At 34.7% G+C, this 72,089-nt stretch overlaps 1 long non-coding RNA gene across 1 annotated transcript; it reads left to right on the top strand.

Moving 5' to 3' along the window:
- The first annotated feature begins 26,305 nt into the window (after positions 1-26,305).
- Positions 26,306-65,091, top strand: LOC134730966 (uncharacterized). The gene is made up of 2 exons (XR_010112912.1): positions 26,306-26,461; positions 64,003-65,091. It is a non-coding gene; the product is annotated as an uncharacterized LOC134730966 (long non-coding RNA).
- Positions 65,092-72,089: the final 6,998 nt, after the last annotated feature.

The following is a 72,089-nucleotide window of genomic DNA, read 5'->3' as shown; positions in this document are numbered from 1 at the left end:
AAGAAAATTAGAAATTTTACTCTGATTAAATATTTTCATTCCCATGCTCATGCCACATATAAACAAAAGAAAATGAGATTTTCATCAGATTTTTAGACATTAATATTCAAAATTAGTAAACAGTTGAACAACGTCTAATGATAAGAAAAGAACTTTTGAGGCAAGAATTTTAGAATTCACTGGCCTTCGAATCAGACAAGATATTTTGAACACACAATAACCCAGGAAATATTGACTTTATGATTACTCCAGGTGCTAACTGAGGATATATTTCCCTTAAACAAAACACTGAGAAAACTACATTAGGAAAATTGGTGGTGAACACTGAATATTATTAATTATAAATTAAGAACAAAAAAGGCTGGTATAGGGGAGACAAAATGATACATGCTCAGAGAAAAATTTCGGGTATGTAAAAAGGATAGATGATAGATATTTTTAAAGTATATATATATATATGCACATATATAGTATATATAGACTTATATGGTATACATTTATCTATAGGCATATGCTCACCTACGGTAAATATATATGAAAGAGTAGATATGTGTATATGTAAACACACACACACACACACACACACACTTAAACACACACACAGTAATCACTATGGTCACCTCCTGGTCAAACCTGTTAGAAAAATCTGGGATGCAGTAGAACATGTCTCAGAATTAAAGTATCAGAGTGGTGAAAGAGCTGAGAAATTTTCCAGTTCCCAATAATCAAATGTTTGGTGACATTTCAGAAAATTCAATGCTTGACTAGTCATGTATATATACATATACATATACATACACACATACATATACATAACCACATACATAACATATAAATGTTATATGTTAAGGCACTTCAACTAACAAAAAAAAAAGTATATTATAAAATAAGCCCACTTATTGCCTCATAGGTGATCACTTAAAGTAAAAGCATTTTATTAAAGTTGATAAAAAGTGAAAGCAGACATATATTTTTGAACACAAAGATACACATCAAAAAAGATAACATTATTAACTAAATTAGGATAAGAGAGGATAGGAAGGGATAAAAGGACAATAAATTTTATTTTTTTCATAAAAGAAATGGAGACTGAAGATATGAATATAAAATGACAGCAAAGTATGCAAATACTCAAAATAATAGAATGATAATGGCAAAAAATAACAGAGAAATACAGCAGATACTGAAAAAGTGTGCCTATGTCTGTGTGTGTATGTATATATATAAGTATATTTATACATGAATATCACAATATATGAAATGGTAGATGTATATATGTACATATATACATTCATACATGTACATAATACACACATATATATGTAAGATTCTTAGGTAGTTTTGTCTTTGCATTTTTAAAGTGCTTTATCTCAAGTTATTCGGCTTGGCAAGTGTACAGCTACAGATGGAGACACTGTGTATGTGATAGGAAGTATCAAGGTAGTTTTGTTACCTAAAAAAAAAATCTACAAATTTTTCTTCACCCTGTTAAAATGGCGAATGTTTTTTTTCTGGGAAAGTATCCAAGCAAGTTTACTTGAATTTTATTTCCTTTAACAATAATTTTCTCTTTCTATATGCAGAATCCAAATATAGATTTTGGTGGCATTTCTGAAAATTCCATGCAGTTTAGTTTTTGAAAATTTGTAATAGTCTCTTACTAACCACCTCTACCCAGAAAAGGATGTTAGGAAGAAACTTGTTATTTTATCCTCAGAACTTCGTAATGCTAAACTGAGGCTTTAAGGTCTGTCAAGAAACCTAAAATTGAAATCATCCCTCCCTTAATGATTCCGATCTAACTGTGCTTTGTGATAGCTTTTCTCTGTGATGGCACCATGCGTTTCCAAGTCCATCAGATTCAAAACTGTTGAACTTTCATGTTTCTCTCACTCCTCTTCCGTTATTCATTGGTTGTCATGTCTTAGTCATTTTTTCACAATGCCGCCTCAAATTTCATACACCGGCTTTCCATTTCCTCATCACTGCCCACTCATTTTCACAATCATGAGAGCTTCCTAACTTGAAAGATCTCTCTAACACACAGTGCACGCTACTGCCAGATGAATCTTTTGAAACTCTGCTCTTACCATATCACGCCTCAGCTTGGAAAATTTCAATAATTCTTGTGTTTTATCAAATTAAATCCAAACCCCTTGACCTAGCACCTAGTGCCAAACAAACTCTAATTCTGATCACCATCTCTTATTTTCCATAATTAAAGCAAGCTGATCTATTTATTGCTTCCCAAACCAAATTACTTTTACTGAAAGGCTACAGGGTGTGGTATACAACATAGACTCTGGTGCTAAAATTCCCGGCTGTGAATACTGGCTTTGCCACTTGGAAGCTGGGTGAGCTTAATTAAGCATTTCTTAACTTCTTCATCCCTTTGTGTTATCTGTGTAATTGACATAATGATAGTGGCTACATCTTTTGAGTTATGAGGATTTAAGAAAGCGATAAATATAAAGCACTTATAATGGGGTCTAACAGAGTAAGTGGTTGTCTAATGTTAGTTGAAATAAAGCATGTCTGGATATTTCTGATATAACTATTTCTATTTGTTTTTATTTCATCTTTGTTTTGTTCATTTTGCTTTACAAAGTTAACCTCTGAATAAACATAGTTTTAATTGATTAATTTTGAGTTAGTATAGATAATGACAAATAGAGATTAGTAATTTAAATATCCTAAAAGAGGATCTTAAAGGACCTTACTTATTAAAGTAAATGTTTCTGAAAAGAAAAAAGGGGGGAAGAGACTATTTGCTTAGTTGTCAAATTTAAGAATTTGCTTCATATATGGATTTATTATTGCTAATATTTATTCATATAATCATGTGATTTTATAAAAACTGGCTAGCACTTTGTCAGCTTAGTAATTGAATAATTTGAACATTTTAAAATGTTTTAAAACATTAACAGAGGACGACATTAGTTTTTACAATGTATTTGTCACCTTCCTCTTTATAATCTATAAAGTAAGCATTGTGTTTTAATTTGTGACTTAAGAAAAAAAATGAAGTTTTATATCTAATTCAGAGATTTTTACTTGGAACTGGAAGACAATTTTGACCAATTTCGTTGTTTTTTTAAGTGACAATACTTGACTTGCCCAGGATCACAGAGTTCACTTGTCAAATTCAAGATGAAAACTCAGAATTGCCAACTCCATGTCTTTTGCAGATTTCCACATGGGGCTTGTAAAATACAAATTCAAAGATTCAGGATTCTTATCTGTTATTCAGTGTCATAAGTATTGTATTGTGTATATTTTGAATATTAGTTCAATACATTTTGTGTTTCACTTATGCGTTAGTAAAGTAGTATATATCAAAATATTACGCCTCTTCTAAACGTTCTGTTATTTTAAAGATTGAGTCAGAATTTCATGGGGATGTGGGGGGCATGACTCACTACATTTTAAAGTTACCTGTGGGACTTGGCTTATAGAATTGTCTAGATATGCCTAGACTTATTCATAAAGTGAGGCTATATGTGATGCCTGTGATTTGAATGTATCCTCCTGAAAAAGCCTGCCTTGAAAACTTAATCCACGATGCACCACTGTTGGGAGATGGAGCCAAATGAGAGGGGATTAGTTCATGAAGGAGGAGTGGATGGATTCCTGCTGCTACCTCAGGAATGGGTTCATTAGTGTGGGAATGAGTTCATTATAAAAGGGGAAGTTTGGCTTCTTTTATTTTCTCTCTTGTGTTTTCTTGCTCTTCTGCCCTCTACCGTGGAATGACATAGCAAGAAAACCTTTGCCAGATGCCAGTCTGTCAGTCTTGAACCTCCCAGCCTCCAGAAGCATGAGCCAGTAAATTTCTATTCATTATAATTACAGAGTCTCAGGTATTCTGTTATAGCAGCACAAAACAGAATAACACAGTGATTTATTGTATATTCCAGACCTTCCAACTATACTTAAGCTATATAACACTTGTTTACCCTAATATAATTTTTCATTCTATTGTGTTTTTTTAACATGTTTAAAAATTATAATGGCAGTTATATTATACTAAATTATATTTATAATTTATGTGTTTATTGTGTTTTCAAAAAGTATACATCCTTAAAGCAGCATGTTTAATCAGTGAATTTCAACATAAGGCCTCATTTCATGTGATAGGCAACAGAGTTTTACACCATCTGTATCACGATTTCCAGGAAAGCAAGATGTTTTTTATCCTTTGAGTACAATTATCATCTACTCAAGTGTGCTTGGTTAATTTGGTTATCTTCATTTCTCTATGGAAGAGCAGATGCTTACCTTTTATCCTGAATCATTTTTCCTTTTATCCTGAATCATTGTGGTGTCAGCAGGCTGGTGAGTAGTAGTGTGTCCATGGAGAACAGAACGCCATACAATGCTGTAGTTCGGTAATCATTGCCTTCCTTGACTCAAAGTGGAGAGTCGTTGAATTTTCGTTGCTCCTTTTGGAATCCATTAAATCAAAAATATCATTTCTGAGAATATTTATAAAGCAGTTTACTAAGTAACTTTCATTTATTTATTTTAAAATTTATTTTCTAGAGCAGCCATAAGCAGATTAAAGACTCCCTTAATTAATTCTCATATCATCCCTGTTAAGCAGATACCAGTGGTGTAACAGATAACTCATCACACACATTAGCAATTTGAGGCAGTGGGAAGTTTGGTGTTAATGCCAAACAGCGTGTCAGCAATAAGGCCAGGAGCATAAGCAAAGTTTTCTAATTCCCGGTAGTGCTCTTGCCCCTAAAACACATGATTTCCTCTATAAGAATGCAAAACCATTTTGCAAGTTTAAGTGTGATATAATCTTTCTTCTCTAATGGAATAAGGCATTTATTTCCTAATCAAAACAGCATTTGCAATAACAACCATCTTTGTACAATTCAAGGGAATTTGATATTAGGTGATACAGTTAGAACCCAGATCAAGGTCTGTGAGCAGCCACAGTTTCAAACTTCTGGACATTTTATTCATTTTCTGACAAGGGAAGCTTTAGAGCCACATTGAGAAAGAGTTTGATAGATAACGTGTGGGCTAATGATTTGCATATAATTGTGATCGTGTCCCTGTGTATTAAGATTGCAAAAATGTAGATTTTTTGCCTGGATAATGCTACGTGGTTTTGAACTAATCATTTATGAATGCTGTTTTTAAAACTTTTCTTTTTTCTTTTTTAATCACTGGCACAGAAATTCAGGTGATACTGTGGAGAACTGAAGAAAACAGTGTATTCCATCTTATTTAAGGAACATGCTTTAAATCTCAAGTGACTTTTTTTTAGATTTATTTTATACGTCAAAGGTCAACAACTAGCTATGTATTACGACAAAGCAGTCAGTTTTGTTTCCTATGTGTTTTTTATCCTTGTATAAAATGAACCAAGTGTTTGGGATAGGAGAAAGGAAGGCAATTTCTTGCTATATATAAGTAATTCTAGGCTTTGTGTCACCGTAGCATTGAGAATCAATTTCACATGATTTCTCCAAAGTGATACAAGTGGCTTGTGACAAAATTGTAAATACAAAGCAGATACAGGTATTCCCATGCCAGCATTTGACTTGAAATTCTATATGGAATCATGGCAGAGGGTACGAAACACTTTAAATCACTTGCCTAAATTAGGTGATTACAAGATACAAGATATATGGCTCCTAACAGTGTTTGGTGCAGTTAGCATTCAATACAGATTTGTTTATCAAGAATATCTTTTCACTTAGGACATTTTGACTGGGAAACATAGAGTTTAAATCAGGCATATAAAAGCAAACAAAAAAAAACTTTGAAATTCCCTTATTACTTCCGGTCAAATACATAATACACAGTGGCAAATCTACATGTTAGAAAACAATGCCTTTGAACATCTCCACTTGTTTTTCCCTGTAGTTAGCCCACTTCCATGCAATTAATCAAATGCCACTCATAAAAATCACTGCCAGTTGCTCTATGACTGTGTTCTCTAATATCATAGGCACCAGCCCCAAGCAGCTATTGAGCCCATGAAATATATAGCAAATATGATCAAAACACTGAATTTTGCATTTTAATTAATTTTAACTTAAACCTCATAGCAGTATAAAATATTTTTATTAGAAACATCTTACTGTATCATAGGAATTTTTTTTACTTTAACCATTGCATCAAGCTAGCTATTGTTACATTGCAGTTGTTAGGCATGTGTATTGTTTCTATTGTTACACATAAACTCATTAGCAACATACTCAGTGACAAACGATCAGTGTCAACAGATTGATTCATTTAAATATATTTTTTCTACTCATCTAGTAAAACATTTCAATTTGCTTATTTGGATGTTGCATACTTACCCTGGAGTTAGTCATAATTTGGTAAATTACAGTGACAGTTAAATTGAAATATGTGTTATGTTAATTTTAACATAAAGTATTTTTCTACTTTAAATGCTAAGTATAGAAAAATTTGCAAATGTAAAGGCATAATACTGATGTTCAACCAAGTGGAGATGCAGAAACTGGTGATCTGTTGCAAATTTCATAATGAATGGCAACTGAAAATGACATTTTTAAAAAAATAAAAGTGAAGTTGTTTGTTGTGAACAAAGTCAGATATATCACAGTGAATAATTTTAAGAGATGTTTTCAGCAAATACATAGTAGTTTGATCTTTAAAAGAAATTCTATAATTATAAAAGAATTAATAAGATGGATCATGGGAAATTGGAACTAAACATATAATGAACATTTTCTTTAATGACTTAATAGGTTCTTAGTTGGTGGCATTTACCCACTGTAAATGGATAACTTGGATTTTTAAATATATATATATATTTTTTATCATACTTTAAGTTCTAGGGTACATGTGCACAACGTGCAGGTTTGTTACATATGTATACATGTGCCATGTTGGTTTGCTGCACCCATCAACTCATCATCTACATTAGGTATTTCTCCTAATGCTATCCCTCCCCCAGACCCCCACCCCTGACAGGCCCTGTTGTGTGATGTTCCCTGCCCTGCATCCAAGTGTTCTCATTGTTCAGTTCCCACCTACGAGTGAGAACATGTGGTGTTTGGTTTTCTGTCCTTGTGATAGTTTGCTGAGAATGATGGTTTCCAGCTTCATCTATGTCCCTGCAAAGGACATGAACTCATCCTTTTTATATGGCTGCATAATATTCCATGGTGTATATTTGCCACATTTTCTTAATCCAGTCTGTCATTGATAGACATTTGAGTTGGTTCTAAGTCTTTGCTATTGTGAATAATGCTGCAGTAAATATATGTGTGCACATGTCTTTATAATAGCATGATTTATAATCCTTTGGGTATATACCCAGTTATGGGATCGCTGGGTCAAATGGTATTTCTAGTTCTTGAAAACAAAAAGAAAGAAAAAAGAAAAAAAAAGATGGAGAGATGGTAGGATAGCTATTTCAGCTAAAAATTTTTGTTAGAATACTATAAGAAAAGGTATACACAGACATATACACACAACAGTAAGTAAAAACTTACAATTAAGCTGACAAAGAATATATAAACTACAAGACATTTTTACAGTATCAAAGATCAGTTGATTCAAAATTTCAAAAATTGCAGGAACAGGATATCTCCAATAGGGCCTTCTTATTAGCTGAAATACTGGTATTGAAAGACATATCGAGCAGTCGTATAACCAGCCTATAGCCACCAATTTATAATGTGATTGAGAAATAAACCTTTCTTTTTTTTCTTAGGTTACTTACATATGTTTTTCTTTTGTTTTGTTACGGTAGCACAACTTACCATGAACTATTATAAATGTGTTATTGGAAACTGTGTTATCATGTGCTTTCTCAACCAGTAGAGATTAAAAATACAACTACTTTCAGTTGTCTGTCAATATACCCTTTTGTCATATTAAAAGGTGTCCTCATACATTAAATCTTCAAAACCTGTGTCCCAAGGCAGTTTGTCCCATGAAGAGCTAAAATATGATATGATGTGATATACCCATGTACCCATGTTTATTTTTCCTGAACATATATTATCTATTAGTGAATTCATGTTTCTTTCTACTTATACCTTGAGAATTATTGAAGTCTTATTTGAGCAAACAACCTGATTATCTGTGAATCTGATTGATAAATTCTGCTTTCCAGAATAAAAAATGAAAGAGTGGCCATAACAAAAACCAAGTAACATTTATAAAAGAGAGTTCAGAATGTAGAATGGAACTACTATGTAGATTTTGACAGATATCTTACACACAGATATTCTGAATATTCCGCATATGTAGTGTATTAGTCCATTCTGTGGCTGCTATAAGGACATACCTGAGACTGTGCGATTTATAAAGGAAAGAGGTTTAATTTAGTCACAGTTCGGCAGGGCTGAGTAGGCTTCAGGAAACTTACCTTCAGGTGGAACGGGAAGCAAACATGTCCTTCTTCACATGGTGGTAGGAAGGAGAAGAAGGAGTGCCGATCAAAGGGGGAAGCCCCTTATAAAACTATCAGATCACATCTCAAAAGAACTAACTGACTATCATGAGAACACAATGGGCTAAACTGCCCCCATGATTCAACTGTCTTCATGTAGTCCTTCCCACGATATGGAGGGATTATGAGAACTAAAATTCAAGATGAGATTTGGGTTGGTATGCAGCCAAATGATATTATACCACCCCTGGCCCCTTGAAATCTCATGTCCTCACTTTTCAAAACACAATCATGCCCTTCCAACAGTCCCCCAAAGTCTTAACTCATTCCAGCTTTAACTGAAGTGTCCAAGTCCAAAGTCTCATCTGAGACAAGGCAATTCCCTTCCATCTATGAGCCTGTAAAATGGAAAGCAAGTTAGTTACTCCCTGGATACAATGGGGGTACAGGCATGAGGTAAATACACCCATTCTAAATGGGAGAAATTGGCCAAAACAAAAGAATTGTAGGCCTCATGCAAGTCCAAAATCCAGTGGGGCAGTCATTAAACCTTAAAGTTCCAAAATGATCTCCTTTGACTTCATATGTCATATCTAGGACATGCTGATGCAAGAGGTGGGTCCTCATGCCCTTGGGCAGCTCTGCCCCTTTAGGTTTCCAGGGTACAGCCCCCCTCCTGGTTGCTCTCCCAAGCTGGTGTTGAGTGTCTTGGCTTTTCCAGGCCCAGAGTGCAAGCTGTCAGTGGATCTAAAATTCTAGGGTCTAGAGGATGGTGACCCTCATCTCACAGCTTCATTTGGCAATGCCCCAGTGGAGATTCTGTACTGGGGCTTCAACTGTACATTTCCCTTCAGCACTGCAATAGTAGAGTTTCTCCATGTGGGCCCCACCCCTGCAGCAAAATTCTTCCTGGAAATCCAGGAATTTCCATCCATCTGAAATCTAGATGGATGTTCCCAAACCTCAATTCTTCTGTGCACTCACAGGCTCAATACCATGTGTAAGACACCAAGGCTTGGGGCTTTCACCTTCTGAAGCAATGGCCCAAGCTTTACCTTGGCCCCTTTTAGCCATAGCTAGAGCAGAAGCAGCTGGGACATGGGGCACCAAGTCTGTAGGCTGCATAGAGGAGGGCATCCCAAGACCAGGCCCAGGAAACCATTTCTTCCTCCTAGACCTCCAGGCCTGTGATGGGAGGTGATGCCATGAAGTTCTCCGGCATGCCCTGGAGACATTTTTTCCATTGTCTTGGTGATTAACATTTGGCTCCTCTTTACTTATACAAATGTCTGCAACTGGCTTGAATGTGTCTCCAGAAAATAGGGTTTTCTTTGGTTGTTGTTGTTGTTGTTGTTTTTGAAAGAGTCTCACTTTGTTGCCCAGGCTGGAGTGCAGTGGTGCAATCTCAGCTCACAGCAACCTCCACCTCCCTGGTTGGAGCAATTCACCTGCCTTAGCCTCCCAAGTAGCTGGAATTACAGGCAGGTGGCACTATGATCAGCTGACTTTTGTTTTTCTCTCTCTCTCTCTCTTTTTTAAGTGGAGACAGGTTTTAATCATGTTTACCAGGTTGGTCTGGAACACCTGACCTCAGGTAATCCACCTGCCTTGACCTCATAAAGTGCTAGGGTTTTCTCTTCTATCACATCATCAGGCTGCAAAATTTCCAAACTTTTATCTCTGCTTCCTCTTGAATGCTTTGCTGCTTAGAAATTTCTTCCGCCAGATACCCTAAATCATCTCTCTCAAGCACAAAGTGCACCGATCTCTAGGGAAGGGCAAAATGCCAGCAGTCTCTTTGCACAGCAAGAGTGACTGTTACTTCAGTTCCCAACAATTTCCTCATCTTCATCTGAGACCATCTCAGCCTGGACTTCATTTTCTGTATCACTATGAAGCATTTGGGTCACAGCTGTTCAACAAGTCTCTAGGAAGTTCCAAACTTTCCCACATGTTTCTGTCTTCCTCTGAACCCTCCAAACTGTTCCAACCTCTGCCTGCTACCCAGTTCTAAAGTTGTTTCCACATTTTCAGATATATTTACAGTGGCATCCCCAGTATTCCCACTACCAATTTGCTGTATTAGTCTGTTCTCCCACTGATATAAGGATATACCTCAGATTGGGTAATTTATAAAGGAAAAAGGTTTAATTGACTCATAGTTCTACAGGGCTAGGTAGGCCACAGGAAACTTACAATCACAGTGAGGGGAAGCAAACACATCCTTCTTTATATGGTGGCAGGAAGGAGAAGAATCAGTGCCCAGCAAAGTGGGAAACCCCTTATAAAACCATCAGATCTTGAGAGAACTAACTAGCACAAGAATGGGATGAGACAAACCACCCTCGTGATTCTAGTATCTCCACCTGGTCCTTCTTGTGACACATGGGGATTATGGGAACTACAAGATGAGATTTGGATGGGGGCACAGTCAAACCATATCATCTGCTTTGTTATATCATATGTGGAAAGCTCTTTCTTTGTTATCCAGAGGAAGTAATAGTTAATGATTGAAGTGCAACTGACACTGTCCTAGCTTGAATTCACTAGAGAGCGTATCCTCAAGAAATGGGTGATAATGATAGGTTTTGGAAAGTGAAATAAAACCAGACAACTGCAGAACAGTTTGAAAAATAGTTGCTCATAGGAATTTAGTCTAGTTTCAATGTTGGATTTCGAAGCTTAAATATCAGGCAAATGATCTTTTCTTACGTTTCCATATTTTTAATTTATTTTTTCTTAAAATGTTTTTAGATATGACCTTGTGAGGCCAGAAGGAAATAAGATAGACAGGGAGAGAAATGTTACGGCAAATAGAGTGAGCCTGTGGTCAGCTGGCAATGAGAAGAACACGCTTGTACAATGCTCCTCTCCCATCACTTCTTCTCTGCTATATCACCCTGATATGAAGTAGAGCAAAACCCATAATAAAAACTAACCTGAAATCCTTTACAGTTTCAATGGAAAGTAAAATGAGACTCTAAAAAAGAGCATATTGAAATATGTTTAGTTTATGATGTTTAGAAAGATTAATATAAAAAGTCTCTAGCAAAATCCTGAGGTCCCTGTATAATTCTGGACAAAAGAATATGAGGGTACTATCTATCTGGTTTAGGATTGTTCAAAATTCATGTCGTTATGCATTTTGAAACATTTGTAAAGCCCCAATGATACAATGTTTCTATTAATCAATAATTTATTGGGACTCTGTTATGTACCAGCCTTCTAATCTCAAGTGTTTTTTAGTATCTGCTGTGGTATCCAAATTATACTTGTTAGTATCCATTCAACATAGAGCAATGTAAACTTTAAAAAGAAGATAGCTGGTTATGTATGTACAACTCATTAGGACTCGTTTTTTTCTTATTTAGACAATCCCCTAGTAAGAAAAAGCAATGAGGAGAGATTACTAAGATTCATATAAACACTAGTGTTTTATACTTAAGAAAAATATGTTTTACTTATGATAGAACCAGCTTTGCTGAAGTGAAACACATCTCCAAATATCTCTGTGGCTTAAGGCAATAAAAAGGTTTGTTTCATGGTATATCACAGGCAGGTTAGAAAGGGGCTCTCCTCTGTACAGACATTTATGGACTCAGGCTGTCAGAGGTTACGTCATCTTTTAACGATACCCGCTAGAATATGTTACCTCTGTTGCTCTATCATGAGATGAAATGACAGAGAGAAGTTGTTCTGGAAACTAAAGGCTTAGGGCAGGAAATGACACTTGCCATATATGCTTGCCACCTTTTGGGCAGAACCAGTCACATAGCCCCAGCTAAGTGAAATTTCAGTAGAGTTTTCTGCTTACCTAGAAGACAAAAAAGACAAAAAGATTGGTACTGATGAGAAATGTTAATATCTCTTGTGTTTAACTCATTTAAATTAAAAAGATTAGTGAAGATCTTCTATGAAGAAAACATTGTGTCATACTATGTTGTACACAGAAATGAGCAAGATGCAGTCACTGAGTAGAATACATTCAATCTAACTGAGCTAGCATATTTACACCACTATAATAATGAAAAGTAGAATGTAATGTCATATTAAATTTGACATTGACTCCAAAATTTTATAGGGGTCAAAAAGTACAATTGTAAGGTAAAGTTTAGGAGATGCTAAATGACTACTCACTTGTCTTAATTCTCTTAAGCTCCACATTTACAAAGACATCTATATTTCACAATAAGAGGCTGATTCAGTAATTTGGTTAATATTTTATTTTAGTGAAGAATTGTGCTTATAAAATAACAAGACAAATATAGAATAGCATATAAAAATCACCTAAATATAGTTTCATTATATTATTCACTAATAATTTTATGAATTGCCTTATTTGTTCATTATCTTTCTGCCTTGTATTATTTAATGTGTCTATCTTAGGGATATGAATCCTGTGTTTTAAATTTTTTATAAGTTACAAGATAATTCCTCATTCAGTGTTTCATTTCCAAATCCTCTGAAGAAGATTTGAAAGAATGGCTTTAGAGACAGCCAAATGAATGTATATGTCTGGTAGTTCCAGCGGTAGAAATCAAATCATCCAGAAGACACAATTCAAGAAAATAATAAAATAATTCCATAAAATAATTCAATTTTCTCAGAATAATTTTTACTGTCATGGTGTGGGTTATTTTTAGTAAAGTGATTATTTGGAAATTAGATTGTTTAAACTGGTAGGCACCTAACAATTGTACTTCTTTCTATGTTTTTACATTGTCAAAACTGATGTCATATTCTTACTTTATGTTTTTTGTAACAAATTTCAAATATCATCTAGGTTATCTAATGTACTATCTGCCAATTCTTCAAACAGATAAGACCTAAATTCAGTCAGCAAATATTATGATAAACCTGCTCAGGCAGTGCCCCACTTAACTTTCCAACTTCATTTTTAAAATCCTTCCCACATTTTTCTCCTCCACACCCCTTACATACTGCATTCTTTGTGCATACTATCCTTCCACCTAAAATATTCATTCACATGGGCATTTTCAGGTCTGCTTTGACTTATGTTTCAAATTCTCAGTACAAATTTCTTCTCTCCAATAAATCTTTTGTTGGCCTGATTATCTAATTTATTTTGTTGATGCCAAGGTTTTATGAAGAAATCAACCTAATCTGTTTGATATCACACAACACACTCAACCTAGTACTTGGCATATCATAATCACTCTTTTTTTTTTTTGAAATGGAGTCTCGCTGTTGTTGCCCAGGTTGAAGTGCAATGGCACAGTCTTGGCTCACTGCAACCTCCGCCTAGAAGGTTCAAGCAATTCTCTTGCCTCAGCCTCCTGAGTATCTGGAATTACTGGTATTTTTAGTAGAGATGGGATTTCACCATGTTGGTCAGGCTAGTCTAGAACTCCTGACCTCAGGTGATCTGTCTACCTAGGCCTCCCAAAGTGCTGGGATTACAGACGTGAGCTACCATGCCCAGCCACTAAATATTTTTAAATACATAACTAAATGAAGAAATCAGGCACTAAAGATTGGGTGACATGCTTAGTGGGAATCCTGGGCATGAGAGGAGCCATTGGATCTTTAACAAGGAGATAAAATTTGAGTATAGTTTTGAAAGATGCATAAGAATATGAAATATGGATAAGGAAGGGAGGGAGATGAAAGTTTACTAAAGAGAATGACATAATTCGATGAAGTCACATGGTAGAAACACATCATTCTGCCGAAGGGCAATCACACTAAATGTCACCATAAGACTTAGGGTTTGAGGTCAGTGAGAATACAAGATAAAGTTGTTTAGTAGTGTTCTATCATTTGACAAATCTGGTAACATTGGTAAATTCCTTAAAATACATCAGTTACTAAAACTGACAAAAGACGAAACAAAAGACCTGAATCGTCCTGTATCTATTAAAGAGTTTGAATCTGTAATTCGAAACTATTCCATAAAGAAACTTCAGGCTTAGGTGGCTTTTCTCCTAATGAGACCCAGCCTTCATGGCAGGAATAATATTGATTCTCTGCAAACTCTTTCAGAAAATAAAGAGGAAACACTCGGAAATGCATTATGTCTATTTTTTCTGATACCCAAATGAGAAAATAACATTATAAGGAAAATAAACTATGTATGAATATTCTTCTTAAAAGTAGAAACAAAAATCATTCATAAAACATTAGCAAAATCAAATCTAACAATACATAAAAAGATGCCACACATGGCCATGTGTAGTTTGTCCCAAAAATGCAAGGTTAATTTAACATTTACACACACAAAATCAGTCAATACAGTTTAATATTTTAACAAAATAAAAAGTTATTTGCTTATCTCAATAGACAAAGAAAAAGCATTTGAAAATATTCAACTACCAATCATGATTTTTCAAAAAATTCCTATATAACTTAGGAATCAAGAGGGGCAGAGGAGGAGCTTCCAAAACCTAACAAAGGGCATCTATTTAAAAGAAAAAAACCTGCAGCTAACATCATACCTGACACTAAAACTTGGAAATATTTTCCCTAAGATTGGGAGCAGGTGTCTACTCTTACCATTTATATTTAACATTTTATAGAAGATGCTATTCTATGAAATAAGGTAAGGAGGGGAAAAAAAGCATAAAGATTGTAAATAAAGAAGCAGAATTCTCATCAGAATCAAGACAATGATGCCCAGTTTTACTATATTATTTGACAACGTGGCTCTTCCTCTGCAAAATAGTCTTTTTGTGTTTGGTAAAACCCTAAATAGAAGGTTACTATTTAGTCTAACTTCCACCAGACTAAATAGTCAGACATTTTCAGACATCATCTCAAGTACATAATGCTGGGAACTTTCTTCCCTGGAAAAAGAAAGGTCATGTGATTAGAACTTAGATACTAAGCAATGTTTAGCTTAAATTGCAATATAAACTAGATAGTAGTGACACATTTGAGGGGAATGACGGTGGCTATTAAGGCATGCACCCTGATTACAGCTGTTTAAATGCTACCTTGAGACCTCAAACTTTGTTTTTCATTGTTCAAAGAAGATATTTATAGGAGTCAGCAGCACACCTTTGCCATTAGTTCAGAAGGATCCAATCATACTAAATCAGCAATCATTAGATACATTATCATATATTTACCTATGATATTAGCAATAGTTAATGCTTACTCTGCACTTATTATGCATAGGATGTCTTCTATGAGATGGACACATGATGATTAAATGAATTCCCTGAAAAAGTAATGAGGTCAGTTTTATTTTCCCACTATTTTACAAAGAGAAAAGTGGCACAGAGAGTTTAAGTAATTGGCAAAATTTGATTAGTACACATAAGCCACTTGGAAACCAAAAATGCAGTGGTCCAAAAATAACAGAAATATCTTCTATTTTGTTCACAATATTGAAATTAATAAGTCCCTTTTCATTATTTACTTGTTTACATCCAGAATGTTCAATTAAGGTAAAACATACAAGTGAACCATAGTTAATTAAAATAGGCTTCCCATAATATGATCAAGTTAATCTGGAAGTCATTCTGAAAGTCAGTGAACTCTAGATACGATAATTCTACAAACTGTTTTTTCATTTATCTTTGATAAGATGATTTACTTTGAAAGTTCTTCATTATTATTTTTTAGAAGCATCTTTACTATCTTGGGAAGACACTTCATGATAAAAAATTTATTACATACTGGATAGTCTATACAATTTTATTATTTAATAATTTTGAATTTGATAATTAAAATTCCTTACACTACAGTTTCAAGATTGTTTAATCAAGCAACACATACTTATTTGTCACCAGCCCTCTTCACTTCAATGGCTATTCAAGGTAAAATTGATTTCATTAAAGACTAGCCAAGAAAACAAGGAGAAATAAAAATATCAACAATAATAATAAAAAAACTATAGAGAGATTGTAAATAAAAGAGAGAAAACTTTGAGCACTGCTTTGTCAATATATATTAAATTTAGAAATGATGATCAATTCCAAGAAAAACCTAGGAACACAACTAATTCAAGAAGTAGGGTGAATAGATTTATAACCAATTAAAGAAATTGAATACATTTAAAAATATTTAACAAATAATTTTAAATAACTTTAAAGTTTAGTTTTACTGAACTATCAATAAACAAATACTTCTTATAAATACATAATTCTTATTATGTACATAAATTTCTAGAGAAAATAAAAAGAGGACACTATACCATTCTTTTTATGAGGCTTATATAAGTGTGTTACAAATAAGAGACAAAGTAATCAATCTTACTCATTAACACTGATGCTAAAAAATACCCATTCAAGATCATTCAATAACGGCTTTAATGTGGTAAAATTTATTTAGCTACTTCTTAAATTCCTAAATTAATTTACCTAATTTTTGAGAAACTCATTTACTTAATTTCCTAAGTTAGTAAACTGAAAAAAGAACAGGAAGAAAGCCATAATGTCATCTCAATAGGTATTTTTTAAGCATTTGAAAAATTCAGTGCAATTTTATTTTAAAAATAATTTGCAAACTAGAAACAGAATGAATCCTACACATCTTAATTAATGATCATAGATATACAACTAATATCAAATGCTAAAACATTAAAAACATTTTTAAAATAATAAATGAGGAAAATGGTTATTATGGCTTCTATTCAACATTTGTTTGTTGAGTAGAAAAAAATAAAAATATAATGAAATACTTAAATGTTTAAAAAAACACCAAATCTGTATTAGTCATAGATAATATAACTGACTATACAAGACATCGGAGAAACTTAGAGAAAAAAATTTGTACTCCATTTTACCAAGTGGCTGATTAAAATTTAACAAGTGGCTGATTAAAAATCAATTGCCTTTCTCTTTGAAAACAATCTAAAAATTTTCTTGATAGACATTTACACCAGGCTATGCTTATAGAATGTAAATCAGACCAAAACAAATGGAGAAAATCTTATACATCAATGGAAAGAATCACTATCAAAGATATCTTTTCTGAAATTGATTAAAATATTGAATAGATTTCAATTAAAATTCCAACAGAGATATTTGAGGAGCTTGCCAAGATTCCCATTGTCATGAAGATGTGGACTAAGAGGAATGCTTATATATAGCAAGTGGTTATGTGACATTGTACATGAACTTTGAAAATTCAATCTGGCATTTTCTTGTAGAGTTAAAAATATGTATACCTTGTACCTCCACAAAAGTCTAGAGAAATTTTTGCCGTGTATGCCAAGAGACTTCAGAAAATGTAGCCCTTAATGCCAAGAGACTTCATCGAGAGTATTCATTGCAGCTTTGTATTAAAAAAAACCTAGAAATAATACAAATGATGATCACTATGAAAATGAATAATTTTCCTGTATTTTAATCATCTAAGAGAATAACATACAAACATAAAAATGAGATATCAGCCCTTTACTAGTCAGCATGGCTAAATTACAAAAACACCAATATGATAGAAGAATAAATATAGCATGGTATCACTTATACAAAGCCTATAAACATACAACACTTAACTCTGATATTTTGGAGACAGGTGTATATGTAGTTAATCCATAGTGAAACATGGGAATAATTAATACTCTGATGGAAAAAAAAAGTAAGATTATTAATGAGGGTACAAACAGTCTTCAAGGTTATTTTTAGTACTTAATTGCTGAATCTGGCAGTGGATTATATATTTTTTAAATTATTCTTTATACCTTAAATATACATTACATATTATTTTTTGTGCTCAAAATATTAAACAATAAAAACAAAAGAAGCAGAATGATTATGTGAGCATCCATGTTGGCATAGGGGCAGGCTGAAGGCGGGGAAGTATTCTAAGCAGGGGCACCATGCTGTTCAGGGAGCAGAGGCAGCAGATTACAAGAACCAGGAGATAAAAATGTATATTGTATTTTAGGGCATTTGTTCCTCTATGACTAAAATTATCCTTCAGAAATGAGTACGTTTTATTTGAATCTTCACAAAGTCTCTCATATAGTAGGGTGGTTTCTTCATTCTTTATTTTCAACAAACAGATACTTTTTGAGGGCAAGACAGAATAGTCTAAAATTACCACAGCCCATAATCATTTTAAATAGTTATAGAATCTACCTGAGCAAATCGGAAAGACAAGGACCAGAACAATCATAATCGTACTGTAGGTACCTACTGACAGTTGTATTTCTTCACCTTCCTTTTTCACGTAACTCCTCCACAATTTATCTGAATAGATCTTTAGAAAACATTAAAATTCCACAAGTCATGAACTCTTTTATTTGAGAGATAAAGGATTTCAAAACTGTATTTAAAATTTAGCTTCATGAATCGGTTTTGATGAAAGAATGTAAAAATGCAAATTTCAGTAAACATTGCAAATTGTTGCTTATGTATTGCCACACATACGCTGGAAGATTTAACTAACATGATCAATTTAAATGTAAACACATTTAAATTCACTGATGATTCCTTGTTGATTATCTCGCTGCTTGTAGCGTTATTTCATTTTTCAATAAAGAATGAAGAGAAATGTCTCAGAGTTTGGTAACGCTATTTGGGTTTTATGCTTGCAATGCTTTGAAAGACTGAGTAAAACATTGCCTGAAAAAAATTCATTTTTGTCTACTGTAACTGGATACCACTACATGGAGCTTATACGTAGGCCATAAACACTTCGAGATATATATATTTTAAAAGAATATAACAACTTTAACTTATATTTACTAATTTTCTCCTACATTATAGCATTTAATCATGCTTGTGTAAGTGTTGGGTAACATGACTTTATTATTGCTGGATCTCTGGTCCAGGCCAGACCTCATGAATTCCAGAGAATAAACATTTCTCACTCCAAAGCCTCAAATGGGGCAAAGGTTTTTGAATAGTTAGAAAAGATTTGGTTTTGCATCTTTTTTTTTTACATGAATGTTTCTCTTAAGCTTTCCCCAGATATTCATGCTTGCCAAATCTATTAAGTAAAGTACTTAGTGTTTGTGGACTCATGTTGAACAAGTAGAGCCTCGTTCCCTATAATCATATAAAATAGGAGACACTTTCATTTGCTGAACAGCATGATGAAGGATTCTATCAACCGTTGTGCTTCTCAAAGACAAGGTAAATGTGGTTGCTGCTAAATTAACCTTTCCTTAAAACAAAGCTGGATTGTGTTTTCTGGTGGCTAATCACAAAATGGGTAAATTCTATGGCTCAGGATAAATATCACCTGCTGATAATAGTTATTTCCTTAGTCTCAATTTTAATTAATTATGTTGTCAAAATGTTTCAGTGAACTCTTGGAAAACTGTACCATAAATAATACCTATAAGTTAATAAACAAAAGAGCTTACATTTCAGCATTAAAACCCCAAAGCTGCAATCACACCACTGTATTTATTGTCTGATAAAATGTCCAAGGGCAACAAATGGGTAGAATTTGCCAAGATGTAACTGTTTGTTGAAATATACTTTTCTCACATATCAAATTGCTAAGGTGATGAAAAAGTAACAAAAATGAGATTTTAATCAAACTGTACAATATGCTATTTTTGTAAGTGGGAAGAAGTATTGAACATCTCCAGCTAGAAATAATAATGAGCATTCTGCTTAATAGCCCACTGCTTATGGATGCAAAGGAGATAACTTAAGTGAAACACATTCGTATGGAAATAATCATATTTGGCAAAAGTCTATGACCATTTTGTTGAGAATTACAGAGGAAAAGATATATATTTTGTAATATAAAGTATATTATTAAGCTAATATTTAGTTCATTTCTTCAAACTTCTATCTTCTTTTAAAATACAGTAATTAATTTTGGAGCTTAAATATTTTATGGTCTCTCATTAATATGTATAAGAAATTTGTCATCTTTATTATGACATGCCCTTGCTAAAATTGTTAAGAATTTTTTGGCCAATATAATATGGCAATGAAGGGATTTTGGGGAAGGAAAAAATTAAAATGGTTGTAATGAAATCTCATTTTGAAGACATGAATGTTTAAAAGTACTCTTGTATACATGAAAAAAATTAAGAATGAAAGCTTCAAGAAGCCTATTTTGAAAGCCATTGTTTGAAATAAAACCTACAAAAGTCAATGCTTTAGAAAAAATGGTGAAGAACCCAGAATGATGTCCTCTTATGTCAAGACATAAGAGCGTCTCCAACTCTAGACTCAATGATCCCCTACAATGCATTGGTTGGGTGCCATATTCTCATCTTTCTACAGAGGAATAACTATTTTATATTTTAAGTGGCCATGACAAAAAATTCTACAAAATAGAGCAAAATATACATAAGCTTTTAAATCAAGCTAGTTTCAGTACTTCATCTTCATTATTGTTGCCCGGTAGCAGAGTACCCCCCGACCCAGAAGTTCCATTGGCTTACGTTATGACAGAACAAGAAACTGAACTGCTGTAACATAGCCACTTGGTAAATATGTATTGAATTAAATAAGAACTTTATTGTCAGTGTCCTACCATATCTGAACTGTCATCTGACATGCACACTGAGTTTCAATGAAATTTAAAAATATTGCCTTGTGATTTTTTTTTTAGAGGTTGATTTTTTGAAGTTGTCACAGTTGTTTTTCTTGATATCTGTTCTATCTATGAATTGCGAGAAACACACAGTCACTTTGAGGAAGATAGGACATAGGAACATTACAAACAAAAAAAGGCAAAAGAAAAATAGATGAAAGAGATTTTTATTATTTTTATTCCTGGGTTTTTCCCTGGGTGTTTTAGATAATATTTTGTGCCTTAGAGAACAATATTAGAGCATGAAAGGAAGCCTTTTGTTAGTATTTTAATTTTTTCTTACCCTTATTCTTTATTATCACAGTTTGCATTATTGATGAGACAATTTTAGTTAAGAGGTAGTTCCCTTAGAATGGGAAATTCCGTTCAAGAAACAATTATGGGCACCTCACAATTTTGTAAGTAACATTTTTACTAAGTAAGTGGTATTTAACTTACAATGAGGTGATAAAGAACATGGATTTGAAGATACAGAGTGTTACTTTTGGGTCTCAGAATTAAAAATTTGGCATTCTACTCAGTTCTTCTAGGTGTCTGATCCTTACAAGTGGAAACAGTGGGCTCTTACAGTTGTAAAGTTACAATAAGTTATAAGAATGTAGCACAGTACCTGATGTATAATAAGTACATAATAAATATTAGCTATTATTAGTATTACACCTACCAAATTTAACAACAACAAAATGTTCATGATTAAAAGGTATGAAGTAAGATTCAGTAACAAATTATATATAAAGGGGCATGTGACATCCTATTGATTACCAGGGTGACTTCAATTATTTTGGTTCTTTCTTAGGCGCCATTTCGTGTGGATCACTACTCAAAACATATCTCACTGAAAAGCAGAAATCTTTCCCCAGTAGGGAAGGGGTCATTCTTGTTTCAGTAATTAACTAGTAGCCGCACTGTCTTGCTGAAACCATTAGCCAAGATGTAAAGATCAATTTATGGAAAAAAAAAATCTGTCCTCTGCTTCAGTAGAAGGTAAAGGATGCTGTTCACAAATGTAGGTGATTCTGAGGCTATGATGAAGAGAAGTACTTTTCTGGTGGGCTCTTACTAGCATGTAGTCCAAATGGGGCTTTAGGAATAGAGCCAAGATCAGGCCTAGGAAAGCAGTCTTGGCAGGAGGAGCTTCAGATATTAAAAGTCAAATAACAAGGAATAACCAGAGAGTGCACAAAGTCCAGGTATTTCATTCACCAATTTCTTGTCTTTTTATTCATAATTTAAATAAGAAAGATCTAGTGAAGTCTTTTCTTTTTCCTTCAGCTTTTAAGTTCTGGGGTACACATGCAGGTTGTGCAGGTTTGTTACATAGGTAAACGTGTGCCATGGTGGTTTGTGGCACAGATCAACCCATCACCTTGGTGTTAGCCCAGCATCCATTAGCTATTCTTCCTGGTGCCTACCCTACCCCCACCCCCCTCAACAGGCATCAGTGTGCCTTGTTCTCCACCATGTGCCTATGAGTTCTCATTGGTTCACCTACCACTTATAAGTGCAAATATGCTGTGTTTGGTTTTCTGTTCCTGTGTTAGTTTGCTGAGGATAATGGCTTTAGCTCTGTCAAGGTCTAGGCACAAATACCATTTAACCTAGCAATCCCATTACTGGGTATATACCTAAAGGAATATAAATCATTCTCTTATAAAGATACATGCATGCATATGTTCATTGCACCACTTTTCACAATAGCAAAGACACGGGATGTAGTGAAGTCCTAAAGGGGCAGAATGAAAGAAAGTCATTCAAATACATTGTAGTTTTGAATGAAAAATGCAAAACAATTTTTTAGAGCTCCAGGTTCAAATGACGTCACATCATACAACTGTAGTTTGCTTGCTTGAATCAGCAGGGGACAATGGGATAATGGTTCCTATAATGTGGATTAAACTCTTTCAAAGTAGTGTTGCTTTTCCCCGAATAATTTAGAAATAGCTTTTTTGAAATGTTTCTAATAGTCCCTTACATGCATACAGGGGCAAGACCAAAGCCAAGTTAAAGCAACAGGAACTATAAACTACAAAGACTCTTCCACTTTTGATTACTAAGAATCTATTCCTGACTTAATGTTATTTTGCTTGGCAACTTCTTCCAAAGTTTTTTAGACCAAAATTTTCATAGGAAACATGCAGTCACCCACATAAATAGACTTCAGTAAGCTCATTCATTCTATCAGTTTTCTGACACATGGTTTCAGATGTCTAGAACCCAGTACATATCCAAGACAATCTTTGCCATCATATGAATAGAATTATATCAGTCTGGTACCATCAGGCTTCCAAATTATGTCCAGATATACTGAACATCCTATTAATGTACAGATAAAGCTAAGTTCAAACAAGATTCCTGTTACATTCAGAATTGTGGGTAGGATGCAGTTTAAATTATCCCATTTATTAAAGCCATCCTGTTAATTTATCATTTTATTCTATTTTGGGCTATGATGAAACAGTAATGCTTAAGTTCACTTTATCTCCAAAAGAATGATCAGAGTCTGAATGGTTTGTGTACATCATCAGCTAGCTACATTTGAAGTACAGTTGTGAAGCACTGAGACATGGCTTTCAGAGTAGTAAAAAGGCCATGTATACCATCAGTCAGTTAAAAAATAATACATTCAAAATATGAGACTGTTTTATCTGTGTTGATTTTTTCGTACAAGTCAAATAGTAGCTTTAGTTAAATCTATTTTATACTGAACTGTTTTTGCAAGGTTTATGTGACCTAACTGAAGGAAGAAAAGAAAGCAAAGATGCTTTTGATAATGGGGAGAATGGGGAATAATGAACTCTTCGAGGAATGGAGTCAGTCTGGACATGAGCAGCAGACAGTGCAAGGGTCTCAACTACTTCAGATGTTGTGAATGCAGAAGGTAGTGAGGATTGCAGTGTCCCACAGAGGCATTCTTAGTTACCACTTGTAATAATCATATGCTGGATATCAATTAATTAGTAACAATGTCTTATAGCAGCAATCATTTATTATGTATGTTAAGCTATAGCAAATACTTCTACAAATAGCATTTTAGAAAGCAACCTCTAGAAGAGGGTCATGATAAAAGCACTGTTCAAAAATCTTCAATCCTTTTTTTGGCCTACTGTAGATAGTATTAAAGTACGAAAAATTTTCTTAGGGTTAATTCAAGCTTCTGTGTCTTGACATTATGAACTCAACTTATCTTTAAATCCTCATTCTTCTTACTTTTAGCCATATTAACTGTTCTCTTTATTTTTCTTAGAAAAATGCTCTACTTGCTTCTATGAATGTGTCAACAGCACTTTTTTTTTTTATACAGACTTTTACACCTTTTGCCCAGGCTGAAGTGCAGTGGTGTGATCTAGGCTCACTGCAACCTCCGCCTCCCAGGTTCAAGCAGTTCTCCTGCCTCAGCCTCCCACATAGCTGGGATTACAGGCATGCGCCATTACGCCTGGCTAATTTTGTATTTTTAGTAGAGATAGGGTTTCTCCATGTTGGTCAGGCTGGTCTTAAACTACTGACCTCAGGTAATTGGCCCGCCTTGGCCTCCCAAAGTGCTGGGATTACAGGCCTGCGCCACCGCACCCAGCCTCCACAGCATTTTTTAATTTCTGAAATGCTTCCTCATGTCTATCCAGCTCCAATAAAATTCCAGCACAATTCTTAATAGTTCCTTGAAAACTATTCCTAAAGATATCTATAATGACTTTTTTTTTTAATTTAAATTTACCACTCATCCACTCAGTATACCACTGCTTTAGCAATGAATCATATTCTTCCTGGTAAAATATGTGTATTGCTATTTAATATTTCATAACTGTAAAAAACTTTATCTGTATATCACTGCCATTAGTAAATTATAAAACCCAGATAGATGGAGACCTCAGTATGTTTTCTAATGTTATATAATACCTTTTGTTACGAAAATCTTAAGTAGTCCTTTATTTTTTAAGTGAATATGATCACGCTTGACCAAAATATGTATGCCATCTCCAAACCTAACCAGATAATCATAAAATGTTGGACTAAATAAAATATTTTTATCCAACCTAATTATGAGATTAGTAGTGCTTCTTGTTTAAATACTGGAGTACTCTAATAAATATTTTGCATTAATAAGGGTTTATGGTTTTTAAGCAATAACATCCAACTCCAGATGATGCCAAGTTCTAAAAAAGGAGTTTAATACAAGTGTATTTGCCCAGCAACTTCACGGCTAGGTACCGTCTCAAAAGATATGAAAGCATATGCCCACAAAAAGATGTGTATGAATCTTCAAAGTAGATCAATTCATAATAGCCCCAAATTGGAAAGAAATAAAATGTCTATCACAGGATAGTGAATCAACAAATTGTAACCTATTCATATGAAGGAGCACTTCTTAGCAATAACATGAGTGAAAAATCCCAAAAATATTAGGTTGAGCAACAAAGGCCAGACACTAAAGATATATAAGATATTGTTCCATTCATATGAAGCTTAAGTTGCCAAGATTAATCTGTAGGGATAAAAATATCAGAACAGTGCTTCCCCCAGGGGAGGCGGTACTGTGGAGAAAAGGGCATGAGAAACACTCTTCAGTTATGCAAACATTCTATATATTAATGAGGGATGATAATATTCATGGGTAAAATTTTTCAAATCTCAAACAGTACATGTAAGTTCTGTACATTTTAATTTATGCAAGATAAATCTCCATAATAAAAAAGATATGGAATAGCTTTAAAAATATCACTGGGAGGCCTCCATAACAAGAGACAAAACCATTCCTTAGATATTGTATAATGAGAATACTGAAAGTTTTTAAGGTCACCACTGAGCTTCAGATCTCAAAGTTTGCGCTTCTGGCACACACGTGGATGTGTATGTATGTGTGTGGTGAGCACACATGCATGCATTTTTATGAATGAGTGTGCCTCACTGCATTTGCTGACTTCACTTTAACTTGATTACCTCTGTAATGGCCCAATCTTCAAATAAGACCACATTCTGAGCAACTGGGGTTGGGATTCAACATGTGAATTTGAGGGAGTGGGGACACAATTCAATCCATGACTTGTAGGCAGCAGCAAACATAAAGTATAGTACATCTTACAGTGTCTCTCTGCAGCAAATTAAAATATTTGGCTCTGAAATCATTGGCAGAACTTGTCACATGGCTCTATCTTCAGTGTGTATGGAAAATTGAAATCCTGCTCTATACTAGGAAGAGAGGGAGCCGAAAGTATTTGGTGAATAGCGTTAATGATCACTTGCCCTAGTATTTGATTCTTTTAATAAATATATCAGTATTTTTAGAGTAAGCAAAGGAGGGATTAACAACTCATATGGCTTGGCTGTGTCCCTACCCATATCTCCTCTTGAATTGTAGTTCCCATAATCCCCATATGTTGTGGGAGGGACCCAGTGGGAAGTAACTGAATCATGGAGGTGATTACCTCCATGCTGTTCTCATGATTGTGAATGAATTCTCACAAGATCTGATGGTTTTATAAGGGAGTTTTCCTCTTTTGCTTGGCACTTCTCCTTCCTGCTGTCATGTGAAGAAGGACGTGTTTGCTTCCCGTTCCGCCATGATTCCTGAGACCTCCCGAGCCATGTGGAACTGTAAGTCAATTAAACCTCTTTCCTTTATAAATTACCCAGTCTGTGGCAGATCTTTCTAGCAGCCTAAGAATGGACTACTATAACAACCAAGACAAGATACCAGTGATCATGCTCTTTTTCTACACAGTAGTAATTTTCATATACATTAAATGTTCTATTATTTCATTTTAGTTTCCTATGTTTGCAGAAAATAAGGGCATAATAACAATGGTGTTCTGATTATTCTATTCATGAAGTTAACATTGCTGGAAAACTAAAAAAAAATCTAGATAGAGACAAATATCTTAAATATTACACCACATTAACTTCCATTGAAGAAAAGTTTTCAGGAAATCATAGTGAAACTAAATATTATTAAGGTTTAGAAGAATATTATATAAATAAAAGATTGGCTTCCTGGACAATGGGACAGTCTACATTATATCTTTGCTATTTAAGTTCTAAATAAATTAAAAACTCTTTTCTGCATGATATCATGAGTAATGTAATATGCATGCTAAAAAACACCGTTTAAAACTGACACATACTATATGGTTAATGCTCTGTGGAAATTTCTTTTTCTTACTATTAAATTTTATTATCCTGTATATTTAATTCCAGGACAAAGTCTTATTTATTTGGTTTTTCTTATTTTTGCCACTACCATAACAACACATAATTCAATGACCCAAAGCTATCTTTTTCTTTTCCTTTTCTTTAATATTGTAATCTGCAAATGTATCCCTGTTTAGGTATTGATATCATCTATCACTAAGGCTATTTTCTGCAGATGTACATGTTCCTTTGATGACCTTAGTTTATTGTTACCAAAATTTATTAAATGTGATTCCTTGTCTACATAAGCATTTTTTTTTCATTTAATAGTGAGGGTTACAATGCAAGGACACTTTCACCTATTCCTGGGGGTGTTCATTAACAAATACGAAGGAGTGCTATGTGAAATGAATAAATATTGGGGGTGGAGTAAAGGAAATAGAACAGATTTCTGAAAGTACAACACATTTAAAACAAATTTAATTTCTATAAATTTGTACCTTATTGTAGGCCTGGTTATAGAAAATCTATTCTTAAAAGCCCATTTCATTTTATAAAATATTTTCCTTACAATACTTTAAAACTGAAACCATATAGTAATTTACAGAAGGGAGTGATGGGGGGCACAGTATTTAATACTAAGTTTAGGAAGAAAATATATCTTTTTTCTTTTTCTTTCTTTCTTTTTTTTTTTTTTTTTTTGAGACAGGGTCTCACAATGGCATGATCTCGGCTCACTGCAGCTTCCCTCAGGATCCCAGATTTAAGCATTTCTCCCATCGCAGCCTCCCAAGTAGCTGGGACTAGTACAATCATGTGCCACCATGCCCCGCTATTTTTTTTTTCTTTTTTTTGTATTTTTTGGTAGAGACAGGCTTTCACCATGTTCGTCAGGCCGGTCTTGAACTCCTGACCTCAAGTGATGTGCCCACCTCGGCCTCCCAAAGTGCTAGGATTACAGCCGTGAGCTACTGCGCATGACCTAGGAAGAGGAGATATCTATGTTGTTTCCTAAAAAGCCAAAAAACATATAGAAAAAGATATATAGTAATATGCATTAAAATACAAGTATTCAAAAATATATAGAAATATGTAGAGGATTGCTTTCATCATAACACATACAATATCTGAGACACATTTATGTTGATACCCAATAATTGTATTAACGGTCAAGTGATAAAACTGTAAAGGGAATGATTTTTACTCAGTTAAAACACATCTGAATGTTTGTGCTATCACTTGATTAGTTCTCTGGTTCATTTTACTGTTAACTCATTAAACAACACCCACTATATTGTTTATTCAACTATAATTTAATAATCCATTGAGACTCATCCTTGAGAATTGGAGGAGAGGAAGGGGATCAGTAAAGAAACATCCATCACTGCTGTTCACAGCGTTCTTGCTAATGTGGCCAACAAACCATGTGTGAATGAAGGTCAATGACAATTGAGGGAAGACTTGGAAATAACTAGGGCAGGTCCAAGACATAACGAAGTGCGCCGTCTGGCCCTCTGTGCAAATGCATAGAAGAAAGTTGAAATTTTGTGTTTCCTTCTCATCAACATAATTCTGCCATCATTCCACATTCCTCTGGCTAAATTACCTTCTTTCTGGAATGTGGTAGTCTTCTCCTTCCTGCCTGCTGCTAGACCACAATAGAATTTGAAAAACGGACTGTGGATGCATTGTAGTTGGATAAAAAGTAAGAGAGGTGTTCATGTCTATGTATTGCCTTTCATAAAAGTTACTTTACATGGTTCTTGGAAGTTTCCCTTTGGCTCATGTCTTCGTTTAGTTGACTTTCTGAATTCTTAATTGCTTTATCTATTTATTCTTAATATATAGAACTAAATGAAAAAAGAAATTAAAACAAAAATCAAGAATAAAATTAATGATATTAAAAGCCTAATTGAAAGCGTTTGAAGTAATAATTAAGATAATGAGGAAAATCACTTTTCCGTTTTGCAATGTATTTTATTGCTATGTAATTTGTCTTAAATCATCCTGATTTGTATTGAACCATAATTTTTTTTTTTTCTTGAGATGGAGCCTTGTTCTGTCGCCCAGGTTAGAGTGCAGTGGTGCAATCTCGGCTCACTGCAGCCTCCGCCTCCCTGGTTCAAGTGATTCTTCTGCCTTAGCCTCCCGAGTAGCTGGGATTACAGGCACCTGCCACTGCACCCAGCTAATTTTTGTATTTTTAGTAGAGACAGGGTTTCACCGTCTTGGCCAGGCTGGTCTCGAACTCCTGACCTTCTGATCCACCTGCCTCAGCCTCCCAAAGTGCTGGAATTACAGGCGTGACCCACTGTGCCCAGCCTGAACCATAAAAATTTAAACAAACAAATAAAAGACTACTATGACTAGGAAAATATCTGAGAGAAGTACTAAAGAAAATCTGGCATATAAAAATGCAAAGAATAAAAGAATTTATTTGTTGTACGGTTGGATACTGTAATCAAAACATGCTCTTATTTCCTGATCAAGTTTTGTAAAATAAATCAGTAAACCCTGCTTTAATCTGTTTTTTCAAATTGACTAGCAAAATATGTATTAGCATGGTTAATGAACTATAAAACACATTATTCATTGTTTTATTCAAAGATGCTTGTGCTAAAAATATTGTTATTTATACCTGCAGCTATAACTAAAAGAACAAACGTAAAACTGACTTTGCTTTCCAAGTCATACAAATCATATAAAAACAATTCCACAAATTAAAATCAAACCTCTTTGACACGACACTTTTGTTTTTTATGAGTATTACATCATCTCACATATTACATCCAGGTTTAGCATTGAGTTGTTCTTAAAATAAAGTTATTTAAACTTAATGTACTTCAGTGCAACTTGTCCCTACTCAGTATTTCATTGTACAGTGAGCTGCTAGTTAATATCTTATCATTTACCCCGGAATTTCAGTATTAATCAGGATTTCTGGGTCTACTTTAGTTAGCATTCCTTGACGTGACATTCTCACATATTCATCACTTTCCAATGTATTTTCTCTTCTAGAAATAGATTTGCATTCCTCACGAAGCTTTCATCTTTGTCTCTGGGCCTTTGTTTATATTTTAGTAACAGATATTATTGTACGTAACTGTGTAGTGGGCCTAGCAGAGTAAATAACATGCATAGGACGACCAACACACATAGGGTGACCAATCGTCCTGTTTTGCCTGGAACTGGAGTGTTTTGTAGGACACAGGACTTTCAGCACTAGAAGCACAAAAGGAAAGAAAAAAAAAAACAGTCAGCTTATGAAGATTTGGTCACTTCACATATGCTATGTTTTCAGTAAGGTAGAATTCCTTTACTTGTATCTCTTTCAATATTTCTTAATTCAAAGGAAAAAAGATATCCCCCTATCCTTGAAGCATTTGGAAGATTTGTGTTCATGAAATTCTCTTCATCTAAATGACACAGTGTCCTCTCCTATAAATCACTGTATTGGCCCTGAGCCTTTCTACATAGCTGTAAGTGGTTGTTTTGTCTGAGTGCTGTTGCTGAAGGCCTTGTCAACCATGACAGTGAGCAGACACAAAAACACCTCCATGTTTATATTTGAGAATTTTAATGTATAAGGACCTGTAAAATCATACCTACTCATTTTTTGGCTCTGGGGATCAAGTCAGGTAAATGCCTAAAAATCAAAAAGCATTCTACTCAATTTTTATAGTTGAATATTCAGTTTAAGCCTTTTGTTTCATTTTGATTTTTGCTGTTTTCTCCATCCGGTGACTCAAGGATGTTGTTTAGATGTGTTTGTTCTCCCTTGGCTCATGGAAAGATTACAAAGTTCAAAGACAACTTCAATTGCTACAGATAGGTTTCCGAAGCCATGCTGGAAAGATGGGGTGAGAAAAAGTAGCAAGAGAAAGAAACCATGCCGTAGTTGGGGGCAAGGTCGGCTACATAACTTGTGGACTCCAGTGCAAAATAAAAATGCAGGGCCCCTTGTTCAAAAAGGAGGAAAAATGCTTCATTCTTGCTTTTGTGATTTCCCTATAAACAGTCATGATGTTTTAAAATTTTATGTTAATGTTGCACTCTGTCAGCACAGGAATACTTACAGGGGAACATAGACCCTAACAAGTGCCAGGGGCCCCACTCTGTAACTAGGCTCATGGGGCATGTGCCCAACCCTGAGCTTCTTCACATCCACACCCAGGACCCCTCTGAGGATAGAGGGTGTCAGCGGTCACTGGCAGAGACTGGGAAGCCAGCTGCTGAGAACCAGTACAGGGAAGGCCAGAAAGCCCCAAAGCAAGACCATGTGTGTGTGTCAGTGCTCCAAGGTCCTAGGGCGTGCTGTATTCCCCCATCATACATCACTTTACAGTTCAAATTCAAAGGGAAATTTATTAAAATTATTAGGAGAGCAACCAGCGAGCATCAAACAGCAAGTCTCTGAGTGTGGAGCCCTGTCAGATTGCACTGGTCACAGCCATGGAGCTGCCCCTGGATGGGGCAAATTCGCTATGACTATAATCCTGGAGAGGAATCTATGAGTCTTGCAGCTGGCAGGACAGTAAAGGGTATCCAAGTCCCACTCCCGGCAATAATCCTCTAAAGGGAAAGAAACTCCAAGGAGACGGACATGGGACATGTCCATCTAGCTAACTAGCCTTTCTGAATCCCAAAACTGTTGAAAAATTATCTTGCTTAAATTTTACTTTAAAGGGCGATGTGATTTAGGACAGAAGAGATATCAGTGACAATGGCAACCTCAACATGAAAGCGTCCTTCCCAAGTTTCGGGCAAATACATGATAATCTCAGATCCTTGTTCAATGGTTGTGAGGAAGCACCATTGCAAATGTTAGCAATTTTTATTTCCAGGCATTCCAACAGGACGGTGGATGCAGATTTAATGTGATTTAGTGGAACTAATACAGAGTGATTTTTCTTACACACAAAGTTTGGAAATAATACTCGAAGAAATGGCTGCTTTGTTACAAACTTTGATATATTATTGTTTATATAAGCAACTAGTAATATTATTGATAGTTAACATTTAGTATTTAATCACTATGCTTCATATGCTGTTCTATTCATTTTATATGCATTATTTTACATAATCCTTACAGCACCATGTAAATGATATAATACTATTAACCTCCTTTTACACATGAGAAAATGAATGCAGACAGCATTTAATGAATTATCTAAAATGATACATCTAGCAATTGTAGGTTCAGGATTTGACCAAATAAATAGGCTCCAGAACTTGTCATATAAACTATTAATTGGCTTATATTTACAATAAAATGGAAGTCATTACTTCATTTTACCTTCATTTCAATGTTGTTCATTTTTGTACCCAACCAAGAACTGATGGTAGAAATCGAATATGATTGTGTGCTTTTAAAACTTCAAATCTAGTTTTTGAAATTGCTTTTGGTGTTTGGACAATTTGGGAGATACCATAGGATAAAATATTACAGAATTTATTCATATAAGCCTATAATTGTTACTTCAAATGTGAAGTCTGGCTTTCAAGCCCAAACTGACCTGTTTGAAGTGGAAAATAAATATATTTTACAATGGATAACACAATAATACACAATTTGGTTGATCAGAATATGTGTATGCCTGAGTAATCTTTATATGGCATATGATCTATTTAGCCCTATGAGATTGGAAAAGAAGAAAATGAAAAAAATATTTACACTTAAGAAATAACTTCAGGCCGGGCACAGTGGCTCATGCCTGTAATCCCAGCATTTTGAGAGGCTGAGGCGGGTGGGCAACCTGAAGTCAGGAGTTCAAGACCAGCCTGGCCAACATGGTGAAACCCCATCTCTACTAAAAAAAAACAAAAAAACAAAAAAAAAACAAAATAGCTGGGCTTGGTGATGCATGCCTGTAAACCCAGCTACTCAGGAGACTGAGGCAGGAGAATTGCTTGAACCTGGGATGCAGAGGTTACAGTGAATTGAGATTGCACCACTGCACTCCAGCCTGGGTGACACAGCAAGACCCTGTACCTTGTCTCAGAGGAGAATTTGGACTGTGGACTCTTGAGTTAGAGCTGAAATGAGTTAAGACTTTGGGGGACTGTTGAGAAGGCGTGATTGATTTAGAAATGTGAAGACATGAGATTTGGGAGGGGCCAGGGGCAGAATGGTATGGTTTGGCTCTGTGTCCCCACGCAAATCTCATCTTGTACTCCCATCATTTCCATGTGTTGTGGGAGGGATGCATTGAGAGATAATTGAATCTTGGGGATGGGTCTTTCCCATGATGTTCTTATGATAGTGAATAAGTCTTGTGAGATCTGATCATTTTAAAAACTGGAGTTTCCCTGTGTAAGCGCTATCTTTTGGCCTGCTGCTATCCATGTAAGATGTGACTTGCTCCTCCTTGCCTTCTACCATGATTGTGAGGCTTCTCCATCCACATAGAACTGTAGATCGATTAAACCTCTTTCTTTTGTAAATTGCCCAGTATCAGGTATGTCTTTATCAGCAGCAGAGATTGGAACTGAGGGCGATAGCACATTTTTGTGCAACTCTATAATTTTTATTATTTCCTGAAGACAAATATATTTTCCGTTGTCAATGGAAAGATGGTGTGACTTCATTCCTGTGGCTGAAATTCCTTTCTTTTCTTTTGGGGAGGAAATAAGATGATTAGAATCGTGTTCTTCAGTGAACCACTATATGCGAATTTCAATGCCAGTGTTTGGAGATCCCCCATGGATTCTTGCAAAAAACTTAGAGGTAATCTTAACTACATTTAGATCTGAGGGATTTTGCCTCCAGATGGCTTCCCAAAGGCCAATCAGTAACCTAAGAGGTGGCAATGGCATAATAATGTATTCTAAATTATCTGGCAAATTTCACTTTGTGTAGAAGACTGTCTAGTCAATTCAGACAAAGACAAATTTAATTATTGCACCAGGAGACTTCTTGGCAAAATTACATTTTTGGAATTTCATTTTAAGCAACTGCAAATCTATAGGTTTATATGTGCCAATCCTTCTCTTTTGTTTTGGATGGTTTGTTTTTGCAACAATATGTTTGCTATGGTCAAAGGATAATTCTCAGTCAAGTGTGCAAACATGTTTCATGAATTTCAATGTAATGCAAATGAAGCATGAAGCAGAGTTTAGCAAATTGCACAATTAATTCCGTGTAATACCATATATTTAATTCATCAATATAGACAGTTCTGAATAAAGCAATAAGTGAATCTAAATCTTCATTTGATAAAACTATTTGGTCAGTTGTTGCAGGAAGTCAGGGACCCCGAATGGAGGGACTGGCTGAAGCCGTAGCAGAAGAACATAAATTGAGACGATTTCATGGAAATTTGTTAGTTCCCCAGATTAATACTTTTATAATTTCTTACGCCTGTCTTTACTGCAGTCTCTGAACATAAATTGTGAAGATTTCATGGACATTTATCACTTTCCCAATCCATACTCTTGTGATTTCCTATGCCTGTCTTTAATCTCTTAATCCCGTCATCTTCATAAGCTGAGGATGTATGTCACCTCAGGACCCTGTGATGATTGCGTTAACTGCACAAATTGTTTGTAGAGCCTGTGTATTTGAACAGTATGAAATCTGGGCACCTTAAGAACAGGATAACAGCGATTTTCAGGGAACAAGTGAGATAACCTTAAATTCTGGCTGCCTGTGGGCCAGGCAGGACAGAGCCATATTTCTCTTATTACCGAAAACAGGCAAGAGAAATATCACTGAATTCTTTCCCCAGTAAGGAATATTAATAACAGCCGTGGGAAAAGAATGCATTCCCAGGGCGGGGCCTCTAAAATGGCCACTGTGGGAGTGTCTGCCTTTTGCAGATGTAGATAGGGGTGAAACATGCCCTAGTCTCCTGCAGCACCCCCAGGCTTGCTAGGATTAGGAAATTCCAGCCTGGCCAATTCTAGTCAGACTGGTTCTCTGCTCTTGAACCCTGACAATGCATGCACAGCAGGACATGGAAGTTCATTAGTGATTCTGGTTTCTCCCTGACCTTCTGCCTTGTGATCTTTTGTTGCCCTTGAAGCATGTGATCTCTGTGACCCACACCCTATTCATACACTCCCTCCCCTTTGAAAATTGCTAATAAAAACTTGCTGGTTTTACGGCTCAGGGGGCATCACGGAACCTGCCAACATGTGATATCTCCCCCGGACACCCAGCTTCAAATTTCTCTCTTCTATACCCTTTCCCTTTATTTCTCAGACTGGCCGACACTGAGGGAAAATAGAAAAGGACCCATGTAAAATATCGGGGGCTGAATTTTCCCCGTTAGTCAGTTAGATTATCCTTAAACTGAACAAAGTATTTTTTCCCATCCACCTTCAGTTATCTGTGATTATGATTAAAATGAATTCTATTTCAAAAAAAATTTTAGGAGATTAATCATATATGCCTTTGTCTGTTTAGGTGGGTTTAAATCATACAATGCTGTGTAATAGCTTAATACGGAAATTAAAAATATAATTAAATAAATTATAAAATTCGTTTATTGTTTAGCATCAAACAAATGCAGCATGCCCTTGAATTGGCAGCAGTGGGATTTCTTTTTCCTATTTTTTTTTATTAAATCACGTTTCTCTAAAACTATTTTTGGAAAAATAAAAAATTCAACTCATATTGCCATGTAAGTATAAAAAGTGATTTTTATTCCATTGAATCATATGAAATTATTAAATTTATAATACTTGTCCTTGAATCTTTATGTTATTAGTAGTGGAGAGTTAAAATAAAAAGTCATGTGGACATAACATGTAAATGTATAAACAGGCAAATATTTATACATGCATAAGTGTATACATTTTTTTAATGTTAGGGACTTCTGCACCTATAAATAAATTTATGAATAACATTTTAAAAATTCCAGAGATGATTGGGAAATCCATTGTTAATTATTTAAAATATATTTTCACATACCAAAAAAGTGCTCTGAAGCCAGATCTTAAAAGAGAGTTCAAATGCTTACTTAATCCTCACTTAATACATAGTTCAAATGTTACCATCAGATACTGTTATTACTGTTGGACTACAACTTAATTTTCAACCTGCATAGTGAGGAACAGATTTCCATTCAACGCTGGAGGATATAGTAACAAACATGTTGACTTCAGAACTCTGGCAGCAGCAACAAACACACTGTTTCAAGCACTCATGCAATAAGAAATTGAAGAAAAGCAACTCTTGGAGCAACATGACCACCTTCTTGATAAGAGCAATACATTAAATATGCAAGAATTTTGAATTGGAGAACTTATGGGTAGATTGTTCTACAAAGTCCGATGGTAGTAATTGTAAATGCATACCTATGGAGGTATCCATGTATGCATGCAACTATATTATAGAGAGTAAGGCAAAAAAACACTAACTTGTTTCATTTAAGCATAGAGAAGTAATGGCTATGATTTCATCACTTGATGTCAGAATGATTGTTAAAATTATGGCTACACAGCTTGCTAGTTCTATAAACTTAGGCAAGTTAAGTAAACTCTATACTTTATGAACATCATCTGTAAACTGAGGGTAGGTATAATTCCTACCTAGAGACTGGAGTGAGACATCCTATGTTACATGTCCGAACTAATACTTGACATCATAGATTCTCAATTGGTGTTAATTACTATATTTGTTATTTATTGCTGTGTAATGAAGTGTCCCAAAACTTAGTGGCTTAAAACAAGCAATGTTGATTTAGCTTACAATTCTATGAGTTGACAGTTTGGGCTGGCTTTGTCTGAATGGTTTGTCTGCATCTCAACCAGACCCAGGTATCCAGCTGAAGATTGCGTTCAGAGTTGGCTAGCTGTCTCATAAAATCCAATAGATTATCCCGGGCTTCTTGCCAGAGCAGTTCAGAGTTTCAAGACAGCAAGAGAGAAAGCTCCAAGACTTCTGGAGGCCTAGTCTCAGAACCGGCATAATGTGTCTGCTGTAACAATAGCTCAAAACATGTCATAAAGCCAGTCCAGATTATAGCAGTGGGGAAAGAGGCTCTATCACCTGATGTAGAGTTGGTTGCCAAGCATTGTGGCCCCTTTTGCAATGTTTTATACCTAGAATGATTATCATTCTCTGTATTTTCATGTAGTCTGTAATGTATACATGAATGTTGAAATGATACATTTGTTTTGATTTTATGTAAGTTTATGTATAAAATTTAGATGTGAAAACAATAAAATTGTCCATTATATTTAAATGTTATTACATTTAAATGTAATAAACTTTTCTTACATTTAAATGTAATAACTTACATTTAAATGTAAGTTTATTACATTTAAATGTAATAAACTTAAAGCGTTTTGGAACTTGAACTGAAAGTGGCTTTTGAAATGGATACTTTAATTACATTGTTTTTGGTAAACCAATAAATAGAGGTCCATTGAAACTGAGTGTCATCTTCATAGTAAGTAATTGAGTGACTTAGTTGTCCCAGGACTGGAACACCAGATTCCATGTGCATTTGTTCAGTGTTCTTCACACTTGAAGGAAGTCATTACGACTCGGATGTTCAGAATTTCATATTACATAAAAACAACATATTAATGGAAGACACTACCCATCAGTTGGCAATGGATTATTTGTATATTGTATGAAAACATATTAATTTAAGTATAATAGTTATTTTCTGATGCTTCATCCTAGTCATCCCTGTGTCACCTAATTTACATGGAAACTAAACAAGCATTCATAATTTTTCAAAGGCATATTATGGATCTTTTAGTGAAATTTGTAATAAAAATGTAGAATGTGATTTAATAGGGAAATAACTGTCGCTTTAGATAAACTGAAAATGAAATCAAAATTACTATACAAGCAACATCAAAATACCTCAGGATGATGGATAAAGATGACATTTACAAGGTTTGGTAATGCAGAATAGTAAAGTTTACAGGAAATTAATCTAATATTGGAGACATATCATTTTTCACAGGAGCTGAATCATAATTCAGCTGTCACCCACTGACAAGGTCAAAATTTACCTGTAGGCACGCTCGAATGCTGAAGCCGGAGAACTTTCATCACATCCTAAATCAGTTTCTATATAATTTCATATATAAAATCAAATTCTGTAGAAAGTGTCTGTCCTTAACACATTAAAAAAGCAAACAAGAAAAACCTTGGACACTTTATGTTCAACTATTATGGAAAAAAAAGAAAACTTTAGTTTGATACATAATTAATCAGAATTATCAGCAGCTGGGTTTCATCCATATTGCTGCTAATTCTAAGGCAAAACAAAGCCAGCTGTTTCTTTCAGTATATCGACTCCATTACTGTCTCAAGAGCTATTCTGATTAAGGCTAACATGATGTGATCGCTTTCATCACTTCACAGCTGCTCTTCCAGTGTTTAGATTTCAAAATCAGCATATGCTGTATATTCAGAAACCTAAGTAAATGAAATTCACATCTGTGTTATTTAAATGGTTCCAGAACTAACTGGCCTTCACCAACCAACGTGGTAGATGTTTTTCTTTCCCCCAAGTTGGTATATGCTCTTTAATGAAGTAGATGTATTTTGAGTAGGGATCATGCTCGTTTCTTAGAGGTTTGTGAAATAATGTAGAGCACCTTATAAAGTGAGTGGCACTTACAAAATATGAAAATGAGCTCAAGAATTGTTATGTACTGGGCATGAAAAGATAAATATAGTGAAAAAACAGTATTAGTGTTCACATTTTTTTAATTTGGAAATGGCATTAAATGATGCTGACGCATTCAGAATTTGTTCACTGGGTTTCCTACCACATTCCATTTCTTAAAGCAATCTTATGATTAATTCAAATGAGTAATTACTGTGCTGTTTAAATATATATTTTTTGTTTTCATCAAGAAAATAACTCCTGGTTAATACCAGTAGGTACAGCTATCTTCCCACCATCATCCCAGATGTACCTTAAGCAGCCGCTCGTTTAGCTGCTTGGGCTTCTTTTAATAGCTCATTGTAATCTTATGTTCTCTCTTACAAGTTTTCCATAGCAAATTGAAGAAAAGAAAGATTGTGCAGGCATCTTACTCCTCAAGAATAATTCTACCACTTATATTTAAGGCACCTTCCATTTGTGCCTGTCTGGGAAACTCTCAATCCCTCCTTCTCCACTCGATGCTCAGTCGATTGAAAAGCTCACTTTTATAAAACCTACTTTTAAATTCATGATAGAATGTCACATCTTCTTCCTTTGACTAGCCATTCTCAAATATGAACATACACGAAATGCACATTACCAAACTCTCAGAAATTCATTTTCTGTGTGGAATGTGGAAGGAAAACGCATTTAAATAAGTACTGCAGAGGACACATCCATACTCGAAAAATGTTGTTGTAAATTTGTCATTCTTTATGTGTGCTTCTGAAATGTCTATCATATTCTCCTCTGCTACGCATCCATACACATGATTCTACATTCTCACCGCGAAGTTGCTGGTGGGGATGTAAAATGATACAGCCACTGTGGAAAACAGTTCCTCATGAAATTGAAAACAGAAGGACCATATGATCTGGCAATTCCAATGCCAGGTATAGACCCCAAAGAATTGAAATCAGAGACTCAAAAAGATAGCTATACATCCACATTCATAACAGCATTATTTACAATAGCCAAAAGGTAGAAGCAAATCAAGTTTCACCCGAAGATGAATGATAAACAGATTGTTGTATATGAATACAATGGAATATTATTCAGCATTAAAAATAAATTATGACACATTCTAAAAGCAATGGTAAATATTGTAGACATTACAGTAACTGAGATAAGATATTCACAAAAGGACAGATGCTGTATGATTCCACTTTACAGGAGATACCTAGAGTAGTCAAATCATAGAGACAAAAAGTAGAATGGTGGTTGCCAGGTGCTAGAGTAAAAGAGTTATTGCTAATGAGTATAGGGTTTCAGTTTGGGAAGATGAAAAAGTTCTGAAACGGACCATGGTTGTTGTTAGGTGAATGTACACTTAAAATGGTTAAAAATAGTAAACTTTTTGATATTTATATTTACCACATACATTTAATTTATACATATATTTACCACAGAAATAACTAATATAAAAAATATTGAGTAATATTGTCATTGCATATTGGGAGGGTGTAATTAAACCAAGGTGAGGTAAGATATGCATGGTGAAATTAAATATGCATGATAATGATTTAAGGAAAGTGATTACTGGATAGCTATAAAAGCTCCAACTTTCAAATCAATACAAAAAATAAATATAGAAAAGGCAAGACAAAGGAAATATAAAAAGTAAGATAGTAAAAGCAGTTCAAATATATCATAGTTACATAAATGTAAATGATTTAAAATTATTGTTTAAAAGAATAGGAACTATCATGTTCAAGCAAAAGTGTTTACAAAATCTAGTCTTATGGTGTTCTAAAAAGACATATAAAGCATAAAATAAATACACGAAAACTTTAAAGTAGAAAAAGATGTATAAGAAAAAAGGCCAACCCAAGAAAACCTGTAAGTGATTAATTAATATCATCAGACAAAACAGAGTTAAGGCAAAAAACATTGTGGTGAATAAAGAGACTAATATATATAATACATATTATATATATATACACACACACGCATGAATAAAGGCACACATATATACACATATGGCAACATATATTAGCCTCTTTATTCACAACAGTGTGTGCATATATATATTATGTATATTAGCCTCTTTATTCACAACATATGTGTGTGTGTATAGACACACATATATATTAAATCTTTAGTTCAACTTAAAAATGAGATTTGAAGTATGTATCCGTGTTATAAATTAGTCTCACTCTATATAGTGCAAATCTGAAAGAATTTATTATCCTATTATTAGATTTACGTGGCCAACCAAAGGACGAAGAAGAGCCGAGATACTCCTGAAACATGATAAAGCAGAGTGACTTCCCTCTAAAATATCAACATTTAGTGCATACAACTTAATTAAAATATTATGGTAGTAAGACAGGGGTAGACAATGACCACTTAAGTGCACTGGAAAATGTGCGAAGACTCATTTATATATGCAACCTAGATATGTAAAACAGATGGCATTACTGATGAATAAACAAAGAGAGGGCTATTCAATATGTGGTGTTAAGAGATTTGTATATCCATATTTTTAGAAAAAAAATATACCTTATACAATAATTCCCTACTTTGAGAAATTCCAAAAATTAAATGTTAGATGAAATATGGAATTAAAGGTGAAAGCGAGACAGGTAGTTCTTGCTTGCATGGTAGTGCAGAATCCTAAAAGACTGAGAAAGTTGAAACTGTGCAAAATGATCATAATCAATGATAAAAGTTATAATTGTTTCATGACCTTTAAAGTTTTTCCCAAAACATTCAAACACTCTTACTCTTGTTTATAAGTGTATAGGAAAAATATTCAATAAAATACCAGGTTTTATATAGGAGAATTCTTTTAAACTATTAATGTGATTTGGAGGTTAGTTCTCTCTAAATCTCATGTTGAAATGCGATTCCCAGTGTTGGAAGTGGGGCCTAGTGGGAGGTGACTGGATCATGGGAGTGGATGCCTCATGAAGGGCTTAGCACCATTCCCTTGGTGATAAATGAGTTCTTGCTTAGTTAGTTCACATGAGATCTGGTTGTTTAAAAGTCTGGGACCTCCCCCCCTCTCTCTCTTACCCCCTCTCTCACCATGTGATATGCTGGTTCCCCCTTTGCCTTAGCCATGATTGGAAGCTTTCTGTGGCCCTTACCAGAAGCCAAGCGATATCAACACAATGGTTGTGCAGCCAGCAGAACCAAGAGCCAATTAAACCTCCACTCTTTATAAATTACCCAACCTCAAGTGTTTCTTTATAGTGATGCAAAAATGGCCTAACACAACTATTGAGCATTATCTCATGAAAACTGAATTTTTGCATACTCAACTTTTCTGTCTGGAAAAACCTTTATGTCATTGTTCTTTTAAAGACATTTTTGCTGGGTAAAAAATTCTAAGTTGACTTTTATAGTTTTTTTTTTTTTTCAGTACTATAAGATGTTGTCCTATTGTCTTCTAGCATTCATTGTTTCTGATGAGAAAACTGCAGTCAACCTGATCCTTTTTTCTCTATATAAAAAGGTATCTTTTTTTACATTGTTGCTTTTAAGATTTTCTCTATATCACTAGCTTTAAGCATTTGATTATACTGTGCTTTGGTGTAGTTTCCTTCATGTTTCTTCTGTTTGGGGTTTGTTGAGTTTTTGGAACTATGGATTCATATGTTTCATCAATTTTGGACATTCTTCAGCTGTTATTTTTCAATGTATTTTTTTTTATCCTTCCTCTCTCTCCTTTCCTTTGAGGATTCCAATTGCACATATATTTAGCCACCTTAAATTGTTTCACATCTCAGTGATGCCCTGGGCTTTTGTTGTTGTTGTTGCTACTGTTTATATGTTCATTTTTATATACTTTTCTCACAGAGTTTTATTTTAGATAGTTTCCATTGTTATGGATTCAGGTTCACTAATCTTCCTTATGCGTTGTCTAATCTATCATCAAACATATCCAATGTATTTTTAGAAATCTAAGACATTGTATTTTTCAACTCCAGATAGATTTGGGTAATTTTTACATCTCTCATGCCTTCACATCACATGCTCAATTTTTCCTTTAGCTTCTTAAACTAACAGGTTGCAGCCAAAATAACTATTTCAATGTCATTAACTATAAATTCTGTTAACATGTGTCGTTTCTGAGTCATTTTCTAATGATTTTTTTCATATTGTAGGTTGTAATTTCTGTTTCTTTTCATCCTGATACATTTTTATTAGATGCCAGATGGTGCTGAATATTTTTGTTTTCCTAAAAATATTTTTGAGCTTTTCTGTGAGACATAATTAAATTACTTTAATATAGTTTGCTACTTTCATGTCTTGCTTGTAAGCTTTGTTAGGGAAGACCTGCACTGTATTTACTCTAGGGCTAAATTTTAATTTTTATTAAAGGTAAGACCCTTCCTAATACTCTATCTGATTCCCCATTAATTACAAGGCTTTCTACTCTGCCTTGAAATGAGCATTATCCCTGACCCTATGTGATCTGTGAGCACCATTCTCTTTAATCTTTTTGAAACTACCCTTGCAAAAATCATAATTAAGAAAATTATTGCAGTGAGAGTTCTGACCCAACCAAATCCATATTGCTTCTAACCTCCAAGCTGTTCTTGTTCATTCCTGGGCATAGACCAAACTAACTTTGGGAGGAACTTAGTTTATAGTTTAACTTTGAAACAAAGATGGGATAACAGCCCTTTCCCAAAACAAACCTTCTTCCTATCTGGGGACTATACTGTCTTTGCAGGACAAATAAATTAGCTACAAAATTAGAATTTATGGTTTAAGAGTCATACAGCTAGAGGCTTTAAGATTCTGAACCTCCTCAAATTGCTCCTGGGAATAACTTCTCTATTATAAAACTGACTACGAGTGCTTGAGGTATTTTGCAGAACCTGTACTTGATGCATCAGCTTGCACCACCCAGATAGATAACTGGCTCATCTGGTTTTGTGGCCCCCACCAAGGAAACAACTCAGTGCAAAAGGACAGCTTCGACTTTCTATGATTTCATCTCTGACCCAACCAATCAATACTGACTCACTGGCCCCCTATCCACCAAATTATCTTAAGAAAAAAAAATCCCTGAATTCTCAGGAAGACTGATTGGGGTAATAATAAAACTCTACCTCTCATACAGTTGGCTCTGCATGAATTACTCTTTCTCTATTGCAATTTCCCTGTCTTGATAAATTGGCTCTGTCTAGACAGTGGACAAAGAGAACCCACTGGTTACATTTTGAATAGGTTTCTTCCTCAGCCTCAAATTCCTTCCTCAAATGCATCTTTTGATACAACACAATGTAAATCAAAGAAAATGACTGAGGTAAGTCTCAGGAATTTTAGAGTTTAATTTTCCCAAAGTCGAGGACCTGCCTGGTATTAAAGAGGACCAAATATGGCCAGAGAATGACTCTGTAATTTTATAGTTCAGTCCTTTTGGACAAACCGTAACCTAACATAATAGGTAGACTAGAGTGAAAACCTAACAAGAGTACGTGCACATAACAATAGCTGAGTCCTAGCCAATCTCAGCAGCCATACTTCAGCCACCTATACACTGCTGAGTGTTCAAACTGTGTTCAAATGAGGCAAATGCCAAGCTGTAACCAATCCAGCTGTTTCTGTACCTCACTTCCGATTTCTGTACACCGCTTTCCTTTATTTGTTTATAATTTTTTTCTGACCATGAGGCATCCCTGGAGTCCATCTGAATCTGCTGTGATCCTGGGGGCTGCCCAATTCATGAATTTTTTTTTTCCTTGTGTAATTAAACTCCGTTAAATTTAAATTGTCTGAAGTTTTCCTTTTAAACTGGGAAAAAGGAACACAAAACCACAGGAATGTGTGTGATCTAAGCTTTTCCAAAGACAGCCTGGGGCCTTCTCTATTTAAAGGGGAAAGGGTGGGCAGTCGGGGAAAGAGGAAAGGGAAGGAAGAAAAAAAGGAGAGGGAAGATAGATAAAAGGGGCACGAGATTGCATAGCTGCATTCTTTTGAGTCTTTGATCAGCGTTTGCTGAATCTACATTTTACATTTGAAAGGAGGTGGTCAGTCAATTATGCATGCCTCTCATGCTCAGTGAATCTGCATTTTTACATAAGCTAAACACAGATTAGAGAAAGCAGACAAATATGTAGTTGTCTCAGGTGAGCAGAGGGATGATTTTGAATTCTGTCCTTTGTCCTGTACCTGTGAAGATAAGCTGTTAATTTACATTGTCAGGATGAAATTCAACAAAATTGTTTTAGGGTAAAGATCTTGGGGACCACAGGGAATTTCCTAGTGCACAAATTGTGAGGGAGGTATGTATACTTGTGTCTTTAGCTATCTATGTAGGAACAAAATGGGAAGTGGTTTTCTTTGACTCCGTTCTTAAGGTTGACTTTTCTCTTCCGCATAGTGAGTTTGGGGTCCTGAGATTTTTTTTTTTTTTTTGCAAGTACTTAATTGAATCCCTGAAGGGGAGTCTGCACATCTAAGAAGTTCTCTTTCTGTGTGGCTTTTTTCTCTCCAGTGTTCTACGCAGTGTATAATAGAGAATTGGGCTTCTTCAGATTCCTGATTTTACCTCCACCAAGTTCTGCCTGGGTTTCTGCTCCATAAGCCATGATCTGGACAGCCCCTCTAGCAAATAAGATGGGCATGCATAGGTGTTATGACATTATTTTCTGTACCTCAGGAATCCCTGTTTTTTGTTGTTGTTGAATGACCAATGTCTTCAATGCCAATGTTTCATGTATTTTGTCTTTTTGTTATTAGGTCACATGAGAGTATAAATCGAGTCCCTGCTATTCCAACTTGAATCAACCTGTGTGTTATTTATTTATAAGTTTAATCTGTTATAACCAATATAACAATTGCTGTAGAAAATGGCTTGCTATATAACTCAAAATATCCTGAAATGTCTTAATAGTTAGGCAGCTTACAGCAAGTACATAGATATGGCAGGTATTGCAGGTTGTATTGCTATATACCTTTCTTGTGTCAGAGAAAATACTTGCCAAACTGTCACCTTTGAAAACTTGAAAATCAAGCCATGTGCCTACTAAGCTTGCAGTTCTAGGGGAAGCATTTGTATAGATCCAGAATGTCAATATGTATCAGTGGTGTTTCTTAAGGCTTACAGCAAAGTACTACAAACATAGAGATGAGCTCTGGAAAAACTGGATGTTTTACAGGTGATAGAAAGAATTTATAAATTCAAGACATTAAAGGTTGGGAAGCAGTCTGCAAGTACATTTCCTACTAGGGCAAGTGTTTCAGATAGCCTCAAGAGATACACCATCGTGTGTGTGTGTGTGTGTGTGTGTGTGTGTGAGAGAGAGAGAGAGAGACGAGAGAGAGAGAGAGCACTGAAAAAAAGTAAATAAATACAGCAGGAATAAGTACAATATCCAGAAAATATTTTGATATGATTATTAACCCACATATATGACTATAATGAAATTTTCCAGGAATCTGTATGTTTGAGAGAATTATATTACTGATCAAACCTCAAGTTTGGCCTGAAAAGTCTGCGACTAATCAACAATTATTATGACTCTTCAGACCCCAAATATGTGAAACCACCTTTGCAAAAATTGTAACAGTGAGAAAATTATAGCAGTGGGGGAGATCTGATCTGACCCACCCCCATTCTGCCTTTGGTCTTCAAGCTGCCCTTAGTTGTTCTTGGGCTTAGGCCAAGATAACTTTCAGAGATATTTATTTTATAGTTTAAATGATAAAAGCCCTTCTCCCAGACTCAGCTGCCTTTGTAAAGCTCATGAAAAATCACCAGGCTATGGGGATAGAGGAGCCTGAATTCTACTAAGGTGTCAACTTAATTCCAGAGGTTAGATGTAATTCCAGCCGTTATTCCAGAGGTCACAAGATATGCAGCTTCTCCAATTGCTCCTGCAGACAACATAGCTATTGTAGAACCTAAGACTGGCATTTGGAGACACCTTTTCAGCAATTTTCCATTTCTGATGACTGATGGCTCCACCTGGACCCATCTGTGGCCCACAGGGAATTCCCTGGTGAGCAAATTGTGAGGGGGGTATGTAAACTCTTATCTTTGTAGCTATCTATTTAGGAACAAAATGAGAAGTGGTTTTGTATGACTCGATTCTCAAGCTTGACTTTTCCTTTTGGCATACAGAGTGGCATCACAGAGGAAGGGAGTATCCTTTAAAGGTGGGAAAAATGCAGATGGTCCTTTGATGGCCGGGGCAGAGGGTGCCAAAGGTTAGTGGCACAGGACCCACCTATGGCTCCTATGGCCTCACCCGGAAGTGGCTCAGCATGAAGGAGGACCATTTCCCACAGCTCTATGATTTCACCCTCAATAAGTCAACAGTGAGCACCCATTGCCTAGCCACCCCTAACCCTTCACCCAAACTACTTGTGAAAAATCCTAACCCCCAAATGCTCAGAGAGATTGATTTCAGTAATAATTGCATCTCCCTCAAGGCGTAACCAGACTTGCATGAATTAAACTCTTTTTTTACTGCAATGCCAGTGTTTCCATGATTTGATGTTGTTTGTACTGTGGGTAGGAAGAACTCATCAGATGGTCACACATACATTAGGCTGCAAAAGATTCTCATTCCCCAAGAAGGGCATACTTTCCTATGTTCACAGTGGTGATAGAGGATTATGACCAAGGAAGAACATTTCAGAAGACAGAGTCAAAGCCAAAAAAGCAAGAGATTATATATTTCCACTGTTCAAAGTGTTTTCTCCATTAACAGGGAAGAATGTCTTCCCACTCCTGTCCAACAGTATTGCATTATTATTATGCTTCAATTTCTACTGAGTAATTCCTGTTTTCCCTTTACTAATCGAAATACTTTGTTGCTGTCATTGCTATCTTGTTCTTTGTCACCATTTACATTGGTAGAATCTGATATTTCATTCATTAGGTTTCTGGACCATGGAGATTCACTTGCAGACCTGATGTAGAAGGCTGAACCCCACCCAGAGGTTGTAAATTTGAGCTGAATACAATGTCTGTATTAGACATCAGCTTCTTCACAGAGGAAGGGAATATACTCCAAAATTGGGAAAAATGCAGACAGTCATTTGATGGCCAGGGGCAGAGGGCGGCAAACACTGATGGCTGACCACAAAATCCATCCACTTTTTCATGAACATGCAGATAGACTGCCTTTCCAAGCCTCCCTTGAGCTTAATGCTTAATTTTGACAATGTATTTGCACCTAGGCAAGGTAATGTGACTACAAGTGATGTGTGCTAATCTGGTTGTGGCTTTTGAAGCAAAAGCATATCTCTACACAGACTTTCTCCTTCTGAAAATGCATGTAGATCACAGTAAGACATTAGTAGTTGGAAGAGCCACACAACAGAAGAAGGCTGGATTCTTGAATCACCACATGAATCATATCCATTTGCCCACTAAATTTGTGCTCTCAATAATCCTTAAGAAAAAAACACCTCTTTAATCTTTGAACTTTTGTGTTCTCTTATCTCTTACACTGATATACCCTGTTACAGTTAATGTACTCTAACATCTAACAATTCCTCTCTTATGATATATCCTTGAGAATCTGTTGCTTATATGCACCAGGGCATGTATATAAGAATGCTCAAAGTAGTACAGGGCATTAAGATAGATACCCAATAATAACTGAGTACCCTTTATACAGGAAAATTAACAGTTGCATATTTATGAAATAGAATATGGAACATAAGCAAATATGAACTGTATGTAGTATCATGAATAAATCTTAGACACGTGGCATAATGTGATAAAAGCCAGATGCAGAAGACAAATTGCAGTATAATACATTTTAAAACTCAAAAATAAGCATAGGTTAAGTATTTGATGTTTAGAGTTACATACATAAGTGAATAAGTTTAAAAATAGATATGACAAATTTATAAACAAAATTGGAAGTGGGAAAAAGCATACCAATCTAGGGTACTGTTAAAGTTTTATTCCTTGGGCTACATATTGGTTTTATGGGTATACATTATATTATCATGTTTAATAATTCACATATATGCTATATGTAGTGTTTTATACTTATCCAACATTATAAATAAAATGTAGTAAAGAAAAAAAATCCAAAACAATTGTTATTGATGCAACAAACTAGAAGATTTTGCTACTTTCTGAAATCCCTTTTGCTCTGTCATTATTTCAAATGTAAACTTCATTTTCATCCCACACAAACACACCAAGGCTCATAGGGTGTGGAGCCTGGTGATGACCATTGATGATGAGTGAGGCAGCCATTTGGGGACAATGTGGAAAGACGTAGAAGAAACTATACTGTGGTGGATCAAAATTGAGTGAGAAAGTTAATGCACATCCCAGTTCTGTCCCAGAGGACAGAATTTGGAACTGCCTCTTTTCTGCTCATAAAGTCTTTAAAATAATAGCAAATATATTTTCATGGAATATTTCTAAATTTACAAGGCTAAAGAGCAAAAGAATCCCATGAACGGATCATAAATTTTGAATTCTTGAAAAAAGGAAAGACAACTCTAATTGGTGGGGTGAAAACACCATGCAAAATATATAACCCGTCTAGGGTGGAAGTGGAACAATTCTGGAGGTGTGCCAAGTATGGAGTCAGTAGGGGCAAAGCAGGAGAGCGTCTTTCAGTGATCTCTTAAGGGGCCGGAGAGCAGCTGGGCATGTCCTTATTTCCTGGCTTCGGCTTGGATGAGGTAGTTGGCATTGATGATGACTGTCCTGGGGTTAATTCACTCTCTTTAGACCCTGAAGCGAGAGTGGTACACAGTGTTTTATATCTTGTACTCTAGATGGAGATTGCCTGAAGGAAAGGGATAAATAAATTCTACATGGAGGAAAGTTAAAGGACTGTTACACTTGGTTCAATAGCACATTCTGCGTCCCTTCTGAGAATAGAAGTTTCATTCTCAATCAAGAACATGAAGTTTCTCATGTGTGAATAGAAGCTCAATAAATATTTAATCAAAAGAAATGCTAAATAGGAGTGGTGAGAGAGGGCATCCTTGTCTTTCACCGGTTTTCAAAGGGAATGCTTCCAGCTTTTGCCCATTCAATGTGATATTGGCTGTGGGTTTGTCATAAATAGCCCTTATTATTTTGAGTTATGTTCCATCAATATGTAGTTTATTGAGAGTTTTAACATGTAGAAATGTTGAATTTTATCAAAGGCCTTTTCTGCATCTGTTGAGAAAATCGTGTGGTTTTTGTCTTTGGTTCTGTTTATGTGATGGATTACGTTTATTGATTTGCTTATGTTGAACCAGCCTTGCATCCCAGGGATGACGCTGACTTGATCGTGGTGGATACGTTTTTGGATGTGCTGCTGGATTTGGTTTGCCAGTATTTTATTGAAGATTTTCACATCGATGTTCATCAGGGATATTGGCCTGAAGTTGTCCTTTTTTGTTGTATCTCTGCCAGGTTTTGGTATCAGGATGATGCTGCTTCATAAAATGAGTTAGGGAGGAGACCCTCCTTTTCATTTGTTTGGGATAGTTTCAGAAGGAATGGTACCAACTCCTCTTTGTACCTCTGGTAGAATTCAGCTGTGAATCCTTCTTGTCCTGGGCTTTTTTCTTTTTTGGTTGGTAGGCTATTAATTATTGCCCCAATTTCAGAACTTGTTTGTTATTGGTCTATTCAGGGATTCAACTTCTTAATGGTTTAGTCTTGGGAGGGTGCATATATCCAGGAATTTATCCATTTCTTCTAGATTTTCTAGTTTATTTGTGTAGAAGAGTTTATAGTATTTTCTGATGGTAGTTTGTATTTCTGTGGGGTCAGTAGTGATATCCCCTTTATCATTTTTTATTGTGTCTATTCTTCTCTCCTTTCTTCTTTATTAGTCTAGCTAGCAGTCTATTTTGTTAATCTTTTCAAAGAAACAGCTCCTAGATTCATTGATTTTTTGGAGGTTTTTTTCATGTCTCTATCTCCTTCAATTCTGCCCCGATCTTAGTTATTTTCTGTCTTCGGCAAGCTTTTGGATGGGTTTGCTCTTGCTTCTCTAGCTCTTTTAATTGTGATGTTAGGGTGTCAGTTTGAGATCTTTCTAGCATTCCGACAAGAGCACCAAACTCAACAATAATTAGCACCAGAAGAAAATGAGTTAGTAGTACATGTAGATAAGATCATACCATCAGATCTACTCACATTCATTAATTTAAAAAGTTAAACAGAATACTTTGGTCAAATTACTAAACGAGGACTTCTGAACTGAAATATTTAGCTAAGAGACTTATCTAAAACATAGAACCAAATTTTTTAAAAACAATAAGAGCATAAGAAAGAAAGTGTGGATAGAAACCTGAGAGGAAGAAATGGTCTCCAGGTTGAGAGGGTATACTGAGAGCTGAGACAGATGGATAGAAAAGGGCTAACGCAGACAAATTACAGTGAAACTCAAGAATTTCTAAAGAAAAGAAGAGCCTAAAAACTTTCAGATAGTAAAATAACAGAAACAAATGGGCTCCCTACCAAAAGAAGAACAAGAATAAGAAAAAAACAGCTACAGTCCTCAATGGTAAAAATGAAAATCACCAAGGTCAATCAATGTCTTCATGTCTTCATGCCTGGAAAGGAAAATATTCAAAAAGTATATAATCTCATCTTCTGTGAAACCAGCATTATAGCATGAGGGAAAATAGAGATATTATCAAAACATTAGAGGGCAAAAAATCAGAAAAAAAGAAAAATCAATCAAAGAAAAATGATTAGAACAGGACTGCAAAAAGGAAAAATTAAGTCAAATTGTATCATCAATCTCATATATTATTATATCCAATTATATCAAATCTCATAAAATCATCGAAAATCATATACTAAGATTAAATTATAACATTTTAAGCTTTCAGATTTGGTTTAAAACATTTAGTTTTATGATATATAGAAACCACATGAAATAAAAATAACACATGCATCAGAAATACCTAGCAAAATAAAAAGGTTTTCCCTTCTGCAAAATTTAAATCCAAAGAAACAGAGCTGGTTGATGATATGGTCAAATATACTTCTATTACACTGTTGTACCTTCTACCTTTTATTCTTCTTATTGCTGTCTGCTACTTCAGCAGAAGTCTGAATCTGTTCCCCTAAAATTCATGTTGAAAGTTAATCAGCAATATGATAATATTCAGAGGTGAAGCCTTTAAGAGATAATTAAGTCATAAGATCAGAGCCCACATGAATGACATTAGTGACCTTAGACATCAAAACAGCTTTTCATCACTCTTCTGCCCTTCTGCCATCTGGAACACAGAGTTGAAGACACCTTCTTGGAAGCAGAGACTGTACCCTCACCAGACACCAAACCCACTGCCATCTTGATCTTGAACTTTCCAACCTTCAGAAATATAAGCAATAAATTTTTGCTGTTTTTAAATTACCCAGTCTCAGATACTTTCTTATAGCAGCATGAATGGGCTAGAACACTCTCCTTACACACAGTATGGTTGTTTGATGCCTCTCTTGTTTGTTAGAAGTGCAGAAGGTGTTCCTTAAAGACCTTCTCTGACCTCTTCATTTTAAAAAGGAGAAAAATGGGTGTTTAGAGAGATTTAATGGCTGGCAGAGGACCACACTGTCTGATTCTTTCGGAGTTCTCCTGCAATGACAGTATATGTTCTGTTTATTGCCCTTAAAAATTATGTACTCTAACTATTCCAAGAAGTTTGTTTCTAATAGACATGTAATCCCAATTCAATCTATAGTAAATCAAGAAGAGAGGCCTCTGGTATTTTTAAACTCATTCTAGAAAAAAAAAATTCACCTTTTAAAAAGTCCCCAATGATTCAGGTGGTACCTTCTGGGCAGCCAAGGGAAATGAGGTAATAATGAATAGACCTTATTGTCACATAGATCAGGGCATGTTAAATGCGGTTATTCCATATTATGTAATTTCCCAGTAAGCATGGCAATCAATCACCTATACCTCTTTTTTCCCCCAAATGAGTTAGATTTAATCATCAGAAGCAAATTAAATGGAAATTTTACAATAGAGAAGTATTACATGTCAGTTTCTTTTGAAACCTGAGTTTGGACAGGAAGGGACTGAGTGCTACCTCTCAGTCTAATCCCTTGCAAAGACATGTACAGTGTCCCTGGTACTTTGGCTCAGGAAATGGGGAGACTCTGCTGGTTCTGTATGTTGAAATCAACTTGCCCACCACTCACTCTTTGCTAGCACCAGTAGCCTTGCCTTGCTGGCCCTGCTCCTTGCCCTTCTTTTTGTGGCCTGCAGTGATGACATCAATCCATAAGAGCAGAACTACAGTCTCCATTGCTGCCCTTGATGTCTGCAGCTTCACAGCCAATGGCTCCTATATGCCCAGTTCCTTCATCTCCACCAAAATACTTGTCTCACCACTTACACCCCAGGTCTCATTGTTCTCCTAGGTGTGCTTGGCCTGAAGGGAGGTATTATAATAATAAGCAGATGGATGTTAATGGCCCCACGGTTCTGGATTAGGGTAAGAGAGACGACCTCTACAACCCGGGTAACAGCCCTGTATGGCCATTGTTCATACCAGTCATGACCTTGGATTTTTCTGTCAAGACATGGATCACAGCCATCTCAGAGGCCCCAACCCCTGGCACCAAATGCGGGTCAAAAAGAAACTTGCAATAAACTTGCACAGCATCCTGGATGTTGTGGTCCATTTTAGAGAGAGTCTCTTTGCCATTCCCCTGGAGGAGAATGGTGCGAACCTTGGGGTCTTTGCATTTACTGATGAATGCAAAGTCCTCATCTCCAATTTTCTTGATTTTCAGCATGCCTACTCCTGTTCCTGTATTAAATAAGATATCAACATGGATTTCAGGAACTCTCCTATGATATACACAATCACTGTCATTTGGCGTGATGTTTACTGTATTTGAAATCTTCCAATGGGCTAAGTTGAGCGTAATGAGTGAATAAAACAGTAATTTCAACTGAATATGCTGAGTTTCTCAAGAGACTTTATTTTGTCTTAGAATGTCATGACAAAACAGTCTAAACAGTCAGTGATGGCAATTGTTAGGATCGTGCCCCTTACTTTTACATGGCATCATATCTTATTCATAAGATTATCCAAAGTGAAGGACCAGCAGCACAACTATAAAATTACATCAGTGTTTTTAAATATATTCATTTAAAAAAAAGTAATAAAAAATAAGAATTTGGTTGCAATGAACAAGGGAAATAATAGCTACTTAAACTTTTACCTTATGGCTTTTAAAAAATGTGTTATACAAAGTAACAGAGCGGAAATCCTTTCTGTTATATTTAGTCTTTTAAAGTTCTGTCTGTTTTTGAAATAATTTTTTAAAAAATCAATGCAAAAATCCTTTTGGTGAATGGTGTTTTGATAACCTCTCTACAAAAGCTATTCTGGGCATCCTTCACCACTTGCCTTTGTGCATTATCTGTAATCGTCTTTTAATAGACTGAGACTAAATTATTAGAAAAAAATCACATCGCCAGGGAATAAGGGTTGTCAGATACTACTGAGATGTAATACATCAAATGCTCAGGCGTTCAGCTTTATCTTGTACGCTGTTCATTTTCAGGATACACATTTCAAAAAGAAGTTTTCAACCTTTGTAACCTGTTCTAATTTCAAATGAGCAAAGAAATGAGCACTAACAACAAAGGGAACAATAGAATTAATGAGTCCTGGACAACAGCAACATATTAGATAAAGGGTTTGTGACTAAAAGGAAGATAATTCAAGCCTTCTTTTTCCAGGAGCACATATTTGGACTCAAAACTTATTAAAAGTTCCCCCAAAAAGAGTTTTCTTTTATAGTCAGGACTTACAGTGGCTTCAAATTTTCAAGAAAAATACAAAATTTTGCAAATGGAAAAGTTCGTGGTAATCAATGATTCATTTTTGTCTTAGTCCCATAAATAAAGTCCCAGTAAAATTATGAAAATGCAACCTGTATCTAAAGCAGTTCTGCATGGCCAAAAACTAACAATAATTAAAAGTTTGATATAATAATAAATAATTATAGGTCTAGAATTTTAAAAACTAATTTTTAATTCCAGGTTAATTTTCTTTCAGTTGAACTTGATTCACCGTGATCATTTTTCATCTTTCTGGACATTTTCTGTCACTCATATCAGTCACAAGTAATTTTGCCTAACTATTTTCTCCTTCATCACATACAATAGTTTCTTTTGTGTTTTTCCATTAAATCTGTTCTGTTGTGATCTGGCTCTACAATTTACTTCCATGGCTAGAATTGCTTCTTTGCTTGCATTCATCAAATGATCACCTTCTTGTCCTTTACAACACAGATCATTATTCAGCTTCTCAATCTTGTAATTTTCTGAGTAGAAACAAGCTGAGAGGATCTTGTTTTTGATCTAAATATAAACAATCTATTCCAATCCACAATGATATGTTCTCATTTCTGCTTTTTAAAAAATGCTAAAAGTTGCCAGTATGAAAACCCTTAATATTATGTTCTCCTTTAGCCAATAATTCCACTTTTTGGAATTTTTCCTGTGAAACTGTGTGCAAAGATTTTTATTTTAATGGTAACGTTAAGTAGGAATCGGTGGGAGGCAAAAGTCCAACAGATGGGAGTGGACTAAATCAATTTTGATGGGCTATTTCATTAATTCATAAAATGAAAAGAATAAAAAAGAATGTATTGAATTGAAAACATATTTTAAGTGAACAAAACTAAATGAAAATCTATTCAGCACCTATTCTTGTTTAAAATATAAGTTTTCAAATATGTGTATGTTCTCAAACACAACTGGAAAATATTTCATCATATTCTATGCATGATCTTTATTTAGTAGGATGAAATGATAATTTTCTCTTTTGATTTTGAAAAGAAAAATTTGATGCAAAAATACTTCTAGGTTGGTTGACTTTTTCTCCTTATGAAAAGAGCTTTTATTTTTAACCAAGTCTCACTCTTCATAAAAAAAACTATTGGCCGGGCGCGGTGGCTCACGCCTGTAATCCCAGCACTTTGGGAGGCCGAGGCGGGCGGATCACGAGGTCAGGAGATCGAGACCATCCTGGCTAACACGGTGAAACCCCGTCTCTACTAAAAATATAAAAAATTAGCCGGGCGTGGTAGCGGGCGCCTGTAGTCCCAGCTACTCGGGAGGCTGAGGCAGGAGAATGGCGTGAACCCGGGAGGCAGAGCTTGCAGTGAGCCGAGATCGCGCCACTGCACTCCAGCCTGGGCGACAGAGCGAGACTCCGTCTCAAAAAAAAAAAAAAAAAAAAACTATTGATGGCTTTTTTTTTTTGTGCAAAGAGCATGAGCAATGTTATAAATGAACATTTCTGTGCATATTAATAACCTTAGATCTACATTCGGACTCAAAACCTGAGAGAAACTGTAATGCTCTTTAATTTTTATAGTCATGCATTGTGTAATGACTTTTTGGTCAATGATGAACTGCATATATGTTGGTGGCCCCATAAAATTATCATATCATATTTTTACTGTACCTTTTCTATGTTTAAATGTGTTTAGATACACAAACACCATTGTATTACAATTGTCCACATTATCCGGACGGTAACATGCTATTCAGACTTGCAGCCTAGGAGCACTAGGCTATGCCATATGACCTAGATGTGTAGTAGGCTATCTCATCTAGGTTTGTGTGAATACACTCTAGGATGGTCACACGATGACATTGTCTAACAACACATTTCTCAGAATGTGTCCCCATCGTTAAATAATGCATAATTATGTTTTAATCACACTTTCATTAATATGAATAAAACTTTAACAAAAGGGACTTTCAGATTGTTTTCTAGACCTATACACTTAGGGAAATGCTTAAAGATCAGGCTTGTTTGCACCTCTGTTTATCAAATTCTTGAAGGCAAGATACACGTAACAAATTGCTTCTCTGTTCACCTTCATATCCAGGTTTATGAGTACTATTTATGTATTTAATTAAATACATTAATAATATAATTAGATTTATGTCAATGTAACTATTTTAAAATTATTTTTTAAAATAGAGAAAGTTTATTTATAATGCCTCCACTTGGGGTAATCACTTCTAATAATTTGGTTCATAAATTTCCAGACACTTTTCTACATTCATTTGTAGAATGTTTTGTACAGTATATCAAGTGCCTTTATAGTGTTTAAAAAGTTTGAAACTATATAGTGTTTTAAATTTTTGTATTGTGGAATTTATTTTTCCATCATTATTTCTACATTGGGGGACCATTATATGTATGTGTGTGTATACGTAATGTATACGTTGTATCCATATATATATACACCCTTATATGTAGTATTACATTTCTATGATTTTACTTTTTATGGTAAAATATTTAAAACTTTATAAATATGTTAATATATCAGAATTAGATGTAAGTTTACTATTCTTTGAAATTTTAAGTGGATTATATTAATAATATTCATTGAAATATCAATATTATGCACAGTCTCATCAAGTTCCATTGCCTTCTTCATTTTCAAAAAATGTGCTTATCTACTGCTTAATCCACACACTAATATTGTGAAGTAATGTCTTACTCACACTCCCTCTGCCACTATATATGGTATGAGTACACATAGGATATGTATTCATATCTGTTTATAACTTCCTTCCTCGAGTTTCAGAGGATAAGTTATTTAATCACTTGAAAGCCATTTATCATGACTTCTTTGGCAGCAAGATAATATTTTCTTCCCCCTTAAAACATCTTTCTAATTTACTTGGTTTTAATAAACGGGAAAAAAATGGAAACATAGTTTTGAAAACCTAGACTCATTTTTATTTTCAAAGAAAAGATTTGACAAGAGATTTCTTGCATGAAGTTACATTCTTCTGAGAAGCATAAGAATAACATAGCGGCTGATCAGATATTATGTCGGGGAAATGTGAAGTTCAGGTGGCTTGGCTTAAAAAAACATACAGTGTAACCTAGGGAAATTAAGGTGATATCTCATTCATCGAAAGCAATTTCTCTCAGTTTAATATCGTTTGGAAAACTGGTAGGGCAAATTATTTATCACAACAACTGTGAAAGAAAAGGTGAAACTTGGAGCTTCTTTAGGTGAAACTTGGAGCTTCTTTCGTAGACTATAGAACCTCCTCCAACAATTCCTTTGATTCCTTCTAAACAATGATGGTTGAAAAACATAAGTAATAATTGAAGTTTTATATGTTGTAAATATTGGGGAGATTATGTCAATGACAATTTTATGTAAATTATGTTTTAATAGACTATTCAAGCAGATCAAGTAGTTACATCTCACACACACACACACACACACACACACACACACACACACACACATACATGGAAAGTGAAGAGAGAGAGGAAAGATCTATTTCTCCACTAATAATGTTTTGCTCTTAGCTTTTTATTTTATTTCTTATCACATTCAATTCTTCCTCAATTAATGTTTAATATAATAACATATTGTTATACTAATGAATTCATTTAAATTGCTGTTTTTTGTTTTTGGTTAATACCTTGGCCCTTCTTCTTCCAATCAAAGTAGACCTTTAAGTTGAGACACTTTGAGGATGAATCATATACTTGTCTTTCAGTGCCAAAATAGATGGGTGAAATGTATAGCACAGAAAATAATCTTGAAATCAGAAGATTTTGACTTCTAAGAGTACATTAAATCATAGCAGGCTAACCAAGCCTTGAAGAAGGAAGGGAATAATGTTTGTCCATACTCAATAGATTGTGAAGAGGATATGAATATGTAAAAACAGTAGTCATTAAATTCTAATAACCAACATGGTTGTATATTTACTTGTAAAAGGCCTCCACAGTAAATAATGGGATGGTGAAGATGTCCGAAACCTGGGAAATGTAGAGAAGGAGACTAAAAGAGAAAGGATGCATTGGATTCCATGTTTTATGGGTGAATCCAACACACACACAAAATTTTTATTTTATTTACAAAAGCCAGTTTCATCTGTTTGCAATGTGAATATCAAATATTAATAGTTGCATTTATAATATCTCATTTACATGTATAATTGAACTATGTCAAAACCCAGTCTGACACATGATAGCTTTTGGTTAAACCAGCAAATGCAATTATGTTTCGCAAATGGAGTCTTTTTCAATCACTTGTCAAAAGCACAAGTGTTTCATTTTATTTTTTTAAAATTCACTTGAAACTATGAAAATGATTTAAGTATACATGATTTAATTATATCATAAATAAGAGGTAGGAGAACAACTGAACATATCAAGTTGTAAAAAATAATTTTCAATGATTTCTGCTTTGTGATTCTGTAGAAGCTAGAAATTCTTTATGAAAGTAGGACCTGGACACATATTCATAAGATTACATATTCTATCAAATTCCTTGCTTTCTCTCTGAATAATTGTGAAGTGGAGGCAACATATTATTGCCTGGATACTTAAATTATTTCACAGAATAGGCTTTCTGGTCACCATGAACAATTTGAAGTGTTCTCGATATTATAAAATTATAAATACCCTTCATCATTAGGCTGAACATTCAATTAATCAAGTGTTATTCTCATTTTCCTTAAACCATTATGTTATAAAATAGATTTAACTCTGCAAGAGTCTTCCATGCATATAAAAATAATCAAACTCAATATAAAGTACACTTAAGGTATTCTAATCTATTCTACCTCCGAAATAACTGCATACAAATGAAGTGTTGGAATCAATTTTATATTATATGTTATTAATAACTTAGTTTAGCTATAGATGTGTCAGCCTATATATAATAGAAAATACATGAGAAATTTGAAAGTTGCTGAAATACTTTTCACTAAATTATAGGTATATACTTGCTTCAAAATGTTTTTCAAACTAATAATTGAGCTTGATTTTTCAAGCATGTAATTGTCAATTAATAAATTCTGCAACTGTGCACTCATAATCTCTAGCCTTCTAAATGAGTTAAAAGAGCTTCCAAAACTGACACATTCACTCCCAAGTTATATAGGTTATGCCTTGGGAAAAACATGGATCATTTTGCAACCCAATGACTAAGTTATGTATTTCCAGAGCCAATAACAGGCAGTTAAGTTCACTGCCTTTCCCTAGCAAGGCTATGTTGAAAGGAAACAGTAAGAATAACTAGCAATAAATTGGTAATTTTTTATAAGGAAGCAAAAAATGTTTATTGACCTACTTTCCATTCCCAGTATAATAAAATCAAATTTTATTGCTCTTCCAATATTTTACTTGTCCTTGGAATTTAAGCATATTCAAATACATATTTTGTTGAGATGTCATATGACGTTGATAGAATAATGAAAACAATGTGTCAAATAATTTAGTACTGGTTATACGTTTCATTGTGAAGAGCATCATAGTAAATGATAGCTAATGTTGTAATTCCAGCATACAGTTGTCAACTGCTATTGCATTTGATGGTGTTAATTATAATCATGGGGGAAACATTTGATTAAATATTGTCTTAACTTAAAAGATCTAAGTTAATAAATTGTTCTCTAATTTAAATGTATGTAATCATCTTATAATATTTAATATAACATTCAGTAGTAAATACCCGTTGAATAAACTTTTGACATCTAATTAGGAGAGTTCAAATTCAAAATATATTTTACAGGAGAAATTCTTAGAAGATGGCAAAGGGTATTAGAGAGTGATATTTTAAATTTCTCATTAAAAACCTCATGGATATGCCAGAAACCAAGAGCTGTTATATATATGTCTATACATATTTATTTTTACAATAAATATATCTGTCTTATATATTTATATAATTTTTTCAAGGAGCACTACTTACAAGAGTAATCAGAAAATCTAAATATCTAGAAATAAATCTAACCAAATATATGTAATTATACAATAACATTATGAAGAGAGTGAGAAAGAGAATTGTTTATTTTACTTTTCATGGGATACAATAAAACATTTATACATTAAATGTTCTTTGAAGGACCTGGAGCAACACTGTATTATTCTGAGATGTTTTTACCCTTACTTAATCACTGTTTGCTATTCTAGGCAAAACAAAAACAAAACACAGACACACACAAATTCCTATCCAGTAAGTAGTGTTTCAAGCAGCAGCTTGTTGAGACTATGATGCAGAGAGATTTGGATCTCATCCCGGTTCCACAACAGCATAGCTGCATGACGTTGAACAAATTACCTACCTTCTCTGATCATTAAGCTTCATCCCTACAATGGGAATACCCCTATGTCCCTACTGGCAAGACAGAACTGAGCTAGCAGACACAATGTGCCTATTAACAGTGTTTGGAACTTGATAAATATTAAGTTATGGTTTATATCAATCCTCTTCCTTTTTGCCTTCATATCACTAATATGAGTTTTCTATGTTATTTGAGAAAATGCAATTCTACTACAGAAAACAGGAAAACAAACCAGGATGAAATAAAATATTATGTATAGATGGTAAGTAAATAAACTGCCATGTGAATATGGAAAGGATTCATGAGACATATTATATAGAGAGTAATTTAGTTGCTTGTAAGATATGCTGAAGACAAAATAAGTGGAATATATAGTAATATCTGCCAAACTTTTTATTCCTAGATGAAAAGGAATAAAAAGACCAAAAGGCCAAATCACACAGCTGCCACCTCTGGGTCTCTAAATCAACCACCTTTGATAACAAACAGTAGGGTTCCTTCCTGGCTCCCTAAGCCTGTCTCCAGGTGAGTTGGCAACTCCCGCTGGGATTCAGTATAATTGCCCCTCCAGCTCTCTAATACAGCAAGGGTGTCTTGGCCACAAGCATATTCCTTCTGTCGAGTCCTCATTCTCAGTTCTGGTTCCCTTGGACCATGTCCCTCGTGTATTAGAGGAGGAGGAGTGTGAGAACGTGGCCAGCTTCCTGCTCCAAGCCCCTAGAGTCACAAATCCAGCCTGTATAGGGGAAACAATAAGGCTTATGATATGAGATTTCTAGAATTCAAGCTAAGGAACATAAAACTATGGAATAATTACAAAATTGAAACTATATGCTGTTAAGAGACCTACTACCCAACAACAAAGTGAGTTTCAACATTGTACATTTAAATGCAGTGCCTGAGAAATAATAAAACCTTTTCTTTTATATCTAAGGAGCTGAGATTCCTCTAATCACCAGTTATACAGGTAGTAAAACTATAATTAACCAGATCATTAACAATGACTACAAATGTTCTTAGATATTTTCAAATTAAAGCAAAAAATAAAATCTATGCATTCTAAATACATTTAGATCAAATTATCTCATCTCTTGTTGAAAATATAATAACTATTTTCTTCAATATCGTTGATTGCTTTCAGTTAGGAGGAAAGAATAAGGGCTAAAACATTATCAATTGGTGGATTCTTCGTTTTGATTTCTCTTACTGTACGTATAACACCAGTTTTTATCTCCTTTTTAAAAAGTCACTTAAAATGTATTTATAAAAGTAATAACTAATACCATTGCCTGAAAGCAAGAGATCATTCTTCTTAGATGCCTCTATACAGGTCTTACCCTCAGAGCTGATTATTTTTGGGAAACTTACTCTCTGAGCATGCCAATAGCCCGGCAGTTCAGTTCTTTCTATATACCAATACCATCATCTCTATAGAAGATATGGGTCCTTATTGGTAGGGAAGATCTTCAGAAGATATAATGGGCACAACTGTTTTTGATCCCTTTTTTTTTAATAAACACAAAATACCTCAACATTTTATTGAAAAGTCTAAGATTTTAAGGAAAGTACTGATGTGTGAAACATTGCATGATATCATAAATGAAATATTTTGAAAATGTGTCCTGTGCTCACTTGCTATTTGGCAAAAGTAATTATAAGGCAACCATGGTATGGACAAGACTTTTTGGTGAATTTAGAAGTTTAATTCCATGCCTTATAGAGGAAGGCTGTAAAACAAAATGTTGTTTACCTCCTATTAATGGATAATATAAGTTTATTTAGGTAAAAAGGCATTTTCCTATATCTGTCCCAAATCTGTAAAGAACAAAAGTATATATATAATCTGGCCCAAATCTGTAAAGAACAAAAATGGGTCCGTGGTTCAGTTGGGAGTAAATGATAGCTTTATTAACACAGTAGATAATATCAACAAAAAATCATCAGCAGATAACACATTTGAAATGAAATACGGAAAGCTGCCTGTGGAGAATGGGAATAATACAAGAATGCATGTTCTTATTTCTTCTATTCATTGTCTCTGAGATCTTCACAAATGCAGTAAAACAAGAAAAAAATCAAATGTAATGACTGGAAAAGAAGTAAACTAACATTATTGGAGAGAGTTATCACTGTGTTGTATAGACTATAAAAAACATACATTCAGTCTTGTTTCTCTTGTTATGGTAATTGCAAAGCTTTGAAATATTATTATTCAATATTGATAGACATGATGGATCATACCTGAATATTGCAGACAGGAATCCAATGCCTAGAGGGATTAAGCAATACACATTTATAGAAGTCTTCACTAACAAGGCTTATTTCTGTCTTGGAGTACAAAATTTTGAAAACCTTGTGACAGCAAATGGTTTCATTTAATCTTTACCACATTTGTAGGAAGAAGATACCACTAGTAGTTACCTTTTTAAAGGAGTAGAAAATAAGGCACAGAGCAATGCAATGATTTGCAATAGTTCGGACTAACATAGTTGATTTGTTGAACAGCCTAAAGCCATTTCACTAATTCATAATGACAAATGCAATCATCACAAAGATCGAAATAATTGAGTCAGCATGAGCAGTACATTTTCTCTATACCAGAAGGTTATAGAAATCCCTTGGTGAAACAGATTCAGAACAAGGGACATTAAATTTATCAAGTGATAAATGGCATCTCATTAAACAGATTCCCTAGTTAACAATCAGAATGACATGACCAGCAGGACAGGCCATAGTCAAAGTGGATTATACCCTATGTGTGTCTCTATACAAGAGATAGTCTTGCTATTGGGGCTGTAAGTACCCCAAATCTTACTGCCAAAGTTTCTTCTCCCTTAGAAAAGGCTTAGATCTTTCCAGTGTTTGTCTCTGTTGCTCACGTAGATGTACTTCTGAAGATTCAGATACAGTATGTTTATCCAGTCTTAATCTTTAATCATGATCATTGCATCTTACTGGCCGAATTTGAAGTGAAATGACTTTGCATTTTAAAAGTGTAGAATGTCATTCTAATTGAAGTAAGACATATTTACTTGCATTTGCACTTTTGTTGTCATGTTTAAGCCTCTCCAGTGATGGTCATTTTACATATAATAGCAGGCCAGTCTGGGAATCACCACACCCTACATCTGGATTATCCACTAGAGACTGGCAGAGCCTGAATAGAATTGGATGTATTGTTTTTCACGAAGAGAAAACTATTACAACACTTAGAACATGATACTTGGGACCTGGCTACAGCACATATTCGATTAATTAATGACTTAACCCATTGGAGTTGGTTACAACTGAAGAAATGAATTCCTGATTAAGACTTATTCTGAAATCCTCATTCTCCCTTTCTGACCAGAATGCTGAAAGTCACCTGTTCTCCAAAGGTATGTGCCACCAAATCAAGGAAAAGCAATAGAAGGCAGCCCCAAAATGAAGAACCAGGTATCCTTACAGGAATGTAGTGAACCCCAAAGGGCTATGTGAAAATGCATTTGCTGCAAGTGGGAACATCAGGGTGAGACTTTTTCTTTTATTTTAAGTATAATATATAGCAAAACTCCAGCTTCTGGGCTAAGATAAAAGGAAAGGATTAGAGTACGTGGAATGTCAGATTTGCAGACATGACAAAAATCTCAGTTGCAAATATTTGAGGGGAATCTTCCAAGACTAAAAGCAAAAAACCTTTCAGCTTATTGATTATCAAAACTAGAACTCCAAATAGAACTGGAACCTAGTCAGTGAGTTGCTGATGTGTCCTGGAAAACGTATCCAGATATAACTGCAAACTGAGCAGGGCTTTGTTTACATGCTTGGGGGATTGGATTCCACCCATTTTTAAAAAGTTTTCTAGAAATGTCATCATTTATCTGTATAACCACTGAGTTCACTTTTATGACAAAACTCAAATATCAGCCACAGCTGCTTGAATCCAGTAAACAAGTATTGTGAAGAGAAAATAAAACTCAGGACCCCAATTCACTTTACCAAAAGAAAAATTGAAGCTGAAAGCTGAGTCATGAAAGAATCTGCCTTTCCTTTTGTTCCTTAAGCAGATAGCTACAGATAAAATATTAAATATCTCCACTCTGTGTTCACTTCTGTCTTATGTAAAGTGTAGATTTACTGAGCAGGAGAGGAATGCATAAATGACTATTCCTTTACCTGCTCATTTTCTCTTGCAACTTGTGTGTAACCCTATCCACCCCCAGCTTTCCTCTCTAGCCCGTTTTTTCCCTTTAAATATTGAACCTCTGAAAATTATCTTTGGAGAAAGGCACAGATGACAGACTGTTTCTGTGAATCTGTGTTTTTTAATTCCAGGAATGTCCTTAACCTTGACAAAATAAACTTCTAAATTGACTGAGGCCTGCCTCAGATAGTTTTTGCTTTACAGACATAATTCAAACCAAACATCTTGTGCAAAAAAAAAAAAAAAAATCTAAAATATATCATTGAACAAAACAACATTGTAATTAGAATATCTGAAAAATATTTGTCATCTCAGTGAATACATTTTTTTGTGAAAATGTGAAAATATTGAGGAATTAACTCATGATTTTTTAAAAGACATTCTTGCATGTAGATTTAACTATAGAATAATAAAATTTTCTAAGAAAAAGCAAAACAGTATTAAATAAACAAATTAAAAAGATAGAACTCTATGTGGCTAGTGTGTTTAAACAGAGAATACATTATAGATTTAAATTTAAATTATAAACAGATATTTTTCTTTTTTCTGCGTAGCAGTCCTTCATATAGGTTTTTCTGAAATTGAAGCTTTAGCTATGTAAAAAATAAATACCCAGAAAAAGATCTATGGTTAAAGGCTAGAGCATTCAAGATTCAATGAACTATTAAAAGTGATTGCTTAGATTTATAAAAATATTGCAAAGTAAAATTGACAGAATTATATAATATTTTAGAAAATATATTTTTTTTGTAGTTACCTAGTTAAGGTACTGGTTAGCCAACTATTACAACGCCATTTATAAAGCATTCATTCTTTTCCCCAGTGATTTTATGTGTCTTGTATCATATACCAAATTCTTCCTCAAATAGTTTCTAAATTTGTGTTTTAAACCATTGTATTTCTTGTCTATTTCTGAGCAAATAATATCAAGTAAGTAAAGTCTTTTCTCATTATTTTTTAAGAGTATTTTTGAATAGTTTATAGTTACGCTAGATAACTGTATGATAATGTCGTAAAGGCTTAATGAAAACAAAACACACAAAACGTCTCATTTCTAATCTGATTAGAAAAACATTACATGTATTGGCATCTTGGGAATATTTAATCTCATTTAAGCACATGGGATACATCTCTAATAATGCATTCTCTACTCGAAGAGTTTTATCTTTCCATATTTTTTCCAAAATATTTCTTGCAAGTTTAGCATTAATTTTTAAATTGTTTAATTATCTTACTATCATGAATAGAATCATCAGGCTTAGCGTTTCTAACTCATCACTTTGGCTCATGTATGTGGCTGTATTTTTTTTAAAAAATGAAAAGAACAATAGCACAGAGCTGGTTTTTGTAGAACTGGAGAGAGACGTTGTGATAATTTAAATATATTCATCTTAAAAATTAATAATTAAAGTATGGATATTTATTTGCCCACGGTTACATACATACCTAAAATCAGAAGATCATCATCATTTGCCCCTACAATTTTTGTAAAATAAATAAAATATAACTTCAGAATTATGTCTGAATGTATGAATGAATTGTTAATACCTAACTACTTCCTAATTTTAAAAATGCTTTAATCATGTGCGTTTCCATTCAAGTGTATTCAATAAATTTTAAGCAATCCTTGGTAATCAAGAAAATCTTAGGATATTTATTTCTAGTTTTGTTAGTCTGAGGCTTTTATAAAATGTGAAGATTTGTTACTATATCAATTTTGGTAAAAGAGAGATGCATGACCAGAGGGTGGAGAACTGAAAAGCCAAAAAGGCAACAAATTCCTTTGGCTTGATGAGAGGCCACCACTTCCTCAGCACAAACGATGAGCTGCTGGCAAGTGTCATCATGAAACATGCCAATGCCTCCCGGGGCCTGAAACTACAGACATCTTCATCTGGCTTTCGGTGGAATTTTGAATAGACCATTGCAGGACAATTTGTTACAGTCCTTGTGTTTCCTTTTTATTGTTAATACGGTTGTTACATTTACAGAGAAGAAGAGCTTTTATATAACATAAAGCACTTTTTTTGTGTTACTTTCAACTAATGTTCTGTTTGTTTTGAAGACAATTCATCTTAAATTGATATAGAGAGCCTAGAGTACAATTAAAAGTATAATTTTGTCCAATTGCCGATTAATCAGGAGTTAAAAGCCCTTGAGCAGCGAATGGGGCAGACCCTGCAGTCAGAGGAAAACAGGGACCTTCTGTGTCATATAAATGAAGACCTTTCCCACTGAAGGGAAAAACTCATAAAAAATGAATAGGCATTATTGTCACATTATCCACATCATTTAATTTTGTCTTCTCTCTTATAAAATTTGCCACAGAACAAATGGATGACATTGGATGTATGTGTACTACTACTGGTGACTGAACTATCAGCATGATTTAGGGATTCCTCTATAGCTGGGCATATCTTTTCCTTTGATGCTTTGAAAATTAAGGCAGAGTCGATCACCTCTCCTCAGTCATAATCATTTGCATTTTAGTCTTCTCTCATTGTGGGGCCTTAAATTTAGCAAGGATGTTATTTCCCAGTTCAAGGAGAAACAGTCCCTGTCAGAATGCAGTTGTACATTTGCATAGAAATAAGTTGATTTTAACAACTGTTCACAAGCACAACGAAAACTTTGGGCAAAGTGAGATGTCATCTTTTACTATGGTATGAATGTGACCACAATCTTATTATAGTTGCAAATGTAATTTATATTCTTCCTTAAACAGTTAAGTCTCTTGTCTGTCATTACACTCTGTTATATAATCAAGAATAGTCTTATCTTTCCAGTGTTGTATAGGCTACTGTGGCTTCCCTTATCTTTTCAGCACTTGAAGAATATTGGTGAGTTTAATAATTTTTGAAAAAAGTCCTAAACGATGGCATAAACGTAGAAGGACTGATATACATACCATTGTCCTTCATTTTCAGATAGCATCCTACAGATACTGTTGCTATCAGTATGTGCAGGGAGAATTTAAAAGGCCCACAAAGATGACAGGCAGTTGTGTCCAGTTGCATACAAATGACAACTGATTTTACTTTGTCTCTAAACTCATAATGACAGTCACCCTTCTCTTCCTCTCCAAGATTTACCTACAGTGAACCATGGAGTTCTCTAGTGGTTATGGGCCATGTTGTTCTTCCTGCTACTGTTTGGCCCCAGCTTCTTTGCATCCATTAAATGTGGGTTCTTATGAAAGCTGACAATGTGTCTTGCCTTGTAGCATTCTGGGGTTTCTTTTGGCTACCCTGTCTAAAGTAATTTTATTTTACCAGCAGTACGGCAGCTGTTTATGTATTCTTTACTCACCCATCCTGCACACATTAGCACACATTCTGTACTCAAGGGAATAAAAAGGTGACTTACTGCTAATAGAATTCTGGGAATTCATTTGTAGAGAGTCTACCTGAAGCTTAAAACTTATTAGAACTGTGGCCAGGCATGGTGGCTCATGCCTGTAATCCCAGTGCTTTGGGAAGCCAAGGCATCAGGATTGCTTGAAACCAGGAGTTTGAGACCAACTTGGGCAACACAGCTAGATCCTATTTCTACAAAAGAATAAAAAATTAGCTGGTCTTGGTGATACATGCTTGTACTCCCAGCTACTTGGGAGGCTGAGTCAGGAGCATTGCTTTAGCCCAGGAGGTCAAAGCTGCAAAGATGACGCCACTGCACTCCGGGCTGAGTGACAGAGTGAGACCAGGCCTCGAAAAAAAAAAAAAAAATATATATATATATATATATATATATATATATATATATATATACATAAGGCCTTACTTAGGGCTTAAAAAACACTTCTATGTTATCCTAATTTTTGCCATCATCATCCTCATTATCATCAACATCACAGACACCAATGGAGCAATTGCTTTTTAGGGGGAAGGCAGTGAACTAAGGCATTACCAGAATCAGCTCATACCATAATCTTCCTTATGAAAAAATATAAAAAGTGAGAGAGGTATGATGAGGAAATTCATAATTAGAACACATAAGTATCTTTCTTGGAGTTATAAAAATGGGTAAGCATGTGAGTCAAAACTATGGAAGACTGGTAAGTGACCTTTTAGAGTTGTTAGAAATACAAATAAAAAATTACTAATGGAACCAAATATTTCACTTCACTACATCACAATTTTCTTTTTTTAAGGTGCATATAATGGTAATATTTTCTTCATGGGTTTGTAAAAGACAAAAGAATTCATGTATTTAATATGTTTATAATATTTCCTGGTACATAGTAAATAACAAACATTTAGTAATTGTTAGGTTTTTTGCTCATTTAGTTGAAAGGTCAGAGCTACAATGATAGAGTTATCTTTGAGATATCTAAAAAACACTAATCATAATTTGCTCTAAGTAATATATTTTAAGTGGTAATAATTACTAATTACTTTTCACTAATTTATTAGTTTGGAAGATACTTTTGAGTGCCTATGATAAAGACTTAAAGCTTAAGTACAGATTTTTTTCTAAAAAATGTATTTGCTCTATATTTCCCTGTATGATGTGGCTTATTTTCACTGTAATTAACCCCATTGTATCTAGAGAATTGTGTGTAATTTTGATAATGCCTCGTTAAGTAAATGTTACACTGGTCATATCAGCAACAATTGTCACCTTACAAGAAAGATTAAAAGACTGTTGAAAACTTTGCATAATTATCAGTCATCAGCAGGACTTAAATTATTTAGGATCTAAAATATCTTTATTTTAGAAAGGTGCATGACTGAAATAATCTGAGTTTCTACCATTCTGATTTATTTTGTTGGAAACAAAGAATGAACTACATGTGAGTGAATTTGAATGGAGAATAACTTTAAGTTGTATTAGAATGTAGAGGGGCTTCACGTTTCCTTATAAATCCCAGTTCTGCTGACAGCATCAAACACTTTGGTAAATAATATTGAACCAAATGTCTGTTTATGTGGAATAAAAAAGTAGAATACCACAAAGAGAGATCATAAAAATAGAGAACATTTTTAATGAGTAAGTGTAGTGCTCTCTAATGGACAAAAAAATCATTCCAACAATTTGACTGTGATAGATGCCTTTTCTTTAGAGTACCAGCAATGAAATGCTAGACAGTAATTCCTCCAGAATTATTTCTATTAAAAATAATATAGTAATATTAATTAAAACATTCACAGTGATCTTCCTTGCTAACCACTGTTTATTTTTAAAAACTACTTACATATTAATCTTCATACTGTGGGCAAGTAATTTTTTGAGAAAAATACTGCCATCCTTAAATTGATGAATAATTTTTCCATTGCCTTTTTGTGTTTAACTCAGTAGGTTCATATTTTAGATTCCCAAATGAAATTAGTCTAAACAATATCAAGAGAAATTTCAATGGTTTTGAACCATCATTTTCTGTTTAAATATTGCCTCTTTCTTCTGAAACTCCAATATGATGGATATTAGACATTTTAAGTAATCATGACCTGGTTTCCTCTTTTTTCTCACTCTGCCCCCATACTGCATTCTGCTTAATTTCTTCAGATACAACTTTACGTTCAATAATTCCCTCTTCAGTTTCATCTTCTGTTTAATATTCCCACTAAGGCTTTTTAAAAATTCTTAAACAATTATACTTTTCATTTTTGGAAGTTCTATTTCTTTGTTGTTGTTGTTTGTTTTTGAGTTGGAGACTCACTCTGTCACCCAGGCTGGAGTGCAATGGCGCGATCTCAGTTCACTGCAGCCTCCAGCTCCCGGGTTCAAGCAATTCTCCTCCCTCAGCCTTCCAAGTAGCTGGCATTGCAGGCACACGCCACCACGCCCGGCTTTTTGTATTTTTAATAGAGACGGAGATTTATCGTGTTGCCCAGGCTGATCTCAAACTCCTGAGCTCAGGCAATCCACCTACCTTGGCCTCCCAAAGTGCTACCGCACCCGGCCTGGAAGTTCTATTTTATATATGTATACATATATATTCATATACACACATATATGTGAGTGTGTATATATACGTATGTATACATATACTAACATGTGTGTATATATATGTATGTATACATATACTAACATATATGTGTATATATGTATGTATACATATACACATATATGTATACATATATATGTGTGTGTATATATATTTATATTTTTTTAGTTATATATTTTATATATATCTATGTATCTATATCTATATCTATATCTATATCTATATCTATATCTGCCTGGTCTGTTCTTTCTTGATAATCTCTAAATGCTACCTCACATTTCTTTAATCATGTTATGCATAATTATTCTATATTGCAATTCTCCAGTGTCTAGCTAACAGTTTGATCCCCAAAATTTCTTTGTGGGCCTGCTCAGCTGTTTATTGTTTGTGCTGATGTTCAGTCTTGTGACTTGCCTGCCGTGTTTTTGGTGATACTTGTGAACTCATATCTGCTGATTCTCCATCTATGTGCTCTTGAGTTGCTATATTGGGCATGTTGTTTCCAGAAAAGTTGCATGTCCACTCTTGCTAGAGGTTGGGGTACTTCAAGTCAGCATGTTTGAAGGAAGAAAACGGCAGCTCTTTATCCTTCTTCAAGCCATAGCATGATGTAAACTCTCAAGTTTAGTTCCCATACCTTGCTCCACTGGCCCAAGGTTCAGTTTTGAATTGGAACATCATAAGGAGCATTTGCTGTCAGGCAAACTTTATTCTCCACCTTCCTTGTTTCTCACCACCACCATATTCAGGTTTGGCTTATAGTTTGTTTCCTATTTTATGTATCTTTTGGAGGAGGCAGGCCAAGCTCATTGGAGATATTTCTAATACCTATCTGTGTTTAAGCATGAGGACAAATGAAGAGTATTCTGTTTCCATTCGTTAGGCAGCAAAATCCATTTATAATACCACACCTATTGGCTTAAATGCGGAAGACCAAGACCCCTGTGGACCATTGAGCCCTAGATGAATGACTGCACTGAAAAAGACTAATTTCTTTATGCATTTCCTTGCCTGGTCCTCTTTTTCTATGCTCCATCCATCCATGTTCCTGTGGCTGATATTGTGGAAAACTTAACAGTACACTGTGGACTAACAGAAATGGGTTCTGCAATGATCATTATAAAGCAACATTTCTATATTGGCCACTTTCCACTGGCCCACCTTCCATTAGAATTAGGTTTCCAAAAGTGTCTAAGCTAACTGTGCTGACAACTGTCATAATACCACAGTGTCAGTTTATAGTTCACATAAACCCCATTATCTACTCAGGAAATTACAAGTTGCCTGTTTCTTCTTGAAGCAGAGA

The sequence above is a fragment of the Pan paniscus genome, chromosome 7 (assembly GCF_029289425.2).
Source record: "Pan paniscus chromosome 7, NHGRI_mPanPan1-v2.0_pri, whole genome shotgun sequence".
Taxonomy (NCBI): Eukaryota; Metazoa; Chordata; class Mammalia; order Primates; family Hominidae; genus Pan; species Pan paniscus.
This window is presented reverse-complemented; position numbering and strand designations above follow the sequence as displayed.